The sequence below is a fragment of the Cebus imitator genome, unplaced genomic scaffold, assembly GCF_001604975.1.
Source record: "Cebus imitator isolate Cc_AM_T3 unplaced genomic scaffold, Cebus_imitator-1.0 Scaffold749, whole genome shotgun sequence".
NCBI classification, from domain to species: Eukaryota; Metazoa; Chordata; class Mammalia; order Primates; family Cebidae; genus Cebus; species Cebus imitator.
The window spans coordinates 593,531-655,183 of NW_016108064.1; the positions used below are offsets into that span (position 1 = coordinate 593,531).

General features: G+C 38.3%; 1 protein-coding gene across 2 annotated transcripts; it reads left to right on the top strand.

The window, feature by feature from the left end:
• The first annotated feature begins 7,801 nt into the window (after positions 1-7,801).
• Positions 7,802-56,038, top strand: STARD3NL (STARD3 N-terminal like). Of its 2 annotated transcripts, XM_017519459.1 has the most exons (9): positions 7,802-8,020; positions 33,221-33,503; positions 39,828-39,905; positions 40,456-40,533; positions 42,430-42,483; positions 42,598-42,715; positions 44,992-45,087; positions 54,169-54,241; positions 55,295-56,038. In XM_017519459.1, the coding sequence occupies exons 2-8, from the start codon at positions 33,279-33,281 to the stop codon at positions 54,222-54,224; spliced, it is 705 nt and encodes a 234-aa protein (XP_017374948.1). In that variant the 5' UTR covers positions 7,802-8,020; positions 33,221-33,278; the 3' UTR covers positions 54,225-54,241; positions 55,295-56,038. The 2 variants fall into 2 exon arrangements, with proteins under 2 accessions (XP_017374948.1, XP_017374950.1); XM_017519461.1 differs by lacking the exon at positions 42,430-42,483.
• Positions 56,039-61,653: the final 5,615 nt, after the last annotated feature.

The window sequence follows — 61,653 nt, forward strand, 5'->3', positions numbered from 1 at the left end:
TCGGTCCAATTTCCTTTTCCCTAAAATTTTAAACAGGCTAATTTTTAAAACAAACAAACAAAAAGTTCCTTAGTAACTCTATCAGTTTCTGCCTATAGTGAGTGAGTTCACCACAAATGAATATTGATTATTATAATTTCATCCATTTGTATTATTTTTCTTTTTAAAAAAGCAACTTTTATGGATAGCATAATTTTATAGAGAAACTTTTATAGCAATATTTTGCTGCCAAAAGTTAAGAATTACTAACAGTGGTTTCATTTGAATTCTTTTTTAAACACAGAATCAGCATCAGGTTTCATATGCTTACAAAAAGACTAAGAAAACCCCCAATAAGTCCAAAAGGCAATGTGGATAGCTCCCTTTGAAAATAATTAATGAAAACTGTAAACATTGCTTTCCTGGATATTCTGCCATTATGTTGGCCCTTCCTCACACGTTACCACTAGAATCTTCAGGAGCATCTTCTTGCCAACATAAACTGTGTGAAATCTTTACAAACATAGCTGGGAAGAATAGACCAATGACCTCTGTATGACTTCTTGGCAGCTTTGCAAGTCAGAGGCCTAATTTGAAGTGTGGAATTGGTGGTTTGACCAGCTTTGGCTAACACTGGGTCCACAAGTCAGAGAGATGCAGCAGCTCCCTCCCCGGTACACCAGCTCAGTCCCATGCATGGTGAGTCACAGTGGCAGAGAGTGCCTCCTTCCTGGCTGTCTTGACTCACTCAGTGAAGCAGGAGAGGATTCAGATGGGAGTTGTGGTCCTGTGTCACATGACAGACCGCAGTGAGCTAAACTGCTTCACCAAAATGCAATCAAATCCCTCAGAGAAGGAGAGAATAGGATGGAAATGACCAAATTTACTGATGGTTTGGGTTGGCAAAGTTCTACAAAGCTCTAACATTAGCTCTGGGCTCATAAATCATCATTAGCTCTGTCTTTTCCACTTCTGATAGTTAAATTGCTGCAGTTGAAGTTGAATTTTCAGTAAGTTCTATAGGAATTTACATGCAGTCAAGATTGAATTAATGGTAGACTCAAACATTGCTCCCTCCATTTTTTCCCATAATGCTTGTCTTTCTCCTTCTTCCACTTACTATCTTACTGCTTTATATCACTTATATCTTTGAAGATTAAAACTGCAATTGGTCTATTTAAGTAAATATTCAAATATTCATGTCATTCTGTTAGGATTTCTATTCTGTGTTCTCTTAATTTTTGCTCCATATCACTTATTACTTGATTTAAAATCTTTATCACTTCACATTCAGGACACTATATTTTCTAGTCAACCATGACTTCTCTCTCTGTTTCTTCTCTGACCTGAGTTCACCATGTCCATGTTTCCTTTTGGTCTCTTCTGCTTCGGCCTACTCTAAATAATGGTATTCCCAAGATTCTACCATTGGTGCTCTTTCCTTTTCAATCTGTGCACTCTCCCCATACATATGATGATGCCTCTCCCCAGCTCTCCAGGTTTATCATCTAGTTGTCTTCTCGACATCCAGATGAACTACACCTATGTCAGACATGAACTGTTCAAGAGTGAGTTTATAGCCTTCCTCCTGAATTCCTGGTTTAAGTTAATGTCAAAATTGCTTAACCAATCAACATTTCCCCACCCCTTTATTTTCCCAAACAAAGGTAATTGTCAGCTTTTGTCAATTCTACTTCTTTAATAGATTAAATATTTAAAACTCCTTTTCCATCTACCCTAATGGGTATTACTGATTTCCCTTATCAAGGTTTTTCTTGCAAAACTTCAGGCTTTCATCAGTCTCATATGGATTCAGTAGGGGCTGTATAGAGAATGGATTTGAAAGAATCATTGTATTTTCATGAAATTATAAACTAGTATGTTGATTGCATCATTTTATTCAACAAATATTTCTAAGCCCCAGTTCTGGAGCAGCAAACAAAAGGTAAACCTAGTTTAAAATGCAAAGTGGCAGGGTGAGTGGCAGATGAATTAGGGATATAATGGTAGAACTTTCCCTAGTAATTTCAATTTTTACACTGTCATAATTTAAGTGGAACATTGCAAATATTTCAAGTAATTTAGACAGTTCTTTCATATTTACAATATCTATAGATCTCACTTCTACCTCAGTCCATGGAAGTTTGGGAAGGAGAAAAAACCTCTTCTGAACACATTTTTTTTTTGTAGTGGTTGGGCCACTAAATTAATGTTTTATAATTGAGTTGAAATTCACATAACATAAACTTAACCATTTGAAAGTGAACAATCCATTAGTGTTTACTTAGTGTATTTCAAATGTTGTACAGCTACCATTTCCATCTAGTTCCAAAATATTTTCATCACCCCAAAGGAAAACCCCTTATCCCATAAGCACTTTCTCCCATCCTCCCCCTATTCCCAGACCCTGATAAGCACCAATATGTATTCTGTCTGTATGGCTTTACCTATTCTGAATATTTCATATAAATGGAATCATAAAATATGTAATCTCTTGTGTCTGGTTTCTTTCATTTTGCATAATGTTCAGGTTTAACCACACTGTAGCAAGTTTCAGCACTTTGTTCCTCTTTATGCTAAATAATATTCCACTGTATGCATACATCATATGTTTTTTCTGTCCATTAATCTGTTGATGTATATTTGGGATGTTTCCAACTTTTGGCTCTTGTTGAATGGTGATACTATGAACATATGTGTACATACACTTGTTTGAGTATATGCTTTTAATTCTTTTGGGTATATAATGAAAATTATGAGCCATATGGTAAATCTATGTTTAATTTTTTGATGAATAACCAAAATATTTTTCATAGCAGCCTCCCTATTTACATTCTCACCAGAAATGCACAAGGATTCCAATTTCTTGTCATTCTAGTGGCGGTGAAATAGTACTCCACTGTGGTTTTGATTTTCATTTCCCTATTGACTAATGATTTTGATTGTATTTGCATGTTTTGTTGGCAATTTGTATATCTTATTTGAAGAAATGTCTATTCTGTTTATTTTCCTTTTAGTTTTGTTGTCTTTTTGTTATTGAGTTGAGGAGTTCTCCATATATTCTGAATACTAGACCCTTATCAGTTAGATTTGCAAATGTTTTCTTCTATTCTGTAGATTGATTTTTCATATTCTTGATAATGTTCTTTGATGCAAAGCCTTTTTAATGTTGATGAGTACAGTTAATAGCAAAATTTTTGTTGTTGATGTTTATGATTTTGTTCTGCTACCAAGGAATCCATTGCCAAATCCAAAGATTTACCAAGATTTACCCCTAAGTTTTCTTCGAACAGTTTATGGTTTTAGCTCTGGTATTTATTCTTTGGCCTATTCTGAGTTAATTTTTCTAAGTGGAGTAAGGTAGGTGGTCTCATTTCACTCTTTTGCTTATGTATTTACAGTTGCACTAACACCATTTGTTGGTGAGATTATCATTTTTCCATTTGATGCGCTTGTTCAAAATCAACTGGAAATAGTTATATGGGTTTATTTCTGGTCTCTCAATGATCTATATGTCTCCATATAATAGTGCTACACCTTCTGGATTACCATAGCTTCTTTGTAAGTTTTTAAGTAAAAATATATGAATTCTTTAACTTTGTTTTGTTTCAAGATTGTTTGGCTATTTTAAAATTATTGTTTTCCCTGTTTGTACAAAGGCTGTTGAAATTTTGACAGAGATTTCACTGAATCTGCAGATGATAGTAACAAAAAGATTTTTGAGAAATTGAATTTAATAGCATTTGAGCAAAGAAAGATTCATGAATTAGGCAGCATTCAGAATAGAAGAGGCTCAGAGCTCCACTTTGCAACATGGGCAGTGAGTATAGACAGAACATGATGTAAAGTGCAGAAATAGCTCAGTTGGTTCGAGCTAGACATCTGACTGACATGGACATGGTCTCATCAGTTGGCTGCCTGTGATTTGTTAAGATCAGGCTATGTGTTACAAAGATCTGACTCCCAAGTTGTTTCTTTATGTACTAAGTTAGACTGCAACACATTATGAAGGAGCTCAAAGTATGGAGACAGCATCAGGTCAATGGCCTCCTGATTATTTAACAATGGTGTTCAGAAGTATCGCCATCTTAACTATATTGTCTTCAATCTCTTGAATACAATATGCAATTCCAATTATTTAGGTATTAAATTTCTTTTAGCAATGATTTTTAGTTTTCAGTATACAAGTCTTTCATTGTTTAAATTTATTTCAAAAATTATAAATTATATTCAAAAATATAATTTTTGAACACTTGCATAAATGACATTCTCTTAATTTTCTTTTCAGCTTGTTCATTACTAGTGCATAGAAATACAACTGAGATTTGTGTTGATCTTGTACCTGCAACTTTGCTAAACTAATTTATTAGTTCTAGTTGTGTGGTTTTTGTTTTTTTCAGATTCCTTGGGATTTCCTAGATCATGCTGTCTCTGAATAGAGATAGTTTTACTTCTTCCTCTCTAATCTGTATGCTTATTTCTTTTCCTTGCCTAACTGTGCTAACTAGAACTTCCAGTACAATGTTGAAAGCAGTGGTAAAAGTGGGCATCCTTGTCTTATTCTTGATCTTGGGGGAAAGCTTTCTTTACTTCACTATTGAGTATGATGTTAGGTGTGGGTTAAGGAATTTCTCTTCTTATTTTTCAGAGTGTTTTTATTAAGAAACAATGTTGATTTTTTTCAAATGCTCTGTGTCAACTTATGTGATCATATGGTTTCTTTCATTTTATTATTACAATGTGTTAAATCAACTGATTTTCTTTTGTTGAACACACTTGCATTCCTAGGATACATCCCACTTGATCATAGTGTATAATCTTTTAATATGCTCTTGGATTCAAATAGCTGATATTTGGTTGAGAATTTTGAGTCTACATTCCTACAGGAATATTGGTCTCTCTTTTTCTTATGGTGTCTTCATCTGGCTTTGGATGAAGAGGAGGGAACATTCCTAATTGAGACTACTACTAGTCTCATAGAATCAGTTAGGAATGTTCCCTCCTCTTCAATTTTTTGGAAGAATTTGAAAAGCATTGGTGTTATTTCTTTAAATGTCCAGGAGAATTCACCAGTGAAGCCATCTGGTCTTTGACTTTTGTTTTTTAGGTTTTGTTGCAGTTGTTTTTAAAGGACTGATTAAATCTATTTGTTATAGATCTGGTTATATTTCCTATTTTTTCTTGAGTTAGTTTTGGTAATTCGTGTGTTTCCAGGAACATGTCCTTTTCATTTAGGTTATTTAATTTTTCAGAACACAACTGTTCACAGTTGTATCTTATAATCCTTTTTATTTCTATAAAGTTATATAATGTCTCCACTTTCATTTCTGACTTTAATTATATTCTTTCTCTTTTTCTTTCCAAATTTGGAGAATTTTGAGACATTTTTCTCTTCTAATGTACTTTCTCTTTTTTTCTCTCTCTTTTCCTTGTGTGACTTCTGTAATATTTATTTTGGTATCCTTGTTGATGTCCCATAGGTCCCTTAGGCTTTGCTCATTTTCCTTAACTTCAAGTTCACTGATTCATCCTTTGACATGCTAAAATTGTCTCTTGAAATTCTGAAGTGAAGTTTTCATTTCAGTTATTGTACTTGCAAGCCCAAGATTTTCTATTTGGTTCCTTTTGATAATTTCTATCTTTTTATTGGTATTTTCCTTTTGTTTATACATCATTCCCCTAGTTTCCTTCAGGTTTTATGTTCATAGTTTCCGTTAGTTCTTTGAGTATATGTAAGATAGTTGACTTAAATTTTGTCTAGTAAGTCTAATATCTGGGCTTCCTCAGGAGTGGTTTCCATCAATTTCTCTGAGACTCCAGAGGCTACACTTGAGTAAAGGCAATTAAATCCACAATGTGACACCTCTACATAGTCAACAGAATGTATAACATTTAAAAAGGAGAAGAAAAAGGAAGGACACAAAACACAAATGAGTATAGTAAGTGTTGACAGAGATGCAGAGTAACTGAAATTTTCAGTCACAGTTAGTGCGTGTATAAATTAGTAAAACATAAAAACCATTTGGCAGTGTCTACTAATGTTGAGTATATTGAAAATATGTCCTGTGCAGAATAATACTACATTTAGGGATCTTCCAAACTCAAATGTGTAACTATGTGCATCATAAGACAGTTACTAGAATATTCATAGCAGTATCATTTGTAATTACCCCAAACATTAAATAACCTAATGTCAAACAACAGCAGAATAGACAAGTAAATTTTCGAATTATATGCAAAAATGAAAATGAAACTATTACATTCTTTAATATTCATAAATCTTACAAATATAGTATTAAGCAAAGAGGGCCATATAAGAGCACATACTATGTATGGTTATTTATAAACATTCAAAAGAAGGCAAAACTAATTTGGTGATAGGATTCAGAATTGTGGCTACTTGTGTGTAGGGACATAATGACTAAGACTGAGCATGAGGAAAGCTTCCATGTTGCTGGTAAACATTTAAAATATTGGTATGAGGCGTTGTTACACAAGTTTGCTCACACTGTCACCAAGACAAGCACTTATGATTATTGCACTTATTTTGTATATGTGTTATCCTTTAAAAGGTTTTCACAGCTATCAGTTTAGAAATATTTTTTAAATTGTATTTTATCAATTTTGGCAAGGATACAGGGAAAAGATTGCTCAAATACTAGGGGTAAGGAATGTAAGTAATAACAACTAGTCAAGGGAACAAGTCAGTGAAATCTATTAAGGATTTACGTCATGCATACTCTATGATCCAGTGCATTCTCTTGTTGGTATCTGTACTCAAGAGAATACTTGGACATAAGTACAAAAAGGCACTTACACATGTGTTTATGGTAGCACTGATTCTCATATTAATAACCAAACATATCTGAGGGTGGGGAAATGATACATTAATTTTATACACACACACACACACACACACACACACACACATATTGGTTCTGAAGGCATGCAGCAGTTTCAGAGAATGAGGTAGATTTATGTATAGATATGGAAAGATCTCAATGCTGAGTGTAAAAAAATAACACGTACACTTACAAATGCACAGGAACTAGGAGTCATCATCTAGGGACTGGGCTGTAATTAGTGCCTGAAAGGGATATAAACATAATTTGTAATCTTTAAACTTTTTTTTGCATGTACATAATCTTATTTGTATAATTTAAAATAATCAAATGGGGAGCCAAAGAATGTTCACTGTATACCTCTGTACTTTTAAAAATGTGAATAACGGCAGCATCTCTTGGCAGAAAAGTTTAATTAAATTTTAAATAAAACAATAAAAGATGCCCAACTTCGTGGGAAAACAGCCATATAGTTATAATTAAATGTGACTACCTCTTAGAGATGTTAGTTACAAACTAGGAGCGCAGAGAAAGGGTGTCCTAAATAGGTCTGGGGGAGGTGAGAGTTAGAAGAGGTGACTCTTGGGATGAGTACCGGCACAGAAATGGTATGCTCTGTTTTCATTCCTGAAGGGTTCAGCAGGAGGTGCCCAAGGGGCCCTGAAACTCATTCCCACAAGCTGAAGCATAGACCCCCAGCGAATGACTGAAGGAAAGCGGAAGGCGCAGAGTCGCGGACGAAGAGGAAGCGAACGCTTATTAAACCGGCGTGATGCAAAATGCGGGAAAGTCCAACCAGCTCTGTCTTTCAAAGCTGGATTCCCAGATTTCCCACCCATCCTCCAGGCAGGCCAGCCCGCCCTCTGCCTCCTTTCCACGTCGTTTACTGGTCAGTGAAAGATTAACAGGTCATCTGACCAATCGGTTAGCTCCTCTAAGGAGCCACTCAGGCCCCAGCCGGGTCTTTGGTACCTCGAGCGAGATGCGAGTTCTGTGCGTCGACGTCAGCGTGCTGACGTCACGAGTCCGGAGGTCCCAGGGCTTTTGGGTGCGGGCGGTGGGCTGTGTGTTGCCCGGTGGACTGGGTCCCGGGTCCCGGGTCCCGCCCTACCGAGCCCCGCCCCTCAGGCCCGGGCGCGACCGCGGAGCCGCAGTTCCCGGGCCAGCCTGGGGCGGCCGGCCCGGAACCACCCGTTGAGGTAGGCTGGGTTTCTTGTTCCCCTATTTGACAGGTTGGAAAACTGAGTCCCCCGGGTCAGAGGACTTGCATGGGGGCTGCTCACAGGAGACTAGCCAACGGAGGCCATAGCCCGATCCTGTTCTGTTTACTGAGTCCTGCGCGAGCATCCGGGGGAGGAGGAGGGGCCAGGTAGGCTATGCTCATAATGGACACAAAAGTGAAGTTGCAGAATGTGAGCCCAGCTGCTCCCAGGGCGTGGGCAGGAATTCAGGGATGGTGGTCCCCATTCCTCCAGCTTGCGGACCCCGATGAGTCCCCGGTGGGGTCGACTTCGTGCTGGCGCTATGGGCCCTCCAGAGGGACCAGGAATTGGTGATTGGGTGTAATGCGTGGGTTGTCCAGACACAGGCGGTTGTGAGTCTCTTGTATTCATTGAGGAAAGTCGTGTTCAAAACAAAAATAAAAGCACGAATCATGAATGTTCTCGTTGTGTTTTCAGTTCAGTGCTTTGCCTATTCATAGATATCTCACCATTTTGTGAAATCTTAGTTGCTTGATTACTTCTGATTTAGGGTTAGGTTTTTTTTCTTTTCTCTCTCTCTCTCTCTTTTAGTTCAAACATGGGTTGACATTGTGGAACTTTTCTTTGTTCACTATGTCATTTGTCCTCTGTTTCACAGATGGAATCACTGAATTCATCACTTGACACAGTACTAGTTAGGATAAGTTTAGCAGGTAACAGAGTAACGAGTCTAATTAAATCTTTACTCAAATTAGTCTAGTTTGCTACATTTCCTTGTTAGGAAGAGTTCTGAAAGGTAATTCCCATCTATGTACCATCTATGCATACGCCTCTTTCTAGAAGCAGGATCTCACCAGACAACTTATGGTATCCTTGTTTTATTTATGCATTCTGATAATTAAGGTGGTGGATTATTAATGTTCATAATGTGAAAACATGTACAATATGTTGCATGTAGAAGTCATTCTCTTTAAAATCTAGCTGTGTCACTGATCTTTTAAAACTGCATTATTGCATTGCCTAAAACGGCTTGAAAGAAATGAAATTAAACTGCCTCTGAGAGATATTATCTTAATGTTCACAGAAGGATGGTGATTAACATCATTTGGATTTATTCATTGGACACTTTATCTGATGACTGTCTATGCCACCTATTGTTATAGGTGTTAGAGATTGTGTAGTGAGCGATTTAGATAAGGCCCCTGCCCTCAAAGATTTTAACTTTTGATGAAGAATACAATAAACATGTAAATAAAAAAGATAAGTTTAGATAGGAATAAATGTCAGAAAAGATATTATTGGGTAAGGAGCTTGAGAGTGACTGGGGTGTGTGAAGAAATGGAGTGGTCAGGGAAGACCTCCCTGAGGAGGTGACAGTTTTGGTGATACCTGAATGTTTAGCTGAGTAAGCCAAGAGAAAATGGGCTGGATATTTCTACGGAGATATAAACAGTGCAAAGGAACTAAAGGAAGAATGAACTTGGCATGTTCCAGGGACAAAGGGAATCCCGTGTGGCTGGAGCTGAGTGAACCTAGGGTAGAGTCAGGTGAGGGGACAGTGGTCAGAGGTGACACTGGAGAGGTGTACAGGGATTGGATCATCTTGCATCCCATGTGAGAATTACAGGCAGGCAAGGGAAGGATAATTTGTATGTTGCAAAGTCTTGTTTTCTTTTAGTGATACTCATAAACTCTAACCAACTTTGTGCTTTGTTTTCATTATGAGATCATTGCAGTAATTCATTGTGTATGTATTTTTTCTCCAGAGGCCCTCTTAAATGAAAAGATCTTGTTTCCTGCAGCACCTTACCCCATGTAGTTTGTTTCCTTTCCTTTCCATTGTTATGTGCAGAACTCAAAGCCTTTGCTTTTTTCAGCTCCCTGCTTTTAATCCTTGCTACTTCCAACTGTGAATCCTCTTTCTTATTACCTGTACCTGCCGTCCACTTGGAAAGCAGGGCAGTTGGTCCCTGCTCTTCTCCAAGCCAAATTCTAGGAAGCTGCATTGGCAAGTGGATTATTGTTTTGCATTAGACATTGTATTACTGACCAGGAACATAACGCTTGCCTTTATTTAGTACCTGTGGTATGCCAGGTATGTTACATACATTCTATTTCTTCCAACATGTTGCAAAGGAAAATACTAAGCCTTTTTGATAGTAAAGGAAACTTATACTTCAACTACTGAGCTACTACTGATGGACCCTGGATTTGAACTGCTGTTAGCTTTACTCCAAAGCCTAATTCATTGTATCCCACCCCCCCATATTCCCACATACCCCTGACCTTGCTACCCTGGGTAGCTACAAGTCTCTATTACTTAAAATTATGTTTTATGATGTGGCATTTTAGAGATCACGTGATTCATCACTCTTAGTTTAGAGCTGGGGCTGTGGAGGCTCACAGAAAGTCAGTGAATTTTAAAATAATGCAGATAATGGCCAAACTGATACCAAATTTTCACCCTGCTCATTTTGAGGCTAGTGTTTTTTCTGCTATATTTCCTCATGAAAGTCCCCTATCAAGATATTTCTGTATAGATAAAAATATAATATTTCAACATCATGAATTTACTGTCCATAAATCTGTAAAAGTTAATTTTAAAAAGATAAGACATTGCTTCTTCTTGGGTTACAATAATCCTTTGCCTTATTTTCCTTCCCTTTTCTAAACAATGAATAGGTATATAAACTTTCTGGATGAGTCCGTTTTCTGTTGATAGAAAGCTGTGGTTTAAAAATGACTTTTAAATTTTTGTTTTAATTTTAGAAATGTTTGAAAAGGAGTTTAAAATGTGTTACTGTTTTCCGAGCCTTAACCTTATGGTTAGAAGTATGGGAATATTGCCTAGAGTTTGCTAACTCATAGTTTCTCTTAGCAAGTAGAGTTTCCTCCTGTAATTGAGAAAGCCCTTAGGTCAGTAATGTAACTTCTCTTTCTTAGTACTATGTTTAAAAATAAGTCAAAATCAGTTTATAAATTAATATGGTTGAGAAAGCTGTTACAATGGTCTTAAAATTTTAAAATACCTACTATTTATTTCTAAGGTTTGCTTATTTTAGTAATTATGAGTAGACTATGGTAGAGGAATAATAACAGACTAATAAATAGCTTAATTTACTTTCTGTATGTCTTCTTGACTGTCCTGTAACTTAATAGAACTTATCTTTTTCTTTACAATAAATTTAATGGAATTACTATCTTTTAAAAAATATATTGGAAGATCCTTAAGTTTAAGTAAAAGCAACTTTGTGCTCTTTAGGCCAAAATAACAAAACTGGACATTCTGACTATCTCTGTTATTTAAGATTGTTCATGCAACTAATACCCACATTCTGAAGACCCAGGTCATCATGATGACCACCATCTTTTGCTGTGTGCCCAGTGTCCCTAATTGGACTCCTGGTCTTTGCCTTAGGCTTTCCAGCTTCAGTGCCATTACTTGCTGCGCTTGGAATGCCCTCTGGATAGACAACTTCAGCCAGCCAAAATTCTACCTAAGCCCACTCAAATGCTGCTTTGTCAGTAAAGCATTTCCTGTGTCTCTTTAACAGAAGCCTTCTTTTCTCATAGCACTTTTGGGAGTCTCTCTTCAACACCTGTTACCAATCCTGATATCTTTGGTAATGCACTATTATATATACAGGTGTTAAAATATATGTTGACCAGAGCTTAAAAGACTTGACGATTTGTGTTATATACATACAGTTTTTTTTGCAGATTGTAGAGCCCTGTTGTTTTATTTACACTTTTATCATTTTTTTTTTTTTTGAGAGACACACTGTTAGGCTTTTCTCAGCTTTGATTCCACAGAACCTCTTTTCTGTTTTAGTTAAGGGTCTGCTTTCTGCAATTATCAAGGGGTCCTTTGAGAGGAACTCATGTCTTTGAGCTATAAATGTTGAATGCGCACTGTCACAAATAAAATCAGTGTTCTCTGTGTTTATGACGTTCGAAAACAGTAACAACAATTTCTACTTTTTAATATGACAGATGAGAAAACTGAGGCCCAGAGAGACTAGCCCTGTGTTACTTGCAGTGCTTGGCTAAGAAGCCTGGTCAGTACACTTGGTTCATGGCTTCAGGGACTTGTAGCAGGCTGTTATCGGTTCTGATGTCCTGTGTTGGAACTCCTGGCAGCCTCTTACCCGATGTGTCAGTATAGCTCAGGCCTTTCTAATTGTTTTGCTTGCTTTATTTATGAGTTGACCTGGATCTGGAAGATACCTCTTGTGGTGAATTAAGATGAAAGCTTTAACTCTCACCAGGAATCCCTGACTCTGAGCTATTTAAGCCTGGAGGATCTTCCTGAATAAGGCATGGGTATGGTATCAAGTTCAGTAGGCTCTTTAGTTTAAAACCCTTCTCTTCTTCCTTTCTAGTTACAGTTTTCAAAATAGTATTGTGACACTAGCAAGCATCCTCAGTGTTCAAGCTGGAGTTTGGAGGAGTTTGGCCCAGGACCTTGTAAGTTGCAGTAATCATGGGTTTCTGTGTCCTTTATTTTCCAGGACAGTATACATTTAAAATATTTTGCATTATTGCTCACCGAAGTATATTCTTGGTTGCTTTTTGTTTCAGGAAAATATATTCTTAGAATTATTTTTTTAAATTAAGCACTTATTAAATTAATGATGTAGAACCAGAATTTCAAGTACCTTTTTATATTTTAATTATATGTTAAATTCCTCAAAGGTAACACAGAGGGCATTAGACTTTTCTCCAGCCAAGGGAGGAACACCACCCAAGACTTGCCTTCGGCATTGGTGATAATAACTGATGCATATAGAAGGCTTTCTTTGTGCCAGGAGCTGTTCTAAATGCTTTATGTTAAGGCTTCTATTCCTCAGCACTGTAGACATTTTGGGCTGGGTAATTCTTTGTTGTGGGACTGTCCTGTGCATCGTAGGATGTTTAGCAGCATCTCTGGCCGCTACCCACTAGGTGCTAGTGCCACCTCCTCTAGTCATGACAAGAGAGAATGCCTCCAGACATTGCCAGATGCCTCAGGTCTTGGGGGTGTGGAAGGGAGAGCACAGAATGCCCCATTCTTCCCTGACGACACCATTGAGAACCAGTTTTAAATAAACTGGTTGATTCCTTACAGCAACCCTCTAAGGTAAATTGTAGCATAATTGTCCCTGCTTTACAGAAGAAGAAGTGTAGGCATAGAGAGGTTAAGTAACTTGTCTAAGGTTACACAACTAGTAAGCAGCAGTACTGGGATGTGAAACGAGGAAATGCTCTTGCTGAGCTCTCACTCAGCAAAGCTGACTCAGACTGGCTACCAACTATTAGGGCTCCGCGGATCTTATAAGCCAGGAGGAAAAATACATGCTGGCAGGGACCAGGCAGGGCTGGGAGTGAGCGAGGTGGCTAGGTGGCAGACTGGTAAATGGGGGAGTATTGCCACAATTGTCTGTCTTTCAAGAGTAGTATGAAATCTGGATTTTATTTGTGTGAAAAACTCACATCTTTAATATTGCAGTTAATTCTGTGTTTAAGAAACATTTTGTTCAAGACGAGCCTGGTCAACATAGTGAAACCCCGTCTCTACTAAATATACAAAAATTAGCTGGGCATGGTGGCAGGTGCCTGTAATCCCAGCTACTCGAGAGGCTGAGGCAGGAGAAGCACTTGAACCCAGGAGGCAGAGGTTGTCATGAGCCAAGGTTGCACCACTGTACTTTAGCTTAGGTGACAGAACAGGACTCCATCAGAAAGAGAGAAGGGGGGGGGGAAGAGAGAGGGAGGGGAAAAAAGAGAAAGAAAGAGAGAAAGGAAAGAGAGAAAAAGGGAGAGATTGTAAAAGCCGACAAATTCCATCACCTCTGTACAGACAAGATTTGACCCAAGGCCATCAGCTTGCAGCCTTCTTTGTGTGGACTGCAGCAGTGTGACGTTATAGGGAAGTGTGCATTCATTTGATTTAGGAAATGAGGTAAATTCTGTTTTGAGGGCAAAGGCTCCTCTTCATTGAAGACTGTGGAAATGAGGGTGGGTTAGGTGGGGCTTCCAGACTAGAAGGGACCATCCAACCCAATCTGAAATTTGAATGTTCCGCAGACTCAGTCGAAAGTTACTTACTCTTCCTAATTTTGAAAAGCGTTATTCATAACTATTTCTTTCATGACCTCCACTTGTCTAGGTATTAAAATAGATATTTTACAGGACACTGAGAAAACATCATTTCTGGGGTTGACCGGCTGTATCCTGGAGAAACCATGACCATACCTCTTTGTTGACAGCCAGTAATCAGAGGAGTCCATGTTTGCTGTGTTTCAACAACGAGGCTCTTTGCCAGCTTTTTAGAAGCAGTGAACCCTTGCTGGCCTTTGAAACATTTTCCTGGTCCACAGGACCCTGGCCTCCTCAGATGCCTTGGGGTAAAAGGCAGGCACACGCTCCCATGCTGACTTCCTGGCGCTCTGTGCTCTGTGCACACATTCCATTCCAGCTGCACTTCCTGTGGCACCCTCATGTGGGCCTCTCCAGGCTATCCAGCTATTCACTATTCGCAGACCTGCTTGTGCTTCTATTTTTAATACAGTCTACCTTTTCCTTGGAACATGACTTTTCATTTCTTTGAAAATCTCATTTTCTCTAAGGCCATCCTTTCATTAAGCGTTTCTGGTCATACAAACCTGAAGTTTGGTCTTCTTTGTATTAGAATTATTTTTTACTCTGATTTTAACTATGTATGTAACTGTATTACCTCCTTTATCAACTTGTTCAAGTTGTTCAAGCTTGATAAAGGGAGTAATAAATAATTAGAACTCAGTTATGTAAGATTGTTGGTCAGGACCATGTCTTTTCCATTTTATTTCCCCCACAGCATTTAGCATAGTGTTTTACTTATGGGAGATGTTTAATAAATATGTCAATTTGTTTGGGTTAGATGGGTTCCTACATGTGTAGTGATTTCTATCTGTAAAATCACAGACAGAATTTCATTGTAAATGAAATTATCTGGAGGTTAAATATTCTTGGCTTGGCCTATTTAATATACCCTTGAATAACACAGGTTTGAACTGTACGGTTCCTGTTGTATGTGAATTTTTTTAAGAAAACAGGGACCTGACCTAAAATAGTTTTCACAGGAAGTGGAACCCATGTATGCAGGTGGTCCTAGAACCAATTCCCTGCATATACCAAGGGAAGACTATAATATGTTTTAACTCCAACCATATGTGTAAGTTTGTCTAACTTTAGTGAGCAAGTACTCAGACTTTGTACTTTCATACAGTGATAGTTGCAATTTTTAAACTAACTGAATGCCTGACACATGACAAGCATTTCTTTGGGTGATAAGAATATAGAATGTTTTCCAGAAGTTTTCAGTATAGTACTGAGAAGAAGACTCTTCTTAAAGAAAGACTTAAAGACGGCTCTTAAAGAAAGATATATGAAATATATATTAGACATAGGTGATCAGAGAAAGTTTCATTGAGGAAGTGATACTTAAGGTACCTTGAAAATGAATAGGCTTATTCTTGCTGTTAATATGATAGTTTGGTGGTTCAAGGAAAAGGCATTCTAGGCAGAGGGAGAACTGGGGCAAAGGCAGGATGGTAAAACTTCCTGTGTTAGTCCATTTGTGTCACTTGGTATAGATATCTTAGGCTGGATAATTTATAAACAAAAGAGGTTTAATTGGCTCACAGTTCCGCAGGCTGTACAGGAAGCATTTCTTGGCTTTTGGTGAGGCCTTAGGAGGCTTATAATCATGGCAGAAGGAAAAGCAGGAGCAGCATGTCACATGGGAAGAGTGGGAGCAAGAGAGAGGGAGGGAGATGCCATACATTTTTAAACAACCAGATCTCACGTGAACTTAGAGTGAGAGCTCACTCATCACCAAGGGGATGGTGCTAAGCCATTCATGAGGGATCCACCCAAATGATCCGAACACCTCCCACCAGGCTCCACCTCCAACACTGGGGACTACATTTCAACATAAGAATCAGAGGGGACCAAATCCTATCATGTCCTATGCAAGGATACTAAAAATGGCAAGCACTGGGTGAGGGAGATAGCATTTTGAGTAGAGAGATGAATGTTTTGGAGATGGGTAAGACTGAATTGTTGGAGTAATGTGGGTGAGACATGATTGAGAAATAGTGAGGGAAAGTGATGAGAGATAGTAAAGGGATAGAGTTGGTCTCCATTCTGACTGTTGGGAGGATGGAGTCAGCGGAATCAAATTTAATACATTTTCTTTAGGCAAACTGTAAAGATGATTTTACTGATTATTACTGGTTAGTCTTACCTTAAACATTTTAAAGTATTTATAGGCACTATATATATATTATAATATATATAATATATACATATATATATATAGATATGTAATATATATATATGGTTCCTATAAATTTGTTTTGTTAAATCACTTGAGAGCAAATTTTTTCAGGAGTGGTGCTAGTTTCAAACCTTTATTGAGAGCCATGTGAAGTTAGAGATCCTACTACTTCCATTGTATTCTCTGCCTCTGTAACATGCTCTGAGTTTGTTCTCATTATTAGACTGTAAAGTGCAATTTACTTTCTGAGTATTTTAGCCTGTAGTTGAATTGAATCTTGTGATAAGTGGTCTTTGTGTGATGCTATTTTCTGAAGCATGATTTAGGCTGATAAAGGGGATCAGGAGGTTACTTCTGATGCTGATCTTCTTGAGGGTCTGATTTTCTCTGCGACTGCCTAAGAAGTCTTTCAGAAAAAAATGATACTGGGATCTTTAAAACCTAGGCATCAAGATTTTGATATTGACATTCCCTATCTGTCACATGCGCTGAGCTTTGGACTATAAACCTTCATCTGTGGTATGATTCATAATTTCTTTTTGGACATCTGTGCCATGCTTGTACATCACATCATAGGAGATATCATATGTAACTTCTGCATGTTGGTAGGTACTCCTGGGCATAGACGTGAATGGCATGCCTTTCATTAACCTGCTCTATTTTGTGACATAGGGAGTTGGTCTCAGCTGTCTCCTGGGGCAGTTGATGTTACATCTTCCCTAGCATTGCTGTTAGTGTGCCACTTCCACCAACCAAGAGCCACCAAAGGGACTGTGAGTAGAAGATGGCTCTGTCAGCTGGAGTGACATTTTCAAGAACACTTATCTCCCACATTCTTGAGGAGTTTTATGTTGTTGAATGAAAAGAAACCTAGCTTTGTCTATGAATAGCTGTGCTGGCTTTGCTGACTACGTACCAGCTGGGCCCTAGGAATTCAGCTTCTGTTTTCTCTGTATAGAAAGATAGGTCTAGGGAGGCGTTGAAGAATGTGTGATGAATACATTCTCTGGGATGAAGGATAGTTACTAAAAGAAGAGTATACTTTAACCACTTGCCTATGATTCCTAGGAGAGCAGTGAGCTCACTGCCATGGATACTATTGACTTTCAGATCTAGATCAATAAGATCCCGAGTTCTGTGCTGAAAGTTGACAGCATTTGTTTGAAAATTGCTTATAGTAAACTGAAGGAATGGCATGTGATGCAGAAATGTCCTCATATGTACTGGAAATATTTCAAGTTCCTTACTTGAGGGACCTTCACCTGTCTAGATAGTAATGACTCTTGACCCATTCATTGCCAAGGCTGGTGATACATCTCTATTTGTAGGAATATTTGTATGTACACTGAGGAGCAACACGACTCCTCGGGTGCTGGTCTACTGATGGGTGATAGAACTAATGAGTCAAAATTGGCAAAAATAGTGGTAACTTCACACCAGCTATCAGGTATTTTATAACTGATGTATTGTGTGACTTTTTTAAATTGTATTTTAGGTTTTGGGGTACATGTGAAGAACATGCAAGATTGTTACATAGGTACACACATGGCAGTGTGATTTGTGTGACTTTTTAAGGAAAGCTATAGGTAGATTTTGTTATGGAGGACCATGGAAAAGTTCTGGAAAATGACAGACAGCAACCAAAAAAATCAGCAGTATTTTGTACTTGTGGATGTGACCTTATTTGTCTCCTAAAGGAAAAATTGGGTTACAAATAGCTCTGTGACCTGGAAGATTAAGGCAAAGGAGTTTCTAGGTGAGCTGTGGAGAAAATACAGCCATGTGCTGCATAACGACATTTAGGTCAACAGTGGACTGCATATATGATGGTGGTCCCATAAAATTATAACACTGTATTTTTACTGTATTTTCCTATGTTTAGATATGCAAATATTTCTCATTGTGTTACAGTTGCTCACAGTGTTCAGCACGATAACATGCTATACAGGTTTGTAGCCTAGAAGCAGTAGGCCGCATCATATAGCCTAGGTGTGTAGTGGACATCTAGGTTTGTGTCAGTTAACACTATGTTTGCATCATGAGGAAGTCACCTAATGATGCATTTCTCAGAATGTATCCCTGTCATTAAGTGACACATGGCTGTATTTAAGTTTAGGAATTAGAGCTGAAGCTGAGAAAAGAGGGGGAAATAGCTGCAAAATCAATTTGAACACCAGGAGAAATCCGCAAGGCAGAGAATGAAAGCTTGAAAAGAGACAATAGAAGCTGGAGGAAGGTAGCTATAGAGACCCTGTTGTTTCAGTTACTTTGGGCTACCTGACAGTAGCTTCTAAAAAAAAAAAGAGAGAAACAAATGAAAAACATTCTTAATCCCCAGCGCCCCTCTTGAGGTGAGACTTGCATCGAATGAATGTTGAGATCCAGCTCCATCATGCCAGCCAGCTGTCTGACTCAGCCCATGCTAGTGAAATAACTGACTACCAAGTTGTTGACCCCTGCAGGGTTGATGAGCTAACAAGTGTTTCGTACCACCCAACATTGCTGAATGGCTGTGTGGCTTCCTCCCATTTTACCAGCCTATAGTCTGTGGAACAACTTACATATATTGTCAAATGCCTGTCCTGTTTCTGGCTTGCTCTTCTTTCCCTAGACCAAGCAACAGCCCTAATAGTGTGGTTATGGTCGATAATATATACTTGATTTTTTCTGTCTCTTCAGTCATTCCCTTGCATTATTTATATATCTTCCCTCTTGACTAGATGTAGGTTCTGCTGAGAGCATGAGAGCTATTCTGTTACCTTTGAATCCTTTTAAATGCCTGTGTGGTGTTAAATTTTTTTCGGTGTTCAACACCTACGGTTTACCAAAATGGAAACTGTTAGTGGACTTATGTAGGGGCCACTGTATAATTATTTTTTGTTCTACAAATAGATACAATTTATGAGGTTTTTTTTTTCATGTTTTTGTGGCATAGAAGAATATTCTTATTTCTGCATGTCTTATGTTTTAAAATTTCATCTCTATGCTCTCCTGGGTTCCAGATTCATATCCAGCTGCTTACTTTTTCTTGACTTGGATATTAATAAGCATCTCATACTTTATGTCCAAACTGAACTGATATTCTTGCTGAAAACTGCCCCTTCTCTAGCTTCCCCCTTTTACTAAATAGCATCTCCACCACTACAAGCTATGAATCTTGCAGTTCTGTTCTAGTCATTTTCTCCCATACTCCGTGGCTAATCTGTCACCACATGCTTTGGGCTCTTTATTTAGAACCAACCTATTTTCATCTCCTCCACTGCCCTCACCCTATTCTGTAGACTCAGTACATCATCTCTGTCCTGAATTATTGCTATGATCTCCTAACTGGTTTCCACACTTGCATGCTTCTTTCAGCAGAGCAACGAGAGAGCCTCTTAAACCTTAAGCTACATTATTTTTCTCTTTTACTGAAAATCTTCCAATGTCTTCCCATCTCATTCACAGTAAATCTTTTCAGTGGCCCGTACACAAGGCTCATCCCTTTGTTAACTGATCTGTCATCATCTGATGCTTTTCCCCTTTCTCACTTAGCTCCAGCCTGGCTGGCCTTCTGGCTGCACTCATCTGTGACCAGCTCCACCCCTCCTCTGAACTTTTGCCCCTGTTGTTCCCTCTGCCTGCAGTGCCCTTTCTCCTTGTATCCACTTGGCATTTATCCCTTTTCTCCTGCTAGTAATTGCTCAGATGCCACCTGCTCAATAAAATCATCTTGACCTCTCAGCTTAAAATGACAATGTTTCCAGCCCTACTTTGTCTTCTGTCCCCTTCCTGTAGAAGGTAAACTCTGTGAGGATAGATTTTTGTTGTTGTTGTTTTGTTAATCACCATGGAAGCGCTCAGAAGAGGACCTGACACAATTTTTTTTTTTTTTTTTTTTTTAGACGGAGTTTCGCTCATGTTACCCAGGCTGGAGTGCAATGGCGCGATCTCGACTCACCGCAACCTCCGCCTCCTGGGTTCAGGCAATTCTCCTGCTTCAGCCTCCTGAGTAGCTGGGATTACAGGCACACACCACCATGCCCAGCTAATTTTTTGTATTTTTAGTAGAGACGAAGTTTCACCATGTTGACCAGGATGGTCTCTATCTCTTGACCTCGTGATCCACCCGCCTCGGCCTCCCAAAGTGCTGGGATTACAGGCTTGAGTCACTGCGCCTGGCTGGTCTGACACAATTTTAGTACTCAAACATATTTGTGGAGTGAATGAAGCAGATGTGGTATATTCTTGGAAAACTTTGAATTTTCGAACGGCGTCAAGTGCAATTCTTAAACCATGTAGATCACATCCAGATTCAGCTTCTCAATATACATTTTAGGCTTGTCTCATAAATTATGAAAACATTGATATGCATTTGCCCAGCCATCTTTAAATCTTAATATTTCTCTCTGAATTGTATGTCAAATGAAAGTTTAGTAATATTTTTAATATTCCTGTAGGATATAGATCACCTAGAAATTATATTGCTTTAAAAAAACAGTTGGAGTTCAGCAGATAAATTCATGTCTGCCAGAGGAGTGACTTAAAAGGACCATGGTATGTATTTTTTCCCTTTAATTTTTCTAAGTCACTGATGTTAATTTCTAAATAAATCTGAGTCTTAAAGCATATTATTGAAAGGTTAAGTTCTGTTATATGCACACAATTACTTTTTTCTGCTGGTGGTAACAGAAATCATTGAATGAAACAAGACTACAAAACAAAGACCAAACTTTTTAACAGGCAGCCTTGGATATGTATGTTTGGGAAAAGGGCAGAACACAAAGCATTGAAGAGTGACAGATTTATTAAGATGGAATGAAATCATTAATTACATCCCGAATGAATGTGAGTATCACTGTAAAATAGACCTAGAAGATAAAGATTACGAATAACACCATGGAAATAATATATAAAGATGTTAGCATAGAGTTGGGCTGTTGAAATTCTTAAAGAAAAGTAAAGGGAGGAGCAGAAGGAAGTGCAGCTGAAATGTGGGACCAAGAGTAGTAAGTCAGCCATGTGAATTAAATAACACATGGTGTATCTGAGCCTTGGTCTGTGGTAGTTTGTAAACGATCTGTCTTTCCCCAGGGGTCCCTGAGTTCTAGTGCAGGGAACAAGTGAAGGAGCAACCTGGCTTGTAAAAGCTTGTGGTATATATGCTATATGTGTTTTTACTAAAGACCTGAGGAAACTTTAGACCACAAACCATTGCATGATGTGACTCCACTATTTGACATATGTCTTATATGCAATAATAAAAGACCATTTTCAGTTATATAAGTGACATTGGCTCATAATGCAAATAGAATGACTTCTATGTTTAGTCACACACACTTTAGAAGGCTTTAACTATCTCCATTTGTGTTTAGGTTATTTGATAGTTGTATTAAGGGTAGAATGATTGGATATCCGGAATTCTTATATGGGTTTTCCTGTAAGTCTATTAGTACATCTCAAAATGTTGTGTACATAAGCATTATTATACAAAGGTATGTTTACAGAATCCATATGTGTTCTGTTTTATAGCATGATTTAAGAGGCTTTTGAGGATATTTGCTTTTTCTTTGCCTTCAAGTATAGCACATACTTATAGCAAAGTTGGTCTAATGATTTTCTTTGCCTTGAAAATTTGCCTTTGCTTTCTTTGCTATACAGTAATTCCCTCTTATCCATGGACAGTACATACCAAGCCCCCCCAGGGGTTTCCTGAAACAACGGATAGTACCAAATCTCTATAAACATTTTGGTTTTACTTATGCAATAATGGCTAGATAGTATATGCAGTATGGCATTCTAGACAAAGGGATGATTCATGTTCTGGGTGGGATGGAGTGAGATAGTGGGAGATTTCATCACGCCACTCATAATGACACACAGTTAAAAACTGATGAACATTTATTTCTGGAATTTTCTATGTAGTTTTTTTTAGTTCAAGCAGTTGACCACAGGTAACTGAAACTGGAAAGTGAAACTGCAGATAAGGTTGGAGAGAGGGACTACGGCACATAGGCGTATGTATACTGTATGCAATGTGTGTTTAAATGTACTTATACTGTGTGTATATATGTATATACTATATATAGACAGGTACAGATACAGAAGTGCCATCCCAGAACAACCTTATGCCCTTATGCTTTTCCAAATGAATCAGAAATAAGTTGCATACATGATGACACTTATCCTTTAATACTTCTGCATGCATCTCCTAAGAATAAGGGAATTCTCCTACATAACTAGGATACTAAACTGTAATCAGTTCTCCAATTGTCTTTTGTGGTGTTTGTTTTTTAATTCAAGATTCAGTCTAGGCTTGTGTATTGCGTTTGATGCTTGTGTCTCTTTATGCTCTTTTCTAGTTGAAGAGTGTTCATACCACTATCCTTTTTATTTTTGTTTTTCACCACATTGGCTTCTCTAAAGAGTCCAGGTTAGAGTCCAGTTGAGTTGTAAAATGTCCCATATACTGTTTTTTCTTTCTCGATTATTTTTAATGACTAAATTCAAGTAAAACACTTTTGGCAAGGATTGATCATAATTGATGTTATGTAGTTCTTATTGCAGCACATCAGAAGGCAGGTAATGCCAGCTTGCTCCAGTATGGTGATGCCGTTTGCATACTTGGTTTAGGTGGTGACTACCAGATCTCTCCATTGTTAAAGCATATCATCTGCATCCCCAATGAAATTATTAAATAATCTGAGAGATGCTGCTTTGAAATTATAATACTGTATTCCCCAACAACATTTTAATAATTGCTAGCATCCATAAATGATCCTTGCCTGAATCTGTTACTACATTGGGAGTTGCAAACCATTGATTTTTCTAATTTTATTATTCCTTTTACATTTTTATCTGACTTTTTTCTGTATAGAAGAATTATTCCCACCCCATCTGTCTTTTAGTATAATATTATCATGGATTCATGGAATTTTTTAATTTGTCCAAGTAAATTCCAACATTACTGTCATTATTCATTTTTGTGTTTAAGTTGTCCCAAGCAGACCAGGGGGAACCCCTTCATTACAGCCTACATAATTTTTTTAATGATTATAGCTTTTTGTGTCTTCTCTAAGAAAGCTTTGCAAAAAGGATTGCAAAAATATTGTCCTGCACATTCATCTAAAAGCTTTATATTTTTAATTTTTATGTTTAGGTCTGTAAATCATCTAAATTATTTTTTACGTGGTGTGAGTTAGGGTTTGAAGGTTTTTTCAGTTTTGACATCTGGTTATTCAAGCACTGTTTGCAGAAAACAGACTATTTTCACCATTGAATTGCCTTTACATTTTTGTCAAAACTGAAATGATCATATACATGTGGGTCTGTTTCTGTACTCTCTATGTTCTATTGACCTATTTGTTTATTCTTATGCTGGTACCATACTTTTTTGAATTCTGAAGCTTTGTGGAAAGTTTTTAAGCTAGATAATGTGTCTTCTATTTTTGTTCTTCTCCCAGATTGCTTTGAACAGCTCATTTCTTTGCATTTTGTATACATTTTAGAATTAGCTTGTCCATTTCTATTTAAAAAAAAAAAAGTATGGTGAGATTATGATTGGGATTGAGTTGAATCTGTAGATCAGTGTGGGGAGAATTGATATTTTAACAGTATGAATTCTTCCAATCCATGAACATGGTATAGCTCACAATTTATTTTCAGCTTCTTCCATTTCTCTCAGCAATATTATGTAGCTTTCAGTTTGGGGATATTACTTTATTAATCTTTATATTTTATTAAATTTATTTTTTAGTGTTTTGCTTTTGATGCTATTTTAATTGGCTGCCCTGCCTTTTTTTCTTTCTCTCTCTCTTTCTGTGTCTAGTTTTTTCTCTCACTCTCCCAGATTGAAGAAACTGGTAAATATGTGAATCACAAAATCATAAAAGTGAGCTCTTGTTAACAAAGTGTTGTTGTTGCTGTTGTTTGCTTGCTTGCTTGCTTGCTTTTTTAAATGAGACCGAAAAAGTAATCTTGATGTGGCATGATAGATGTAATTATAGAGGTCTGTATACACTCTTCTCTGGTAGGAGCAGAGAGGTTTAGAAGAGTAAGAGGAAACAAAAGTTTCCCTGAGAACATGGCCTTTGAATTAAGGCTTATCAAATGAGTCAGAACCTTAGAGATAAGAAGAGTGGCACTTGAGGTGCTGCTGGAGAGAAAAATGCAAGCAGAGGTTTGTGAGAACGTGATGTCTTTAGAGAACTGCTTGTGATTTTTTAGCATGATGAAGTGGCTGTGGAGAAGTAGGCCAGTGTTAGATTAGGCAAGATTAAAGAGTTTGAGGTCTACCTGAATGAAGGTCCCAAGAAACCATTTAATAAATGATCTCATAAATTTAATTTGCTTATCTAAGAAATCTGCTAACTGTTGACTAGGTGCTTTTTTTAAAAATTGAACTAATGCTTAATATTGGGAAAATTTTCTATTACAATTCAGACTTCTGGCTTCCACTGATAAATAAAAATCTGCCCTCTATTTCCACACATATAGTCCCTGAAGATTGGGCACACACTCTTCCTTTGTTTGTTCCTCCTTGTCACCTGAGGCCAGTTGTCAGTTTCCAATTTTATTTCAGCCTACAATGCTGTTTTTCTTATGTCAGGGATGTGTTTCTCTGTGGCTTTTTCCAAAATCCTTCTCTATGTCTGTGTGTTTTTTTTATGTCTCTTTCAGAATAAGAGATGTGGAGAGCCACATTTTAAGGGAGTGAAACAGATATATGTTTAGAAATTAAGAGTTGTCCTACAAAGTTTGAAATTATTCACATTCCCCCCCCCCCGCCTCCAATTAAAAACCAGTCGAAATGAACACAGTTTTAAAGCTTTTGGCCCAAATGAATTGTAAGTTGTGTTTGTGCATGCTTTTGAAATGCAGTGAAGCATTTTAATGAGTAAACAGAAATGCCTGTCCTCTTACTAGGTTTACTTTTTATCTACGTGCATTGTGAATTATGTAAGGTTTTAGGAATAAGCTCTGGTATCTTTGTCCTACTTGTGGGAGCTGTTCTGAGGTTTAAATGGCATAATGTATCTTAAGTACTCAGCATTGTGCCTGACACAGTAAGTCTTAGTGTAAGGAAGCTCTTTTCATTTTGTTATTATGTTAATATGTGATATACAGTGTTATGTAATGTATAATTATGTTATATTAATATGCCGGTTTAGTTTATACTTTTGTTGTGTTGTATGTTGCAATCTTTTATATTCTTGTGTTATTATATGTTCTTGTTCAGATGTCAGTATTATCCTAGCTTTATTTAATAATAGGATAGCGTTTTTTAATGTTCTTAATAAATATGTAGGATTTTGTCTTTTATTTCAAATATTGAAATGCCTATAAAACTGTCTGACTCCAGTCCCTTTGCTAAATAATTCTTTTTCACTTTTTTCAATATTATTTTTTTGGGATGGTTTATTCTCTTCAGGTCATTTGCTTCTTCTTACTGTAATTTATATATTTCCAGAGTATTGACTTTAGTTATGGTTTTCAAATGGAATTAAAATATTACTTATACTTTGAAAGTGACTTCTTCTGTAGTGGTACTTGTATTCCTTTGTTAGTACTCCCCTTATATTACTTTATATTTACCCTTTAAAAGGACTGATTATTGGGTTTATCTATATATTTTTAATTTGTTTATGAAGTGTTCATCAAGTACAAAAGTAGAGTTTTTGTTGTAAAGAATCACATTCTTCCCACTCCCCAGCTTACAACAGTTCTCATCTTTCTCCTTTTGAATTTACTAATTGTATTCATTATTTTTCTTTTTTCTTTACTGTCCTTTTCCATATAGAATAGTTGCAGCTTCCTAACTTTATTTAAGTGCCTAATTATTTAATTTTATTCTTTATTTTAAAAGTAATTAAAGTACTTTAAGGTAGTGAATTTGATAGTAAACTCAAGTTTACAGCTTTTCACTGTTCTTATTGTCATTTTCAATAGTTTGTTTTACTCTTTAAATATTTTTAGCCCAGTGTTATTTTAGAAAGTATTACTATGTTATGAAATTTTATTTTATGCACTTCTAGTTCTCTGTAGAGTTCCTTATTGCAAGATTTATTACGTGTTTTTGGTAGTCTAGTTTTGTGATCAATTTTGTAAATATGGCTTATCCTCTCAAAATAGCATATAGTCTGTGACTGTAGAGGTAAAAATAATTATCTCTTTTAAAAAATAATTATAGTATTCAAATAATCTGTATTCATATTATCAAAATATCAAATAGGCTAAAAAATAAATGTCAAAACCTTTCATTGTGATTGTATCTTCCATTTACATAGCATTTGCCTTTTTTTATTTGTAAAACATTTAGTATCTCTGTTCTTTCTGTTAACATGTACATTGATACTGAGGGGTGAATATTAAACCTGATTTTATATATTTGTGTGTCTATATATAGACATATACATAGACATATATAGACACATGTAGAGATAGATAGATAGAGAGACAGACATATATATAGAGAGAGAAAGAGAGACATATATATATATATATTTGGACTGAGTCTCACTCTGTCGACCAGGCTGGAGTAAAGTGATACAATCTCAGCTCACTGCAACCCCTGCCTCTCGGGTTCAAGTGATTCTCCTGCCTCAGCCTCCTAAGTAGCTGGGACTATAGGTGCACATCACCACGACTGGCTAATTTTTATATTTTTAGTAGAGATGGGGTTTTACCATGTTGGACAGGCTGGTCTTGAACTCCAGACCTCATGTGATCCAACCACCTTGGCCTCCCAAAATGTTGGGATTACAGGCGTGAGCTACTGCGCCCACCCAAACTTCTTAATTTTTAAAAATCCAAGTATTAGCTGTATTTGCTGAGTTGAAAGAATATATGTCAGCATTTTCAGAGCTTAATTATACACCTTGAGTTATTGCAGACTTCTAAAAATCTTTGGGTGAGCTATGAACCTCCTCTGACTTTTATTGGGTATGAATTAGTAATCATACCCAAATACTTGCAAGTCAGAATAAACAAATGTGTTAGTATTATTGTATTGTAGATTCAGTGATTCTAGCTTTGTTTTGAGCTTGCTAACTGTAATCCACTTGATAATTCCAGTTAAGGAAAATTATTGATAATTACCTATAAGTTTATAAAGAGGTACAAGAAGAATATCTGAGTGATGATACAACCTTTCTATAATTCTTAGTTGGAATTACCACTTGCTTACCATATACAGAATGTGCCAATATTTTGTGATAGCTATCCATCACTTGGATTGTGTCTGAATAATATATTTAGAAGTTCCCAAAGAGCAGTTTGTAACTGATGATGCCAATGTAGGTCATTAGAAACACATCTAGACCACATCTCCCAAAAAACTTACTCAGTGTCATCTCATCACATTTGTGACCTTATTAGTGTTTGAACCGAGACCTCCTTTTTATTGACAGAGAAACCTGATTAGTCAGCAGCTTGAGTAGCCTAGTTGCAAGTGGCTTTGCCTTGCATGAGTAGGCACATATCTCAGTGTCTGCAGTGAACACCTTAACTGCTATGTAGACTAAACGTTTGCTTCAACCTGACCAGCCAGTTGTTTCCTTACATAAAATATTACATTGTAATCCAGAACCAGGATTACATTTGTTATTCACTGTGCCACTGTAATCAGAAACATGGAATTAGAAAAAGGATGTGGGAGGTATGCAGAGGATTATTAAATTGTTGTCAATTAATTACAGGAATTACTTGGCCAGTGGATGGGAGATACTTACAGGAGTGTCACATTGGATTATGACACTCCTTTTCCAGTGTTTTCCTGGCTGACCCATCCTCTTTCTGATGGGCACATTTCCTCTTCTCTTTAGACCTGAGCATGTGCCTGTCAGCTTGTTCTTATTGCTTGGTTTGTGAGCTGTTTTGTTCCTTTAAGGACATAGCACATCTACTCTGATTCATTATGTGTTGATTTAATAGTGTAACTCTCACTCTTACTTTGTTTCAAAATTATTCCCCATTGTAGACCTGAAGATATATATCTGTGAAATGCTTTGTAGCGTTTTATACATAAACCCCTTTTTAAAATTTCTTTTTTTAAGCATTTCACTCATTTTCACTTGGCACATTAGGAGTTTGCTGACAAAATTGGATTCTTTGACTCCGGAATATTTTTTAATTTGAAGTAATACCAAATAATTGGCTGGGTGAGTTTATTTAAATGCCTTATAGAATTTTTCCCATATTATTTTGAGATGACTGGTTTTTACCCATATTTTTCTATATAGTAGCTCTCTGTTGCCTCAGCTATTAATTTGGGTGTAATCTATGCAACAAAATTTTTAGAAAAACTATTTCTAAAATTGGGACTATAATATTGACTTTTTAAACACCTGTTTTTCTCTAGACATTGTATTTAACATGGAGCATGTATGGCATACAGGAAAACAAGGCTGCTTTGAAATGTCAACATAATTGTAATGGGCAGTTTGCCAAAGAAAGATTTGTTTGCTTTTGGCTTTATGAAACTTCCTGTAGAGCTTCTTGGTGAAGGTTCTCAGACTCAGGAGGCTGGAACGTCACACACATGCATTAGCTCCCTAACCTTGCCCAATGCCAGTCCTTTCCCCATGAATTTTGGATCCTGTGAAATGGCATTACATTTTCTTTTTTAATTTTCTTCTTTTTTTCTTTTTTCTTTTTTTTTTTTTTTTTTTTTTTTATATTTTTTTTTTTTTTTTTTTTTTTTTTTTTTTTTTTTTTTTGAGACAATGCCTTGTTCTGTCTCCCAGGCTAGAGTGTAGAGGCATGATCATAGCTCACTGCAGGCTGGAACTCCTGGGCTCAGGTGATCCTCCCGCCTCAGAATCCTGAGTAGCTAAGACTACAAAACTACACCGCCATGCCCAGCTAATTTTTAAATATTTGTAGAGATGAGGACTCACTCTGTTGCCCAGTCTGCTCTCAAACTACTTGGCCTCCCAAAGTACCAGGATTACATTTGTGATTCACTGTGCCAGCTACTTTTTTCTTTTTTTAAGAATATCTTATTTACAAACCACCTTTGAGGTGTTTTCAAAATGTAGACAGCCTCATATAGTCAAACATTAAGCAGAACTTTTTATTTTATGAAACTTTGGATTACTGGTTAAATTTGACATGTCAGTTTTCCAGGTCTTCATAGCATGGCATAATGTTCCTCATGTCACATGGGGCCTTTAGAAAATGAAGGTGACTCTGTCTTGCTGTGTTTTTAGTGCTCTGGATTAGCTTCCTCCCCACATCCCTCTCTTCTCTATGCATGCTTATTTTTAAAGCATCTGTGTTTTTTCAGGCCTCTTTCTCATACTGGCAAGGTAAGTTTATAAACGTCAGGTTTTCCCTCATTGTTCCCATTCCCCACTTCTAGGTGCTTCATCTCGGAAGGTGTGGGCTCTAAACAGGACTTATATGTCATTAGCCAGGTCTCTTAACAGTGTGGGGGCCTTGCAAGACAGCCAGCTCAGGCTGCCTCCTGCTTCCAGGGGCACCCAGTCCCAGGATACAGTGGGCACACCCATGGCAGCCTGTCCTTCGGGACTCTCAAATCCCACGACTGTGTTTTGCGCACCAAGTGAACACCTGATGTGTCTCCTGCTTCCTTCTATGAACCTGGGGTGAGGCAGGGCAATGGAGGGGAAAGAGCCAAGTTTTAATCCCAACTATACGCCGTCTTGAAATATCTCTTAAATGGAGCCATGTAGGCTCCACTGGTTTTGCCTGTAAAAAGAGAAAGATCAGGCTGGCAAACTCAAATGCCTCCAGGCCAGCCAAAGATTGAGGCCTAGAGTGCATACCCCACTCAAAGTGGTCAGCAGCTTGGCTTTATTATAATGGTGAGAGAATGTAGGCCTGGTGGTTCTATACCTTTTGACTTCTCAAGAGAAGCTGGAAGTCTGGGAAAAAGGTAATTAATTAAAACGTTAGCAATTAAGTCAGTATCTTAAGAAACACTGTACAAAACCAAGCAAAACATGTCTCTAAGCCAAATCATCTCCAGACCTTTAGCTAAGATGATGACTAAGGCCTGTCTAAATTAAATATTTTTAATGTCTGTTATTCCAACATTTTCTTGGAGGAAAACGTACAATGTCCTGGCTGCTGCCATTATTAGTGCTGAGAGGGCTGGGTGGTTGGGTTGAGAGACTTGGCTTGGCTGTCAGCAGGAGGTGCACAGTCCCTCTCTTCTCCTGCTGGGAAGGCTGAGAGATTGTGGGGCTGCTGTAAAATGCAAGCCATTGATAGCTCCGGCCCCAAAGCAGCTGCTGTCCACCATCTGGGTAGTGTCATTTCTGTGTAGAAGCAGTTGGAGCTGATGTTTTGGTCCGGCTCTGTACCCATCATGGGTACAGAGTGAAAATCAGGTGAAATGCAGGCAGCCTACAGACCTGTGAGCTTTAGAATAAATGCAGGTTACTTTAAGCCATTGATTTTTTTTAGTGGTTTGTTAATATAGCATAAATAGAAGTAGCTGACTGATACTGTAGTGTAGAGGAGGATGGTTACACATTGCTATAAAACAAGATATCAGCTTCTTTTTCAAAAAACAACCAAAGGGGATTCTCATCTTCTCACACAAATGTTTTCATTTATGTTCTAATTCTTCACTCCCATACTTTCCACACAGTTGGGATAAACCCTGAATTGCAGATTTAGATTCCTGTGTATACAGCTAATCAATACTTAGCACCCTCTTTAGAAAGGTATGGCTTTCCTTAAGCCAACCCCAGAGAGGATCTCAGTACCCCAGACTGAATATTTCATACATCTGAAATGACATCTGGAAAAATACGCAAGCTCTTTTTCAGAATCAAAAACAAAGAGTTGTAATCTCCTGAATTCAACAGAGATTGCTAAGAGCCTACTCTCTGCTGGTATCTGTGCTAGATGCTACATAGAATTTGCACAGTTGATATTTGTTCTGTTCCTGCTGTCTGTCATGTGCTATGGTCAAATTCAGGGCCTTTAAGGAATATACTAGTTAGTGGGAGAGGCAGCGAAGTGGATAATTAAGGCCCAGTGTGGGAAGCAGTGCCATAAATGGCACATCCACGGTCTTAGGGGAGCTTGGGGGAAATGCATCTGACACTTCCTGGAGGTTGGCATATGGGGAGCATTCAGAAAACCCTCTCTGAGGGAACTCATACCATACTTCAGCTTTCTGAAGGATATGATTAGGATGAAATCCAATAACCAGACAGTAGAAAGTGGCTTTAAGGAATGATCCTTCTCTTTACTCATTAAAAGGAAGTGCTCATTCTCTCTCAATGAGTGCCAGAATCACATGGCTCAGGTATTCGGCATTAACCAAGATCCACATATGATATTGGTGCATATGCATACCAAAAATTCATAACTTTATTGCATATGCATATGAAAATTCCATGACACCTTTTCTGCACTTTGTCAGCTCTCTTGGTGTTGCCTCAAGAACCTGCAGCCTCTGGCTTTCCTGGGCAGGCAGCTTTACTCCAGTCTGTAGGGTTCCAGCACCTAGGCTAGCCAGTCCCACACCCAGTTTTTGTGTCATCCATCACGATTCGAATGAAATGCCATATCCAGGAATGTGTAATCTGGCTTTAAGAAAGGCTACCTTGGCCAGATGAAGTAACTAGAAATGTAGTAGAGTTAACCCACTGTTAGGAGGATTTTGACAGGTGGCAATAGGCAACAAGAAGCAGCTGGGTAGATGTAGTCCTCCCCCTGTTGCCCCCCACGCTCTCCACCCCAGACTGCTCTGAGGCATGATTTCTCCATTTCACCCATCTCAAAATGCATCACCTAGCTGAATGTGCCTGTCTGCCCTTAACTTGCTGTGTCGCTTCAAGCCTCATGAAGAAGCTAGTGCAGTGCTTCTCGCTCTTGTATATAATCCCACAGGGAGAGGTCCTACAGAAAAGGAAACTAGGCTGTTTGACCACCACACTTTTTTTTGATGTCTTCGTCCCGTCCATAAGCAGATCAGATTACCATATTTCAATTACTCATCTTTTATTTTTATTATAAAAGCACCCTCTGGTGTTGAGGGGTCTGCATCTCTGTATAGGACTATACCTTCTGCGATTATTGTTCAGGTGGCTTGCATGGTGCTAAACTTTTTGGAGTGTGTGCACTTCTTTTCCAAGAAGAGGCGTAGAAACATGCTTGTTCATTAAGAGGATGGGGAAATGCTAACTTTAGTTTATTAGGTACTTCTGATGGAAAGAAGTTCCTCCTTAGGAAGTAAGGATTTTTGTGTGATTTTTGTTTTGTTTTTGTTTTTTGTTTGAGGCAGTGTCTTACTCTGTTACCCAGGCTGGAGTCCAGTATGATCATAGCTCACCATAACCTCAACTCCTGGGCTCAAGCGGAACTCCTACCCCACTCCTGAGTGGTTAGGACTATAGGCATGTGCTGCCATGTGCTGCTAATTTTTGTTTTTTCTTTTTTATATGGACAGGATCTTGCTATATTACCCAGGCTTGGAAATAAGCTTTTTATAGCTAATTTACACGTTCTGCTTACATGCTCCAGGAAAGCATTCAGTAAATGATTTTCTAGCCCATGCATAATTATACGTACAGGACTGTGGAGGTTTTCTCCCTGGCACAGCAAGATAATGGGCATGATTCATTCACCAAGTGGCTTACCCCAGGTCATCAGGAACACCTTTCAGTTGCAGTTAACATGCTGTTTTCACCCTTTCCTATAGTCAGTTTGCTTCTTCTCTGTTGCCATTCTTTGCTAAATCAGCTATTTTGTAGGAGTATTACTCTAAAACATTAAGTGTTACTTCTCATTTCTCTTTCTCTTTATGTCTTCATGAAAACATAAATCAGTCAAGGTACTCTGTTGTTCAGTTAGAGAAATTGTTCCACTGTGGAGAGGGTAGCACAGTTGTATTTGATCAGCTCAGATTTAACTTGGTGTCTCTCTTTTATTTCTCAAAGGTGTCCTCTCTTTAGGGATGGTGAGGTTGGAAGAAGGCTCCTGTAACCCTCCTCCAGGATGAACCACCTGCCAGAAAACATGGAGAATGCTCTCACTGGGAGCCAGAGCTCCCATGCTTCTCTGCGAGACATCCATTCCATCAACCCCACACAACTCATGGCCAGAATTGAGTCCTATGAAGGAAGGGAAAAGAAAGGCATATCTGATGTCAGGAGGACTTTCTGTTTGTTTGTCACCTTTGACCTCTTATTTGTAACATTACTGTGGATAATAGAATTAAATGTAAGTTGGTGATTCTTTCATGACTTTTTAAGAAATGTTTCCAGAGACAACAGGGTTTTTTTGTTTGTTTGTTTTTCTTGTCATTTATCTCATTTAGTAATTTCCATCTTGGACCTTTCTTATTCTTTAATTTATTGTTTAAGGTAAATGTGGTCAGTTTAAAAATCATGTTTTCTGAGATTTTGAAATTTAAATTCCTGGCGTTTTGCTCTGTAACAGGAGTTGACAAACTATAGGCTGTGAGACAAATTCAGTAGGCCTGTTTTAATAAAGCTTTATTGGAATACAGCCAGGCCTGTCTGTTTACATATTGTTTATGGCAGGCTTTTGCACTGGTAGTTGCAGTTGAATAGTTGTGACAGAGACCCTCTGACCCACAAAGGCAAAAACATTTGTTCTCTAGTCTTTTTCAGAAAAAGTTTGCCCATCCTTCTGCCAGAAAAATGTAGAAGAATGCTTTTGGAATAAATTTTGGGTGTTTCATGTACTTTTCTAATTCCCACGTTTAAAATTTTGCATATGTTTGTTCTTTACTTTCTTGCAAAGAGATTACTTCCTTATATTTCATCAGAAAAGTTGTCCTGGAGGCATTTGGAGGTTTATGCAGTTATTCTGTATTACCAACTAATTGTTTAGACCAGTACTGTCCAATAGAAATATAATGCAACTTATTATATATGTAATTTAAAATTATCTAGTTGCCACATTAATAAAAATCAAAATAAACAGATGAAACTCATTTTAATAATATTTTTATGTAACCCAGTATATGTGTTTTCTTCCCAAAGCCTTTGGTCTGATTGTTTACATTCCTTACCAACAAATAGGTGAACTCCTCCCGAAGTTTTTCCTCACAGGCAAAAAGTATCTGCTTTCCTATTTTCAGCAGTTCATTTATTTCCAGGAAATGCTTGCTATGACCTAGTTAGTAATAATTATTACCTATTGTTTATTTTTAGGGGGTTAGTCTTTGCGAGGCACAGTACTAGATGCTTTATGAGAATTTATTACAATACAGAAGATATGAAAAGATGCTGAGATTCCTGTTTGAAAATTATTTTAAAATTTGCCTTTTAACAGCAAGAAGCAACATCTTAATCTAAATTTTGATTAGGATTCTAATACATAGCAGTCATTTCAATTCTAGACTCTAATCTCTTAACAATTAGGGTCATTGAATCTCATTTAACTTCATCATGAATACTAATAGAGGAATAAAACTCATTATGAAAGTAGACAGTTACATTAGAAAATAATATTTGTCCCATAATTAGAGTGACATGGAACATGAGTCCACTGTTATGCTTCTATTAACAGATTTTTCTTCTGTTAATTTTGCACTGTGGGAATACCTACATTTTGTTTATAACCAGACAGGACATTGATATGACATAGTAATTTAGAGTCTCTTTTTACTGTTTGTTTCATATGTGCACGTTAAAGAAAACAATTAATGTATATTTTAGAGGAGTAATATGTTTTCAAAACTATAGCTATATAATGAGAGATGAAAAGGAAATGCATCTTTTAACAGTAAACACAGCGGCAGTTTTAAGGGGGCACACTTAAAAATTATTTTATCGCCAACTCCAAGTCCAGGCATTCATTGCTTTGGCTGCATATATTACTGTGTGCCTTTAAAATGGGAAGTCATGGGACAGAACTGTGGTGGGGTTCATGGGATCACACTTCTCATTTCCTTCCTTTCTGTTTTCTTCAGGGAAGTAGAAATGAAGTAGGCTGCCCCCTGTTCTTGTTCACAGACAAGTTATATATTTACATCTGCATGCAACATGTTATACATGAAAAATCATCAGGCCTAGCAATTTTGAAATGTGTTTTTATCCTCACTTTCCCACCAATTACTAGGTGCCCCAGTTGTAAAATTAAAAGGTTGGAAAAGGGTATACGATCTTTAAGCAAGAACATCTTAACTTTTTTTAGTATGATTGTTTTTCAACGTCCAATTTCTAGTTCTGTTTGTTTTGAATTGTCATCTTGACTTGGCATTTTCACTTCATACAGTAGCATTCATTTTGTTTTGTTGTCTTGCTGTAAATCTCTAATCGTTCAAATCCATTTTTTTTAACATGTCTTTACATTTACCGAGTACCAGAGAACAGGTTTCTAATTCAGGTGTTGTAAGCTCTACCAAAAAAAACTATATGGGATTTAGAGTTTAGCTGAATAAATATGGCACATAATCTTATACTGCCTTGTGATGTAGTCTTTAAAAGAAGAAAGAAAATGTCATAAAGGCTGCTAGGCCTTTATAATATGGGTAGCCAGCTGTTCTCTGCCATTATAACAATAACCAAAGTACTTTGTCTTCATGTATGGCTTCCGCCTTAGTCAGCCACTTTCCTTCCTTGCTCCAGGGACCTGACTGGCACCATCCGGCCTCAAGTGCAGGGCTCCTGTGAGCCGAAGAAGCCTAACACCACCTTAGTTCATTTTCCTTCTGGAAGATCTTAGGGCTGCTGATCTCTTTTTGGTCAGTCAAGAGGATGGTTTTGATTCCATCCAAGGCCTCTTGGTCCACATTTGAGTAGACTGATTTCCCAAGTTGGATGTGGAATTAATCATGGCTTGGGTTCCTTGAGGACTCTGTTCCCTCCGCAGACTCTCTCCTAGACTCTGTAGACAGTATCAACAGGGATCAAAGTAGTGACAGTCAAAAGGAAGTTGATTTTCTTTTTAGCTTTTGATACTCGATTGAGACTATGGTTCAGAAAAAAAGCCTTTTTCAGTGCTTAGTGACATCTTTCTTCTTATTTTCTAACTGGTATACTAGAAAATGTCAGAATCCTCCTAATTTGACTTATAGCTGTCATGACCAGGTCTTTGGCCTTAGGCAAGCTGTTTAATAAGTTCTCTGGGCCTTGGTTTTTCCATCAGTTCAGTAAACTAATACTGGTCTTGCCTTCCTTGTGTGTCCATGTGAAGATCAAATGGAAAGATGTACACAGCAGGCCCTTTGAAGATACAAAGGTGTGCACAATTAGAAGTTATGTAGTTTATTATTAACTAAAATAAATTTAACCCAGAAAGAGGAAAAAAATGCTGGTTGCCATTTTCTCACTATTGTTACATTTAAGTTTCAGGTACTTATTACCCTGCTAATTCTGATTCTATTACTTCATTTCTACTATGCTCCATAAATTGTGATGACCAAGTATAATAGAAATTCAGATAAGGGAGATCAGTGGCTTGGACTGTTTGAAGGAGTGAATGGAACAGATGGACTGTGAATTGGGTTTGGAAGGACAGGTAGCAGTGAAGATGGGAGGATGATCTGGGAAGGATGATCCTTCAGTTTGGGAGCTTCAGGAGAGGGTTTGGAGATCATGGTGCATGGAAGTACTGATGCAAGAGTGTGTGCTTATGCATGGGGAGTGTGCGCTCAAGTGTGTGTATTTGGAGGGGACAGGAACAGAGGCCGAGAAAATACTAGCCTGGCCAGAAAGTAAGGTACCTGCTGGAAATGAAATTGTATAGATAGGCTGGTGCTAGGTTATTCAAGTTATTAAAAGGGATATAGAAGGATTTGTATTTACTGCAATGGTGAGCTGTAGGTTCTGGAACAGATTGGAACACATGATTTTGAGATTTTTTTCAGAAGTCAGTGACACAATCTACATCACAGCCTTTTTGACCTTTCCAGTTGGATGTCTGATTTAACATGCTTCCCTCAACACATACACACACCTGCTTTCCCCCTTCTTCATCAGTAAGCCAACACAGAGACTTGGGCCAAAAGTCAAAACACATTTTTGATTTGCTTGTTTGTTTCGTATTTTTCATGCTTCATATCCAGTCTAAAAGTAGGTCCTGTCAAATCTGCCTCTAAAATATATTCAAAATATGACCACTTCTCTTCATTTACACTGTTTCCAGCCTCCACCAAGCCTCATGTATCACTCATCCAGACTGCACTCCGGACTGGTTGCCTGCCTCCACTCACCCTGCAATCCATTCATCTCACAGTAGTTAGGGTAATCTGCGAAAAACAAAAGTCAGATCATGTCACGATCTGTAACAAGTCTTCACTGGCAGGCCATGGCATTTAGAATAAAATCCAAATGTTGTACCTTGGCTTGCAGAGCCCCCAGAAGCCTCTCAGACTTCTTCCCGCCCTCTGTTCCTGGCTCTCCGAGGAGCAGCACACTTGCCTCCTTCTGTTCTCAGACAGGAATAAACTTCTTTCTATCTTGGGACTCTTCTACTGGTTGTTTCTTCTATATGAAATGATTAATTTCCTTTATCTTTTTGTAGAAATCAACTTCTTATCTTGCCAGTATCAATTTAAATGTCTTCATTATTCTGTCACAATAACCTGCTTCTATTTTCTGTGTAGCATTTATTTTCTTATTTGCTCGCTCTCTCACCTTGTCAGAATATAATCTCCATGAAGACAGATGTTATTTTGTTTACTGAAGGGTTTCCTATATTTAGAACAGTGCCTGGTGCATAATAGATGCTCAGCAAATATTTGGGGAATGGATAGAGATCACTGTGGCAGTGGTGTGCAGGCTGGACAGATAGGCAATAAGAACACAAGGTGGTGAGAATAGGAAGGAAAGAACTAACCTGAGAGTCACTAAAGGAAGGAGTGTGAGAAGACTTATTGATAGGCTGATTTTTTTCATTCCCAGTATGTCTTTAGATGACTATAAAGTTTCCGGCGATGAAACCTAGAAGAGTAGTATCAGAACTGACTGGGAAGAGATTTTGTATGAAACTAAACTAGTCTATTTAAGACATCTTGAGCTAGAGACAAAAATTTTGAAATGAGGATTTAGAGTATCAGTTAGGACTAGAGATATAAATTTTAGATAATGTCTATTTAAAGGCAACTCAAAATCAGAGTATTTTAAGGTATGCAGATATCAGAGAAAAGCTGTGGGCTATTTGTTGCAAAACTGTATTGGCAGCTTTGATTCCTGTTCTCCCAGGAATAGAAAGGGGAGGTCTCTCTGTGGTAGAGAGCCCCTCTTTGCTAATCTGCTTGGAATACTTATTCTGTTAATATTCTGGATATTGGCAAGTTTCCTGAGTCTGGAGACACAGTAATGAGACTAGGTGATTGGGTGTCTGTCAATCATTATTCCTCCTTCCTTCCAGGTTTTCAATTCTATTCATTTGTAATGGTCTATTGCCAAGTGGGTCTACAAATGTTTTGTGCTAATTACACAGAAATGTAGACCTGTGTAAGGGATTTTAGGGAAAAGGATAGTATTTATGGTATGCTTTCATTTGCATAACAAATACAAATACATGAAAAGATATCTAAGCCAAGAATACCCTTCCCTTGTGGCAACTTTCATTCAAATTTGAACCTGGCAAAGTTGTTCCTAATTTCTGTTTTCCCTCTTACCCAGATCGCTAGTTAACTGTCCTTCCTTTGTCCTTTTTCAGACCCTCTGCATTTGTTTGCCAGGACCTTGCTCTGAATTGGAAATTTGAATTTATTTTTACACGTCTTGCTCCCTCTGATTAGGCTAATCCAGGGCCCCAAGAGTTACTCTGCTCGGGTGCTGCATTAGCTGCCGACATATGTCCCCTTACTTGATTTTTTTAAAATAGTTTAAATTTTTAAAAAACAGAATTTTTTTAAAAAATAGTTTAATTTGTCAAATTTTGAACTCGATAATTTAAAATTTATTTTGACGGTAGAATTGGGAGAGGACAGAAAGTTGTATCAGGCTTGAGTTTCATTATTTACTGTAACTTTCTCACTTAGGATTCAGGTCTAGTACTGTCTTTATTTTGTTATCTATTCATGTTAAAAATATTTAAATTGATAAAAGTGCAGAATCTTTAAATGCCAGGAAAAATAAAAATGAGAAACCACAGAGAATGTTTACAGTTCTACCCTATGTCATGCTAGTGGCCATCACTGATGTTTGGCAGGAGGTCAGGGGAGGCTTGGCCTTCCGGAACATAAGACTATGGAGAGTGATCAGAAAGTGAGGGAGTCCTGGATGAAGGTGAATCGCCTTCTCTAAAAATATGCATTTGTATGATGGAAGACTTTATCTTAGAAGGGAAAAAATAATTTTCTTACCATTTGCCCAAATATGAACTACAGAAGTCATTATTTTTCACTATACATTTATATCTGTTGAATGAATGAATTCACAATTGAGGAATCAGAAAGTGCTATCCAGCCCTTTTCTATTAAAATTGTGAGAGTTGTTTTCTTCCGTATTTTAACATTTCTGGGTTCTGAGAAGATAGGAAAGTTGGAGAGGAAATCTTAACCCTTGTTTTATTTCCACGCATAAACCTCTCCTTGTTTTTTCTTCTTACTCTCCTTTCTAGGTGAATGGAGGCATTGAGAATACGTTAGAGAAAGAGGTGGTGCAGTATGACTACTACTCTTCATATTTTGATATATTTGTAAGTATTTTTTATGTTTCATTTGAGATGTAATAAAACTGATCCAAAAGGCAGACTTCTTCTAAATGGACTTCAAATTCTATGCTTTTTTTTTTTTCTTGTTTTGAACACTGACCATATTTTCCTTTTAATTCCCCACCCATTCAATGTTCTCTCTCTCTTACTAAGGAATTGTCTGGTCATCTCAAGAAAATAAAAGATTAATGACAGATAAGAGAGGGCAGCAGAAGGAGCCATTCCTATTTTCTTGGTGAAGAGCCTTTCTTCTTTCAAATGGCTGAAATAGAACCCATGGACATATCTAGTCACTGAAAGGAAAATTAACCTATTAATGCTACCCTTTTTCTTGCCTTGTTCTTTCTTTCATAACGGGAGATTAATGTGAAACCTAATTTGCTCTTACATTAAGTTCTAGTGCAGGGATTCCCAAATGCCGGTTTACAGACTAGTCTCCAGCTAAATCACAATAAGGAAGACAGTCTGGTGAGTTCCTCATAAAGCTATGTCATGTATATGTATATATTTTAAAACATCTCCTTATTGTTTTCAGCTTTTGGCAGTTTTTCGATTTAAAGTATTAATACTTGCATACGCTGTGTGCAGACTGCGCCATTGGTGGGCAATAGCGGTGAGTATGCCCTGTGTGAGTGGGTCGTCTCCTCCAGTGCTCGTGGCTGGTTCCTGCTCTCAACAGGCCTGGGCTGGGAGAAGATAGGGTTGTAATGTGGGTGGAATCCTGCTAGCTTTCCTGAGTCCCATTTCCTCCATACTTAAGTAGGTTTAAAACTCCAGGGTTTCTTTCCAGTGTTAATGAGTAACTGGATTTGTCTCTTTGTGCTGAGCCAAATGAGGAATCTAGAAGCCCAACACCAAGCCACCCTCTACCTCATTTTGTAAGAGATGGGAGTAGTACCTCTGTCACAAAGATATTTGGAAAATGTCTCATTTGGTTAAAAATGCTTAGTGATTGTTTTCATGACATGGTCCATACGTATGTAGGTAATAGCCTTACCCCCTCCTTCTTCCCTCTGACCCCCATCTTGGAGGGACGAGCTCTCACTCTTTCTGTTGTTGCCTTGGGCTTCTCAAGGACAAAGACCTTTTTACTCCTCTGTTTCTTTGCATCTAGCACAGAGGGCTTTGGTACCCTCAATAAATATTTAGAGATTGATAGAAGAATTACTAGCAATTCTGCCTGACAGACGTCTGAATATTCGCCTTTGTAAAGCTTTAGTAAGTCAGTTATGTGGGAAGGAAATGTTGAGCTCCTCAGACTAGAGGAAACTGCTTAGAAATAACCTGCAGTTCTGCCGTTAGAGGGTGAGACCTCGGGTCTGGGTGGCCCAGGCCTGGGTTTGTCCAGCTGGGAATAGAACTTGTGCTGCCCTCCTGAGTCCACCAGGGGCACACGTCAGCCTGGGCCATCTCTTCTGAGCATTCGCAGAATCACGGGGCAGAGATCAGACTGTCTGTTAATCTGGAAGCTCTCATTTCATGGATGTAGGCTGACAGTCTTGGCCAGACTTGATTCCCTTTCCTGAATACTGAGTACTCTCTTGCTGATATCATCATAGCTTTTGATGATTGTACCCTCCCATTTTTCTACATTTTCTACAACAAACTGCTTTGGAATATTGTATTCCTGAGTCCCCATATGTATGCTAGTATTTGTCAGACCATCCCTCTCAATGTTTGCTTTAGAAACGTGTTTAACGTACGGATATTCAGTGAGAGCTGTAAGACAGTGTCTTCAATACCTGCTTTCAGATTATCTGAAGAATAAGTCTAATTTAGCAAATCCGTTTTATTGCTTCTGATTCTTGTTTAAAAAAACATTTGCAGAGAAGAATCTAGAAGCTGAAAGGAGGAGAAGTCAGCTGGAATCTAAAGAGTGCTTAGTGTCAGCATGTAAAGTTAATTAGTGTCAGAATGTAAAATGCTAAACCGCCTCCTCTCCCAAGCAGCTTACTCTGGTGTGTGTGTGTGTGTGTGTGTGTGTGTGTGTGTGCGCTGCAACTTTGTTAATACTTACTGAGCAAGATACTTGGTGCTCCCTGTCCTCCCTTCTGTCAATCAAGCTACTATTGGTATTCATTTTGGTCAGGTTTCATCCTGCTAAAAATATTAGTTGAAGGACACAGTGATAAGACTCAGGTGTTATGAGATCTCTGGGCTTCATAACCCCTGGGGAGACCCCACCTACGCATTTTACCAGTCTGTTTTCATACACTTGTAAAGGCTTTGGAATTGTACCTTCTGGTGGATAAAACAGTTACCCAGCACACCAGCCTACCGAAATGTGGAAGAAGACATGCAGCCATTTGGGATTGTGTCACATAGAAGTCTGTTTTGCCCCAGTGTGGGTCTTGGGGATAGAGACTGAGTGATATGGGAAGGCGCAGGGCTAGACACAGGTTTTTAAGCATTGCCTGCTCCTAGCTCAGATGGGTCTCTTGAGAAGTGGGAGGTGCCTTCACAGTGTGAGATGCCTAATGTGAACAGTGCTGGATCATGTGTCTTGCAGTTGACGACGGCAGTGACCAGTGCCTTTTTACTAGCAAAAGTGATCCTTTCAAAGGTATGACCTACCACTTTTTCTATATAGTTACCATCTTCAGTGATGAAGCCTTGTTGTCCAGTGTGAGTTTGTGGTAACCTCATTTCCCTTTCCTGGTCATATCTTTTCTTCCAGCTTTTCTCTCAAGGGGCTTTTGGCTATGTGCTGCCCATCATTTCATTCATCCTTGCCTGGATTGAGACGTGGTTCCTAGATTTCAAAGTGTTACCTCAAGAAGCAGAAGAAGAAAACAGTAAGTTCCTCTCAAAATCAGTCTCCTGAGCCTGGCTGAGTATCAGGCTGGGAGGAAGAGATGTGGTGTGTTGATGTGAATGGAGCTACCGATGGGTGGAGTTAGGCAGTGGTGGGGTCTCCATTCTTTAGTGGCTACAGCAGAAATTGATACAAGGGTTGGGTGGATGAAAGGATAAGTAATAGAAATCATCTCCCCTCTCTAGCTGTTGGGCCAGGCTTCACTGGGAAGAAAATGTGAACACTGGTGAAGAGGGCATTGAAGCAATAACAAAAACTAGCCAGCACCTCTTTCTCCCCAGACACCTTGTTCTTTTCTTCCCATTAGCAATAGGCAGGACACTAAGAATTTGGTGCATGTACATAGAACTGTACTGTTGAGGGGCAGAGAAAATAAAACTAATTTTAAGTGTGTGGAGGCAACTATTGTAAATACAAGCCAGTGGTTCTCCAGTCTCCCATGGTGATCCATGTATTAGTTGGTGGCTTCAGGTGGTCCACAGTTAGAACAGTTAAATGCCTAGGGCTGGAGATGATTGGTGGGTTTAGGATGAAGGTTATTCACAGGAGGATGACAGCAAGCGAGAGCGATGCTCAGCCTTTTACCATCCTCTGAGTAGCTGAGTCATAGCTAGCGTGGTGTACTCATGAGACCTGCCAAAGCTGCTATAATCTCATCGTGGCTTTGAGTATCCCAGAATATTAACTAGGAAGGCCAAATGATTGATTGAGCTTTATGGTAAATTAATGAGCTGGAATTCTTCTCCATATAATGTCCTTAATGGAAGCCTACATGCCCCACCCACCTATCTTAAAGGTGAAATGATCAAAGCTCATTTCAGACACCCATGCAACTTTAAGACGTGCTGTTTTTACACTTTTTCCAGCCACCTGGCTGAATTTGCCCTGCCTCATAGGAAAAGTATCTTACAGAAAGTTAAGCATGACTATAACTTCAAAAAAATCAGGATGCAAAACAATCTTGTAAATGGTTTTATTGGAAAATCTCATTTACATAGAATAAATATATAAGAAAAGAATTGTAATTCAAGAGCAGATTTTAAAAACACATTAATCAGACCGAGGTGTATCTTCTATCCTCTGCCCTCTATTCCTTTGTGAAAGTGTATTACGGAGAAGGTATAAGTAAAGGCAATCAAAGTCTTTAAATTGTATGTAAATATGGAACTGAACTTTACTGAAAACATATCAACTATTACTATGATTGAGGTTTGAATGGCTATGGGATTAAACCACATCCAAAGTGACTAATAAAGCAGAAGATACAATTAATGAAAATCTTGGAATAGTACTTCTTTTCATTGCCCGTAGCACGTATGACGCACATACCTGGCATCTGCTGTTTGGCCTGGTGCTCCTTCCTACTTTATCTTAAGGTTAACTCAGCTTTCAGTCAGAAGAACTTAAGTTTTGATGGCCTTTCATGTGTTAGGGTTCCTCAGCTGTCGGCGTCCTGCTTTCTTCCCCTTCCTTTGTTTTTTAAGACACTTTTTTCCTTTGAAACATTCTTGTTGCACAAATATTTCTTTGTCATCTTAATTGTTCTTTATATATTTATAAAAGGCCATCCCTGTATTGTACTTTACAGCTGACATATCTCACCAGTTGTAGCCCCCAGACCATTTGTAGGAGCTGACTGTGTTTTTTATTTTACTTTGTGTTTTGGTTTTGATATTGTGCTTTTTTTGTAGGAAGGTGGGTATTCACAAGGGAAAGATGTAAATACTGAGTTAACATGAGGCTATTTATTTATTCTGAGACAGAGTCTCACTTTGTCACCCAGGCTAAAGTGCAGTGGCACAATCACAGCTCACTGCAGCCTCGACTTACAGGACTCAAGCAATCCGCCCAGTAGCCTCTTCACTAGCTGGGACTACAGGCATGCACTACCATAGTTGGCTAATTTTAAAAATTTTTTTATAGAGACAGGGTCTTGCTGTATTGCCCAGGCTGATCTCAAACTCCTGGGCTCAAGCGATCCTCCATCCTCAACCTCCCAAAGTGCTGCCATTACAGGTGTGAGCCACCATGCCCAGCCTCATGAGACAATTATTTAAACTGCCTGGTTATCTGTCCTTACAGTATTGTTTGTCATTTGTTAATGAAACTTACTGTTTGCTTGAAAACTTTTTTAAGTACCTCTTTTTCTAAAAGTATTTCGTTATAATAATAATACCATTTTATTTTACTTAATCTTGCCAAGAAACTACCAGAAAGGTGACCTCATTCCCAACATCTGAATTTCTTCTTTTCCAGGACTCCTGATAGTTCAGGATGCTTCAGAGAGGGAAGCACTTATACCTAGTGGTCTTTCTGATGGTCAGTTTTATTCCCCTCCTGAATCTGAAGCAGGTAAAAAACTTGAATATTATCTATGCTTGTATCTCTCAAAGGCTCTGCTCTTCCTCCCTTTCCCTACCCCCTCTATTTCTCAATACACTTAGCTAACATCTAACATGCCAGGAATTCGGAATATGAAAATAGGTGAAAATAGGTGAGGCACAGTCTCACATGAGACCAGCAGTAAGACATAGAGTTGTAAAAATAAATGTCAGGGAAGAGTGATTAGACACCATGGTTTGTGGTATGTATCTTAGAAGACACACAGATAATGGGAAGGGCCTTAGTGCTCTCATAATTCTTGTTCATCACCAAAGCAGCCTCCCTCTAGGACTCCTGTGTCTGAGAATGGCAGCACTGTTCACCCAGTTGCCCAGATCAAACACCAGAGCCTCACTGCTGGCTCCACCCCTTTCTTATAGCTCACATCTCATCATTCACAAAGCTGTATCCATCCTCTCTCCCTTATTTCTGCCTCCATTTTCTCATTCAAATCCTACCACTTCTTAACAGCTCCAACCTCATTTTAGCATTACTTTCTGCTGTTTCTGCAGCAGCCCTGGTCTCCCTGCCTCCGGTTTTGTCTTTCACTTACCAGCAACCAGAGTGCTCTGTTAAAAATAACAATCACACTCAACAACAAAAATAAGCAACCTGATGAAAATATATGCAAAGGTTTTGATAGACATTTCTCCAAAGAAGATATACAGATGGCCAATAAGCACATAAACGATGCTTAACTTCACTAATCATTAGGAAAATGCAAATCAGAACCACAACAAGATACCACTTATTACCCACTAGAATGACTGTTACAAAAAGCAAAACAAAAAGACAGAAAATAAGTATTGGTGAGGATATGCAGAAATTGGACCCCTTGTGCATTACAGGTGAGAATGTAAAATGGTATAGCTCCGGTAGAAAACAGTATGGTGTTTCCTTGAAAGATTAAGCATAGAGTTACCATATGATTCACTCTGGTTATGTACTCAAAGGAAATGAAAGCAGAGACTACATCAGATATGTGTATACCCATGCTCATAGCACCAGTATTCACAGTGGCTAAATGGTGGAAACAACTCAAACAGCCGTCAACAGATGACTGGATAAACACAATGTATGTACATCCAATGGAATATTATTCTGCATTAAAAAAGAATGAAAAGCTGGACGCAGTGGCTCATGCTTATAATCCCAGCACTTTGGGAGGCCGCGGTGGGAGAATTGCTTGAGCCCAGGAGCTCAAGACCAGCCTGGGCAACATAGTGAGACCTTGTCTCTATTAAAAAGGAGAAGAATAGAATTCTGACACATACTGTAACATATATGAACTATGAACACATTATGCTAAGTAAAATAAGCCAGACACAAAAGGACTGTCGTATGATTTCACTTAATATGAGGTACCTAGAGAAGTGAAATTCACAGAAACAAAGTAGAATAGGGATTGCCATTCTGAAGGTGGATGGTGTTGATGGCTGCACGGCAGTGTAGATGAACTTAATGCCACTAGATGGCATGCTTAAAAATGGTTCAAATGGTAAATTTTATGGTAAATGTATTTTTCTATGGTTTAAAAAAACATTATTTTAAAAATTGCTAACACTTTTTTAAGTGTTAGGTGCTGGTCTAAGCTTTATTAATATTCAGTCATTGACTTTTCCCTTGTCTGCTTATCTTCTGAGATACAGATTATGAACCATAGCGTCTAATCACTCCTCCATTACATTCATTTCTTACAGCTCTGTGTTTTACCACTGATCTCATGTCATATTGTGTCTAACCTATTTTCATATTCTTAATGCCTGGCATATTAGATGTTTGCTAAATGCCTCCACTCTGTGACGTAAAACTCATATTATGCCTAATGTAGAGATGAGCAAATTGAGGCACAGAGAATTGAGGCAATTTACCCAATATCACACTGATAATAAGTGGTGTATCTGGGATTTGAACCTGGGGTCCACTGCTAGAGTTCATGCTTATAACTCCTAAAGTATATTGGCCTCTTGGTATTTATGAAAATATAGAATTGGTCATGCCAGTCCCCTGCTCAAAAGCCTTCAGTAGCATAAAGGATAAAGAAATCAATAGATGTTAGCTTGGCTGAAAGTGCCCCTGTGGGCACTGTCACCAGTTGTCTGGCTTCTCACCCTGTGACTGCCTTCTCGTGTGCTGTTCATAGCTCCTCTGAAATGCTGTGCTCTAGAGCCCTCCAGCCACTGTCCACCTTGCTGTTTCCATTCTGATCTCCTCTGCAATCCTAGTTGCCATTCACATGTTCCCAATTTCTTTCCAGCCATGCCTGCCCTCCCCATCACTCCCAGCAGTCTTAGTTAGAATGTCCCCTGTGTGTTCTTTGGGACCTCTGCCCCAGCCCTGTCATCCTGTGTTGTCTGCACTGCCTTCCACGCTGACTGGTCTGTTTCTACTGCTGGGATGTAAACTTGAGTTACAGACTACATCATTGTATTCCCTGTATTAGGCCTAGTTAATATTTTCACACACACACACACATGTGATAAAACGGATTCCAGGCAGAAAGAGCCATGAATGATCGAAGGTGCAGCAATGTGAAATAGCAGTGTGCGGGAGGAACTCCAAGTTAATTCCGGACTATTATGGATCTGAAAGCAGTGTACAACACAGAAACATGGAGCCAGGTGTAATACAGATATGGATTAGTAGAAAACCTGTTGCTAGAATAGTAAAAACTAGAATTAGGTATTAAATTGTTGATTACCTCATTATAAGGATTATTTCATTGAGATGTTTTGTGTCATAGGACTTTTTGAAAAAAGAAAGTTCATATTAGAGTTCATGAATTTCTGCTTCTTTTTCTAAGACTAATACAGTTTCTCAGTACTAATGTATTTTCTTAACTAGAGTTCAAAACATAGAATAGCAGTGACATTAGGAACACCGCCTCAGGCATGCCTCATCCAGCTTTCTAGTTCTTGGATCCATCCGGGCCTTTCACCTTTGTCATTTACCACCACCTAGTGGTACTCTGGAGCACTACTATTTCCTTGAGTTAGGAAAGTAAAGAAGAATGAAAATATTTTCATGATGTTCCACTGTGTAGCTGCTTTGTTTGACAAAAGACAGATTAGTAATGGGCAGAGAAGGAGTAGTCAAAATGGATTACCTTACTATATTTGCATTGTCTGAATGTTCAACTTAGGAAAGAATTAAAATTGAAAACTGTTTCTGAAATTAATATACGTAGGAGAAAAAAGACTACTCTAGAGCAAAGCTTTTCCATTATGCCAATAGCTAAAAATTCAAGCCTTTAAGTAGCTGAAGTTCTAAGCTGCTGTTGCCCTGCTACAGCACTGACTTCCCTAATACACATGAGGGCATCCAAAAAAGGCTTGACGTGCTTTTTTTGTCTTTTTTTTTCTCCAGCACCTAATACAATACCTGGTTTATATTAGACTTATTAACTGTTGAAGAAAGGGATGAAAAGAAAAGGGAAAGAAATCAGAGGCACTGTAAACAAAAATGTTAGCATTTTTCCTTGTGAAGGAGCAGCCTGAATTTTAGTATCAGAGAGGTGGCATGGTTTATTAGATATACTTATAAAGGGTATAAAAGTAGTCTGTTTGCAGGCTTGCCTGTTGATCAGACCACATCCCGCATCCCTGTGTATTAAATAGAAAGAACAAGGAAGCGTGATCCTCTCTCAGATGACTGGGTTGAAATTATGCGTGGTCAGAGAACTTAAATGAACTAGTTGTGATGGCAGAGAAAGGATAATTCGTCACCTCCTAGACCATGGAAAGACCAACTTAAAATGAGGAGTTGCTCAGTTGCATAATATAGCCTGTCCTATGCAAGTCTAGATAAGACATTCATTACAATTCTAAGTTGCCACCTCCCCAGAGTATCCATGCAGCAGCCTTGCCTTCTTATGGTTCTCCTATGTAGTTACTATTAGAATCCGCTGTATCTCTCAGCAGTGTTCTTGTTTAAATGATCATTTCTGTGATCACCCTGTGTGTATCAAATGGATTTGAAACACAGTTTTTTCCATCTTTTAATTAAAATTTTGAAAATTATTGAAAAATTATTGCCAGGGATACTGAATACTATTCACTTTTTTTAAAAGTTTGATAAGATATAATTTGCATATAATAAAATTCATCCATTGTAAATGTATAATTGCATGATTTTTAGTAAATTCATAGTTTTTTAATCAACATTACAGAGTAATTTTAGAACAGTTTCATTGCTTGAAAAACTTCTTTCATACTCATTTGCAGTTAATCCCCACTTCTACCTCTGATTCCAAGTAACCACTGATTTCTTTGTATTCTTGACAGATTTACCTTTCCTGGGCATTTAATGTAAATGTGGTGATATGATACATGTTTTTTTGCATCCAGCCTCTTTTGCTTAGCATACGGTTTGAGGACCAATCATGTTGTAGCATATATCAGTGTTTTGCTCCTCTTCATGGCCGAATATTGTTATACAACATTTTGTCTGTATTCACAAGTTGATGGACATTTAGATTTTTTCCACCTTTTGGCTATCATAAGTAATCCAGCTATGAACATTCATGTACATGCCTCTGCATAGGTGTTTATTTTTATTTTTCTTGAATATATTTCTAAGAGACGACTTGCCACATCCTGTGGCAAGTTTCTGTTAACTTTTTAAAAAATTGTCAAACTGTTCTTGATCATGGCTGTTTTATTTTACGTTCCCTCCAAGTCCCTTCTTATCTACAGTTTCACTTACCTGAGGTCAACCAAGGTCTGAAAATATTAAATGGAAAATTCTAGAAATAAAAAGTCCTTACGTTTTTAATTGTGTGTCGTTCTGAGCAGCATAATGAAATCCCATACTGTCCTGCTTCATCCTACCCAGAACGTGAATCATCCCTGTGTCTAGCAGATCCACACTGTGTGCACCACCCACCTGGTAGTCACTTAGGAGCCACCCAGGTTATCAGACCAACCATCTTGGTATCACAGTTCTTGTGTTCAAGCCATCCTTATTTCACTTAATAATGGCAAAGTAGTAACTCTGTCAATTCATATATGCCAAAGAGAAGCCATAAAATGCTTCCTGTAAGTGAAAAAGTGACCATTCCAAACTTAATAAGAAACAAAAATCCTATGCAGAACGTAGTCATGTTCATCATATAGTAAACTTTTTCATAGGTATGTACGTGTAAGAAAAAAACATAATATTTTGGGGATACAGTACTATCTGTGATTTCAGGCATCCAAGGATAAGGGGAATTACTGTGTATGCATTTCAGTTTCTCCATATACTCACCAATGCTTAGTATTGGGTCTTTTTGATTATAGCCAGGCTAGCAGGTTTAAAGTGGTATCCAATTGTGGTTTTAATTTGTATCTCTGTAGTGATACTGAGATATTTTTCATGTTTCTATTATATGTAATTCATAAGTCTTCTTTAGAGAAAAATCTATTTCAAGTCTTTTGATTTTAATTGTGTTTTTTTTTATTCTTGAGTTGTAAGAATTCTTTATACATTCCAGATAAAAGTTCTTTAACATATGATTTACAAATATTTTTTCCAGTCTATTGTTTGTCTGTTCACTTCTTTATAGAGTCTTTTGAAGTGTAGGTTTTTAATTTTGATTAAGTGTAGTTTATAAATGTGTTCTCTTATGAATAATATATGTGGTCATATCTAAAAACTCTTTACCTTAACTCTATGTCATGAAGATTTTCTCATATTTTCTTCCGAAGGGTTTCATAGTTTTACACCTTTCAATTAAAATTACAATACATTTTGAATTAACTTTCAAATATGGAGAAGGTAAAGGATTAATTCATTGTTTTGCTTTTGGATATCCAAAAGCTGAACAGCACCAGTTATTGAAAAGACAACTTTCCCCATTGAACTGATTTGACACATTTGCCAAAATCAGTTTACTATAAACTGATTTTGTGCCAAGCCAATTTCTATTTTTTAAATCCTGCTTTCTTAAGGTGAATACTTATATGATTAATATGATACTATTTTCTTTCTTTTCTGATACAGCTATTTAAAGCCATAAATTTTTCTCTAGGAATTGCTTTTGTGATATTGCATGAATTTTGATATGTTGTGTTTTCATTTGAATACGTTCCTTGGCTCTTAGCAAGTTGACACGGATGTGTCTACCTGTTGACCTCTTTGTATGTATCCTAATCTGTGTTTATTCTGCTTATAAAATGTATAGATTCATATTTCTCAACCAATTTGAGAAATTTGGACCATTAATTCTTCAAACATTTTTCTGACTTTTCCTTCCTTCTGGGATTCCCATTACGTGGTTGATTGATGCCTGATGTTATCTACAAGCCTCTGAGCTCTTCAGCTTTTCTTGTCTTTTTCTCTCACCCAGAGATAGTTTTGACTGTAATTTTTTCCTGGGAGTGGTCACGCTTTCTTAGTTCTTTGCATATCTTGTATTTTTTGATGAGAAGTATTTTGCTGAAAATAAAGTGACTCTGGGTTTTTATTTTTTTCCATAAAAGGTTGCTGTTATTGCTCTTGATTTGTTTAGTAAATCGCCTGTGCTAAATCTGTGAAATGTACACATCCTGTGATGTGGATGCTTCTGTTTTCTCTCAGTTTTTTTGTTTTATTGCCCATTGTGTTTTTTCCTTTTTAATTCTTGCCTATGTTTTTAAGCCTAGCTTCATGGTTGTTACCCATGTCTAGAGCTTACTGATTAGGCAGAGCCTAGTTAGTGATTACACAAGAGAATTACGCTCAAACACCTGGATGCAGAGTTCCATCCTCTGCCAGGTAGAAATGTACATGGGTCGGATAGCACCTTCAGAGTTCAGGCCATTTTCGAGTCCCGCACCCCACCCCCCACCCCGAGCTTTTACTTTCTGCTAAGTCCTTTCCTGCTCTCTCTGCATATGCTCAGAGCTCAGGCTGATTGGCTGGCTGGCTTAGGCTCTCTTGGGTCTTCTTTGTGCCTGGAGACAGCCCCAACCGGGCATATGCTTGTCCCAGTGGTGACCACAACTCAGGCTCCCAGAGTAGTGGCCCTTTCTGCTTGTCTGCCTCTGAATTTGTCACTTCACTGACAGTGTCACTGGGCATGAACATGGCTCCCTACTCCAAATTAAGTGATCTGCCTTCAACGGAGTAGCTTTGCTGCCAGTCCCCATGGCCTGCCCCACCCTGGCAGAACCTCCATGCCTATTGAGCTGGGTATTGGAAGGTTGGGGAGGAACAGGAGCAGCTCCAGGCAAGACACCACTGCTATTCCCTGAATTCTGCATGTTTCAAACATAAACATTTCTCCAGTTGTTGTATACCTTTGGTCATTTTCCCAGTGGTGAGATGGCTAGTTTTGCCCATTTTGACACATTTTGGGGGTGCTTGTCAGGGAGAGGATTTATTGACTTCTTCACTTGGCCATAGCCAGAAGTCCCTTTTAAAATATGTAAAGAAGACATACTGTTATGTTTTAATTAAAGGTTTAGCTTTGTTTAGGGCTCCCAGATAATTCCAAGACAAACAGCAACTCATTGTAGTTTCAGTGCCGCTGGCCTAGCAGGTGAAAGTGAGCCTGGGAACAGGAAGATGTGGTGTAACCATCTTCCTCCCTCCTTCCACAGTGAGATCAGGCAGCTCACCACCTCCTGCCTCTACGATGGACAGTGCGTTAATAGGCTAGAAAGTAAAACGTTCAACAGTTATGTCTTTATTCAGTTTCCTACAAATTCAACCTAACCATGTGACATTTATGAGGTTAAAATGTTTTCTTCAGATTCTTAGGCATTCTTTCCCTCTACCAAATTTGTCCTTGGCTATAATTCAAGTAGACATTCTCCTAAGGAAAAAAAAATGTCTTTTTTAAAGTATGCTATCTAACAAGATTCAGGTGCAGTTAGGAGAGGCTGTGGCTTTTGTGTGTGAACTGATGGCATCTCTCACCTACTATCTTGGACTCCTCTCAGGGCTCCTCTTTTTGTTTTATTCTCCTTCCCTGATTATGAAAGTCATGCATTTAAAAAAGTAGAAAGAACAAAAATTAGAAATCACCTATCCTTTAAACTATGCCGTAGCATCAGTGTTGACAGTTTAGTTTCCTTCTTGCTCTGTGTGTGTGTGTGTGTGTGTGTGTGCATGTGTGTGTGTGTTCACTCACATTATTGTGCCCATGCTGCCTATATTATTCACATTCTGCTTTTTAAAATTATAATTCAAAAATAATGAAGTCAATTCAGGTTTATTGTAGAAATGTTGCAATATCCAGAAAAATATGTAAAAGTTACGTAGTTATTTTCTCCTACTCTTTCTCGTTTGCACACATGTATTCTTTTTAATTTTATCAAATGTGATCTCATGGCATATAAAGTTTTATTTGTTATACATTTGCTTTTACCTTACAGTGTATGCATTTTTATATTGTTACAAATTATCTATAACCATAATTTTAAGTGGATGCAAGATATTTTATGGGACTATAGCGTTAACCTTTATTCTCAGATACTTAGCTTTCTTTTCTAATTTTTAGTGGGAAAATCTACATAATAAATAATAAGCATTATTTCCTCAGGGATAGGTGTATCCTAAGGAAAGAATTCCAGAGTGGAATGACCAGGTCAAATCTAGGAATATCCTGAAGCTCATGAGACATTGATCCTGGAGGGCCAGACAGTGGTCACTGCCACAGTGCTCTCTCACTGCTGTCTTGCTCACCTGCTACAGCCATTGTTAGAAACACCTAGATTCAATTATTTGTGCCAAGCTTAACATTTTTGCATGTAAAAAATAGATACAAGCTTGTTAGCAAAGAGGTGGAGGAAGAAGAGTGATTGATAATAATTTTGGTCTCCATGAATATTCTTAGTTCATAAGTGAAATCCATTCTGACAGATTAGTTTAAGTGATAGATTATTGTTTAAAGGTTTTCCTCTTACAAGAAATAAAGTAAAACTTTTAAATAGCCGATTGTTAACCTAAATCTCTTGAGGATTAAACATATGTTTAATGCTTTTATGTGTATATGTTATAATTTTAAACATATTTAAACTATTTAAAATAGTTTGTTACTGTAATAGAATGAAATACTTTTTCTTCTTCCCCTTCTGTACCATGTAGGATCTGACGAAGCTGAGGAAAAACAAGACAGTGAGAAACCACTTTTAGAACTATGAGTACTACTTTTGTTAAAGTAAGTTTTTGAAATGAAACTGTAACAACAAAATAGTTAAGTATGGGGATTTCCTTTGAATAGAGTCAAAGTAGAATTCAGAGAACAAGAATATAAGTGTAACCAGATTTGTCTTACTTGCATGAATTTATCAGTCACATTTTATTAATGTCAAGTGTCTTAACATTTTTTGTATAGGTATACATTTGTGAGGTTTGAAAACTAACTCAGATTTCTAAATTTCTGAGGAATAAAGATGAATTTATGTTTGTTTAGTTAGCCAGAATGTCTACATGCAAGTCACCTGCCATTGTTTTAATGACAAGTGCTAATCTCTGTTAAAGGACAGCAGTCCTGTGAGATGCAGGTGCTGTTATCACCTCCATTTGACACTTGAGGCAGTAGAGACATAGAATGGATCACTTAGCCCAGGTTGCATGGCTAGAAGTAAGGGCAGAGCTGGGGCTCGGGCCCATGCTGTCTGGTACCAGGTCCACTTCAGCCCCATGCTGGGATATTTCTCAAAGACTTTGGAGCTTCTGAAATGCAAGCTGCTGTACATCCAAAGCAGTCATGCTTAATGGGCTTCAAAGTAAAACACATTGTTAAATTCCTTTAAATCATCAATGATAATCATTTCGGCCTCATACACAGAAGGCAAATGAGGTAAATTGTGGTAGCAGCAAATCTGCCTGACAGTTTAACCACAGAAGGAAAATGTTGCCGGATTGTAAGTCATTGGGAAGCCAGGACAGAGGCTGACTAGGTGGGAGAGGCAGTCAAGGTCACGGCGCCTGGAGCCCCTGTGCCTGTGTCCTCAGCCCCCCACAAACCTCCACTGCATCTCTCCACCACAGTCATGTAGACACAAAGCAAAAAGGTGGGCGTACTGGTAGTTGAGCCTTTTCTGAAATATTTTAACATGAATTCTAGTGTGGCCACACCCATGATCCTTCGTGTATCTGTCACAGGCCCTCTTCAGCACACAGACTTCTATGTACACCTAAGGTGACTGTGGCATTTTGTCTTTTAATGCTATTTCTCACATACTTTTGTCTTTTCTCTTTTTCTAAGTGTGAAAAACCCTGGCAGAAAGTCATCGGAGGCAAAAAGAGGCTGACAATGGAGTCTCCCTGTTGACGATAAAATGGTGATGTCCACTGCTGACTTTATTGAACAGCTAATAAAGATTTATTTATTGTAATACCTCACAGACATTGTACCATACCCATGCACATTTAGTCGCCTGCCTGTGGCTTATAAGGTAATGTCATGATTCATTCTCTTTTCAGTGAGACTGAGTCTGATGTGTTAACGAATAGGTGAGGAAAGTCTTGTGCTGTATTCCTAATCAGAAGACTTAATATATTGAAATAACACTTTTTTAGTAAGCAAAATACCTTTTTATTTCAATTCACAGAATGACATTTTTTGTTTTATGTCTCAGATTTATTTTGTGTTTCTTTTTTAACACCCTATATTCCCTTTGTGTTTTTTAACTCATGCACATGTGCTCTTTGTACAGTTTTAAAAAGTATAATAAAATGCATCATGTCAATGTGGCTAGTTTTATTTTTCTTGTTTTGCATTATGTATATGGCCTAAAGTGTTGGACTTTGCAAAGAAAAAAGCGGGATTGTGAATACGTGTAGAGTGTCACCCGTCATTTATGTTATTTTTATCATGAAATCATGTTTTTCTCTGATTGTTCTGGAATATTCTAAATGCTCGTATTTTGAATGCACAAAATGACTTGAACCGTTCATATCATGTTTCCTTTGTGTTCAGCCAATTTCAATTAAAATGAACCAAATTATACTGTGTGCTGTTTTTTCAAACATGAATATTCCCCTTAATAATTCATGGGAAGTCAGGATGTCTGTTAGTTTTCTTTCATCATCCATTGTGTCATTCAAGAAAAACCTAATTGCCTGTAGTGGTGATGATGCTTGGGTAGAAACGGACCTTTTGTGCATATCAGGTCACCTCTACCTGTGCTTGTTCTAAGAGTGGATCAGATCTCAGCAGTGCAACAAGGAGGCTTGCTGGGAGGCTGGAGTCTAACCAGGATGAGCGTCTCATAGTGGAGAAAAGGCGAGGAAAATCTCAATGTCTAGCCTTGAGACTAAAACCTTAGAACTCAATGGTATTATCTGAGTGAGAATCTCCTGTGTCAGAATTGGAGTTACATATGCACCAAGCCCATAGATGATTAGGCTGCCCATCAGGTTGTTAATTTAACCTGAGAAGGAGCTCTCACCCAGACATGCTGAGGTGAACCCATAGGATGCTGCCAATCCTCAGAGGAAGCCAAAGCTGGCTCAGAAGTCAGCTCTCTAAACACAGACCAAGAGGAATGAGATACAGCATTTGAATGTGCTAGGAAGTCAGACTGTGGAAGCCTACAGTGATTATCTCAACAATGAGTTATATTTTCCTCTGGGATTGCATAGATTCAGCATAGGGGCCAGAACACCCACTCTGCCATGTTTTGGTGGGGTAGGAGTGGAGCCGTTTTTCCTTTATGCTCACATTGCTGAGCAATCCTCTGATGTGGACCCCTGTCACTCATTTATCTGATGTTAATGTCCTCTAGTAATCCTTGCTCTGGTTGACACCGAAGTCATTTTGTCTCTGTAGAAGGACTTCATATGATTCCATTTATGACATTCAGTTATACAGTTGAACTCAGGGCTTCTGTATCCTGGAATTCCTGTGGAGAAAGAAGCAAAACCCTGTTCCCCACATCTATGATCTACCTGTCCTAATAGGTTCAGGAGTCTTGTGTCACCCTGTTTACACTCAGGAAATGAAACCAAAGGCACTAGCGTCTTTGAATCAGGTACTTCTGGAAGTACAGATACTGGGTGGAATGTTAGGATCACGTCTGTACTGCAAGATGTCCTCTGCTCTTTGGAACAGTGTCACAGGAATGTACCGAAGGTACAGTGTCTGAACGGTCCTGGGCATCAGATTCCCAACTCTCCTAGTAGCTAATGAACCTTGAATATCAAATGCAAATGCAGGGAGCCCCACCTACCCACAGTGTGCAGAATGTGTTTGATAGCAATCGTGTATGTGTGAAGATGGATATTTTATTTCCATTAGCCGTGGGCTCTTGAAAGTGAGCAAAGTTGGTTGTGGTTTAACTGTCCTCATTTTGTCTTACAACACCCTAGCCACCCCTTGCACAGCCCCAACCAGTAAGGGCAGGTTTGACTTTGAGCATTTTCCACGAATCAACCACATTTGACAGAGCACGTAAACAAAAGAAGCCTGAGAAAATACAACACAGCCACATCAGCACCCTCCCACCAAAGCCACTCTGCCTCCTCCACCACCACCACTGCGTTCCCTGTCTACACTGCTGAAGTTCCGGGCAGCCCAGCCTGCGTTGGGGAAGGAAATTGCTAAGAGGTGTGAAACCACAGGAGGCATTGCCCAGTACCCCAGCCAGTGATGTCAGCCGCACAAAGCCCTTAGTGATTTGAAAGTTTCCTCTCCCAATGCCGAAATCATTCCAGATTTCTTTAGAGAGGCCAGGTATTTGCCCTAAAGAGATCCAGTCAATTCATGAGAATCAAGGAATATATCTAAATTAAATTTGATATTTCTTAAGTCTGTTTGGTCTTACTTTGTTACAAATAGGATTCTCTACTTAGTTTCCAAAATAACATGTTTCACACAACCTGAAGCTGATTGTAAGCAAACAAAAAAACATTCTCAATGTTCAGTAACACATTGTTTTAATTCTCATATATATAAATGTTTACCTTTTAAAAGGATTCACTAGAGAAAACAGAAAACACACAATCACTTGTCATGTTTTCACCCACCTACCATACATTGAACATTTTGTTTTATCTTTGCAGAAATACACAGACACACATATAAATGAGTGTCATGCCTATTTATACTGTTACTCTAGAAAGAAATGGTCAAGGGACATGAACAAATATGGCACAGATAATATAAAATAGACCTTAAACATAAAAAGATGTTTATCTTCACTCGCAGTAAGAAAAAAGCAAATTGAAACCACAATGTGATACCATTTTTACCTGTCAAATTAGTAAAACTTCAATGTTAGCAGTATGCTCTGAGCACTCACACACTTTGCTGGAGAAGGGAGTAAGGCTATTTCTATGGAGGGCAGTTTGGCAGTACCTATCAGAATTACCAGGGCACATGTTCAAATGACATAAAACACTATTATTTATTTCAGTGTTTTTTATAATAGCAAAAGATTGGAACTAAACCAAGGCATTGATTAAAAGTATGATCACCAGTGAAAAATACCTGTAGTTAGCTGGGCACGGTGGCTCGCTCACGCCTGTAATCCCAGCACATTGGGAGGCTGAGGCGGGTGGATCATTTGAGATCAGGAGTTCGAGACCAGCCTGGCCAACATGGTGAAACCCTGTCTGTACTAAAAATACAAAAATCAGTTGGGCATGGTGGTGGGAGCCTGTAATCCCAGCTACTCAAGAGGCTGAGGCAGGAGAATTGCTTGAACCCCGGAGGCAGAGGTTGCAGTGAGCCGAGATCAACCACTGCACTCCAGCCTCGACAATAGTGCAAGACCATCTCAAAAAAGAAAAATACCTGCAGTGTAGTGTCCCTGTATACAGACATAAAAAGAGTTCTAGGATTTATGAATGAAAAGAGATGTGCAGAATAATGTATATTGTATATTCCCTATGTAAGAAGGGGAAATGAGAACATATCTACAGGTACATGTATACTTATATATGCACATCGTATTTAAATAAAAATTCGAGTGTTTTTGAAGTGTGTAAATGTTCAAATGTGTTTATTGCACAATAGGATTAATAGGATTATGCTATGAATATTATTTCTCAGCACCACACCACCACTCATCTATTTTCCAGTTTTCAACCCGTTTCTTCTTTGCCCCCAAAAGACTCATCTCTAATCCTAATGTAACAGAAGTGTATATGATGTTACATTAGGATAAGAGACAAGTTCTGTTTAGAAATAACTCCAACAACAGTTTTTACATTTTATTTTCACATTGAAAACCAGTCAGATTTACTTCGGCCTCAAAGAGCATGTTTATGTAAAGTTAAATGAGCACTGGCAGCGAGCTGCACTTTTTCTGAATGGGAAATGGGTTAAACAAGCTACACATTTTTTAAGATGCATGTTGGACTCTATGACTTTCTGATTGTTCATCTGGGTTAATTTGGGGCTGTTTGAAATAGTGCCATTGTGAATGAACATCCTTGCACATAAATCTTGGTACACATGTTTTGTTTCCTTGAGAAATAGATGGGTTCCATGAAAACGACACCTTCCAGGTGGCATGGGTTCCACACGTGTGTAGTGGGCTCTGTGATGTTTCCTCATGGCTTGCATGGAGCAGGGCTGGATTTCAGGTACTATTTCAGTCACTTGCTGGCCTCCACCCTGGCTGCACATTAGAATTAGGAAAGCAGGGTTTTCCAAAGCCCTGATGCCTGGTCTGTGATAGAGGCTCCCAAAAGGAGAGCCCCTGGTAGGATGGATAAGGCAGCAGGTCTTAAGTCAGACAGTCCTGGAATCATGTGAACTCTGGGACTCACTCGGTGATTAACTGGGCATATTTTTTAACCTCAAGGCTTGGTTTTCTTATCAGTGAAATGAGTATGGTAGCTGTAAGGTGATGCAGTTGAGAGCATTAGAGAGAGAGAATGCAAGCTGCTGAGCAGAATTCCTGGTGCTCAGTAAGTGGTTGGTACTATTACTCAAATACAGCAGAAAAAGCAAACAAATGAAAAAGAACCTAACAAAACATAATGGAAACTATGTATTTACTCAAATAATTTTTCAGGGCTAAGGGAAATCTTGAGTTTCTAGCTGTTTGGCTACATTGTATTGGTGTAGTATCTCTGGCTATCTCATTACTCAGAATTGCTCACTGGCAGTTACATAGGACTTTGATTAGCACAACAGGGAGAAGAAAGCATTAACTGCGACCTTCGTGATAGGCCAAAAACCTTCAAAAATGAAATCTATGAGGGAAGGAATTCCAGAACAGTAGAAAGAATGCATAATTATAAATATTTTGAGAACTGTTGCACTGAAGTTTTCCTTTTTTATAGTTGAGAAATATATGGAGTTGTTTTAATAATTTTTTTCTTTTTTTGGTTGACAAGTGTATGAAGTTCGCTAGCTCTGTGGTGACTATTGAGACATGTTTTTATGTAGAACTGTATAAATATTTGCCTAATTTTCCCATTGCACACCTGTGGGTGCTACCTGTTCTGTACTATTTAATCCAACCATGTGCTTTGGTCTTTAATCACAGAAGTCCTATTTGGTGGATGGGAGCTCAGCATGTAAGTCTCACCAGCATTGAAAAACTGGCAGGTTGGCCTACAACTCTCTACTTATCTGAACAGCATAGGAGCAAGGAGTGGGAATGTGAACAGCTAAAGAGGAAGTTTTCTTCCCAGTTCTTAGCGTAATAAGGAAGGACATTTTCCTGTTTTAATTGAAACTACAAGTAATCTGTTTTCACCCTATGAGGAAATAATATAGAAGGTAAGAGCAGCGCTCCTGGAGCCAGGCTGCTTGAGTTCAAATCTCAGCTCTGTTTCTTAGTAGCTATTTGGCTATGGGAAAGTTCTTTAGCCCCCTCTGCCTCAGTTTCTCCATCCATAGAACAAAGGTAATTGTACATACAGAGTTTTTGTGAGAATTAAATGAGTGAACACATCCTTAAGCCAGCACTAGATACATGGTGAGCACTATATGAGTGACTGCTATCATTACTTCATCAGGATGTAATCACTGAATTTGTAACTTTAGGTACAAATCTGAAATTATTTAATCTAAACACATTCTTCTAAAGACAGATGACCTTAGGCAATGTGAGATGATTAAGAACAAATGGGGGCTGGGTGTGGTGGCTCACGCCTGTAATCCTAGCACTTTGGGAGACCAAGGTGGGCAGATCACCTGAGGTCAGCAGTTCAAGACCAGCCTGGCCAACATGGCAAAACCCAATCTCTACTAAAATTACCTGCTTATGGTGGTGAGTGCCTGTAATCCTGGCTACTTGGGAAACTGAGGCAGGAGAATCACTTTAACCTGGGAGGCAACAGTTGCAGTAAGCCAAGATTGCATCACTGCACTCTAGCCTAGGTGACGGAATGAGACTCCATTCAAAAAAAGAAAGAAAGAAAGAAAGAAAAAAGATTAGGTCCCATTTGCCAAAATAGACAAATGGGACCTAATCAAACTCCACAGCTTCTGCACAGCAAAAGAAACAATCATTAGAGTGAATCGCCAACCAATAGATTGGGAAAAAAATTTTGCAGTTTACCCATCTGACAAAGGGCTGATATCCAAAATTTACAAAGAACTAAAGCAGATTTACAAGAAAAAAACTAACAAGCCCATTCAAAAGTGGGCAAAGGATATGAACA

Bases quoted from the DNA above. Each gene is read 5' to 3' on its own strand.
- STARD3NL (XM_017519459.1), top strand. From the start codon at position 33,279: ATGAACCACCTGCCAGAAAACATGGAGAATGCTCTCACTGGGAGCCAG. The intron at 40,534-42,429 runs GTGAGTATGCCC...TGTGTCTTGCAG, and splicing joins GCCATTGGTGGGCAATAGCG to TTGACGACGGCAGTGACCAG. The intron at 42,716-44,991 runs GTAAGTTCCTCT...CTTCTTTTCCAG, and splicing joins AGAAGCAGAAGAAGAAAACA to GACTCCTGATAGTTCAGGAT.